The following is a 58,550-nucleotide window of genomic DNA, read 5'->3' as shown; positions in this document are numbered from 1 at the left end:
CTTTTCCTTTTTTTTTTTTTAGAGAGAGAGAGAGCCCACGCACGTGAGCAGTGGGGGAGGGACAGGCAGAGACAGAATCTCAAGCAGATTCCTTGCTGAGCACAGAGTCTAACACCAGGCTTGATCGCTCGACCCTGAGATCATGACGTGACCTGAAATCAAGAGTTGGATGCTTAACCGACTGAGCCACCCAGGCACCCTGGCACAGGTTCAACTCTGTGGCAAAAAATATTATCTACCAACTGGCTGGCTCAGTTGGTAGAGCATGCAACTCTTGATCTTAGGATTGTGAGTTTGAGCAATACTTTGGGTGTAGAGATTACTTTAAAAAATACGTCATAGGTAATGCTATGTACTTCCACCAGAGGCAGAAAATGTTTGGTTTCATTTGTGGTGTTAGCAGTCTAGAATCATTGCCTGGACTCCATTAATTGACGCCTAATGAGTTTTAAGGAATAAATGTGGCTGTGATGGCTGTCTCTGGGCAATGCATTCGGAAGAGCATTTCCTGGAGAATGTGTTGTTTGTTATTTCTGAGTCATGAAAACAGCCCTGGAAGCCTGCCCTGGTGGCTGCACTGCGGGGCTGATCCTGGGCACTTTAGGGAACCTTGGGCTTGGTATGTCCGGTCAGCTGTGTGGGGTGTTATGACGGTCTTCCCCACTAGAGGACACTGTGGCTCCAGGTCTTCACGTGGCTCCCAGTCAGTCCTGCAACTGAGAGGCCTCTCAGAAGGCCAAACCTTTGGTGTGCATTTATTAGGCACCAACTGTGTGCCTCTTGTATCAAAAAGAGCGATGAAAAGAGGTCAAACACAAAGTCCTGTGGAATCGTTTCCCAAGGTAGTTTCATTGTATTTTTCTTTAAGGATAAAGAGAGGTATTTCTACATCTGTTAGAAACCACTTTATTTTTTTTTTTTAATTTTTTATTTATTTATGATAGTCAAAGAGAGATAGAGAGGCAGAGACACAGGCAGAGGGAGAAGCAGGCTCCATGCACCGGGAGCCCGATGTGGGATTCGATCCCGGGTCTCCAGGATCGTGCCCTGGGCCAAAGGCAGGCGCCAAACCGCTGCGCCACCCAGGGATCCCTGTTAGAAACCACTTTAGCCCCCCACAGGGATGGCTGCTTCCAGCTGTAAACCACAAATTTGGTTATGTGGTGTTGGATTTAAAAAACAAAACAAAACTGTGATATATGGGCTTTTTGGAATATGAATGTATCCAAGAAAGATGCCAAAGTGTATTCATCTCTGAAATAATTTATTCATCTATTCAACACCATGTATTGAGTATCCAGGGGGAAAAGGGAGGGAGAAATGATGTTACTTACAGAGAGCTACTCTGTGCCAGGCACTGCCCCATCCTTTTTATCTACATCCTCGAAAGATGTGTCATAGCAGCTTCATTTAAGTTAAAGGAAACTGAGTTCCATTGAGTCTAAGTGAACTAACTGGGTGAAGGTTATCCTGCCAGATGCAAATGGAGGTCTGTAAATAAAGATGTTTGTTTCCACTAACTCCCTAGACGCCACACTGACAGCATGATACTGGAGAACAGAAAAAGTGTGGCAATGACAAAGGCATCCTGTCCTTATGGAGGTCATGATGTAACACAGATGTTACAACAGACACATGATCACAGGTCCCCTAATACGCGGGCACCCTCACCACCCCCTGCTATGGTACTATCCTTCTACAGGGGAGAGCCCACTGACCGCCAGCCCAGGCATCACCGGGGCTCTGCAGGACTAACTGCCAACTCACCCTCACCCCATCTGCCCTGTGACCCAGGCTTTTGGGGGCATCTGCATGACTCAGACCATGACCACCAACCCACCTGGAATATGTAGCAAAACCAAGATAGAGATGGCTTCGTCGGCTCACAATCTGTAGTTTCATGGAGGAAGACAGGCAGACACATGCATGATCAAGCAAAAGCAATGAGTTCTTGAAGATTCTGTGCAAGGGGCACCTGGGTGGCTCAGTCGGTTAGGCATCTGCCTTCAGCTCACGTCATGATCCCTGGGTCCTGGGATCGAACTCCATGTCTGGCTCCCTGCTTTGTGGGGAGTCTGCTTCTCTGCCCCTTCCACCTGCTCTTAAACTCTCTCTGTCTCAAGTAGATAAATAAAATCTTTTAAAAAATTCTGTGCAAATAATTTAAGATGCCCTTCCAGTTATTCATATTTTCGAGCCCACTTAACCATTCCCCCAGCCTTGTCCCTGTTGCCTCGTAGTTCAGCCCTGGCAGCACCGCTGAACTCACATCATAAGAGTCCAAGCTGTGTAATTGACTAAATGCAGTCAGATACATTAAGGAGAGAGAGTGACAGCTGGCAGCTGGGAAAATGAACTAACTGGCTTAAGCTAGGAAAGAAGATACAGGTGGCAGGTGTCTAAAGAAACACAGTTAGGAGCGCTTGGAGAGGCTCAATCCCGAATGCCACTACAACCTCAGGCAATCACAGCTGCAAGGTTCTGAGATGAGGACAAGCGTGGGTGTGCTTTAAGCCAGCACCCTCTTCCAAACCAGCCCTAGGATAATGAATGAGCCATCAGCCAGCGCCTTTGCTCTCCGAGGAAAGGACCTCCCTCTGCAGACGATCCCTCTGCAAACACAATTGTGCCTTGGGAACCATCTGGCAAATGTGCCCGTTCCTTCAGCGGTTCTGGTATTTCCCTGACTTGCAGCCCCTTTTTCTTGGATATAAATTGTTGCAGCAAGCCAAACCAGCAGAATGCTTACAGTGCTTCATAGGCTTTCCCCGAGCCTGGTTAACCCCATGATTCGCAGCCTATGAGGCTGCTCACAGCTAATGGATATCTTGGATGAAGGCATTCTCTGTGCTGTTCTTATGTATTTTGGAGTATGCAGAGCAGGCATGAGAGCTGCAGACCATAGCTGCAGCAATCAGATTGAGCGCATTTCTGTTGCAGGACGTCCTTCACGGAGAAGGGACAGGTTAACTCCATCTCTCTGCAGAGGACTCAGACAGCTCCCCAAGGAGCCACAACAGGCTGCCACAGCTGTAGGACAAATCACGTGCTCTGGCCACACACAGGAGGATGCCCAGCAACCCTGACTGCCAGCCGCTGGGCCCCATTTTGCAGAGAGCCATGTTCCTCTTCTGACCTGGCCTGATGGCTTGCGAGGCTGGAAAATTGTGGGTCACCTTGAGGCCACTTCAGCCATCCCATTTCCAGCCTGCTTCACTGATTCTAGTTCAGAGAACAGATAAAGGCAGGAGATGGAAAAGGAGAGTCTTGTTAGTCTCTCATATCCCTAGTGATGTGTTTCATGGACCAGGAGGGCAAGCTGAGCCATCAATCATAAGCCCCCTTACCCCCATCCGGGGAGTACTGGATTGTTCCAGAGGGGTAGAAGAGAAAGTAGTCAATGCAAAGACTCCCAGAATGTCCCCATCACCTAACAACAAGTAGGCAGTTTCTATGCAAATTTACACCTTCTTGCCTCAGTACATGCAGCTCCCTCTGTCTTGAATGCATCAAGCCTTCATCCACCTGGCAAACTCCTACTTAGTCTTTTAAGATCCAGCTCCAGCATCACCTCTTTGGACCCCCTTTCTGCCACCACATACTTTGCATACATCTCTACTCAGCATCAGTAGCATCGCACCTGAAGGATTTTGTAGCGTGTCTTTTCTATCTGTACTAGAGCTCACTGTGGGCAGAGACTATGTCTCATTCATCTCTGTGTCCGGAGCCTCAGTCTGCAAAGATGTTTACAGGCACTGTTTTGGAATGGCAAGTCGGAGATCGTGGGATTTTGAGATGGATTCTTCTCGCAATCATAAGAGTCCAAAGAGTGGCTCTATGGCTAAAGAGTGACAGAGCTTGGACAAGAACCCAGGTCTGCTGACTCCTGATCCTGCTTGCAAGTACTAAGGAATTACATCCTGATCTGTATTTCCCCCATCCAGCCGGGGTGGAAGGGGTAATGGGAAGTGAACAAGCTACTGGGCAAGTGGCAGGAGGCAGAAGGATCCAAGTGACCCAGTCGTATTTCAGGGCTGGGGAGAGGTCACAGCTCATCTAGTTTGACCTCTGCATTTACAGATGAGAAAATGGAGGCCTACAGAGTTGAGGTGCTTTGGTCAAGGTCATACAGCAAGCTGATGGCAAAGCAAGGAGAATGCACGCCTCCTGATCCCCAGGAGAGCTGAGAGTTATCCTCCCACCCAAGAGAGATGAGAGAGAGGATGGCCAAGCCCTCCTGACCAGCTGCTATCCGAGGGGCAGGTCCCTGGAGTCCTCCATTCTTCTGGGCTTTTCTTTCCCTCTCCTGGTGGCACAGCACTTAAGTAGGGTGCGTTCTGCATAAATAATAAAGAACACTTTCCTTCCAGGGAGGAAGGCCGTGTCTGGGCAGGCGGTATGACAGATGGTATTTACAATGTGCGCGGAGAAGTTCTCACACAGCCTCACTTGGGCCCTGTGGCTGAGAGAGGGAGGAAGCAGATCTGAGTGCCCACCGTCTCACTCCCCTGCTTAGTGTTCCCAGGTGGCTGCTGCTGCTGTGTCCCCATCCTCAGAAAGCCTGCCTCATGGGCCCCAAGGCATTCTTCACTGCGGCCCCTCACTGGAGGAGGTGCAGGATCAATGATGTTCTTTCCCAGGGTAGGCCCAGAAAGTCCTCTGAGGCCAGATGCTGGGTAGATTTCTTGGGAATTCTGACCTCTGGGATGCCTTCCTTTGGCCTGGAGAAGTTAAATAGGACAGGTCTATTCATTGAGCAAATATGTTTTGAGGGCTTTCTATGTGCCCCAAATTGTTCTAGGGAGTCATGGACACTGCCATAAGTATATAAAACCAAATCCTTGCCCTCATGGAGCGCACACTCAGTGGAAAGGCTTACCCTGGGCCTCGTGGCTGCACAGCTGGTTGAACACCCTCATCTGAGCCTGGCACTGTGCAGTGGTGAATGAAAGCAAACCGTCCCCCTCCTTCTGGGAGGATATTGCACAGGTAGCTGAAGAGAAACAAAGCAGAGAAACAGACCAGTGGCTTTTTCCCTAAAGCCAAAGACATCCCCTGACGCACACCAGCCTGCACCTTGACAAGCCGCACTTGGACACCCGGATTTAACCCCGTCTGGTCGCCCTGGGAGAAGATTGGTAGTTGGGGCCAAGGACACTCATCAGGTTTTTCTCCCCCCATTCACTCTTAAAATAAGAAATTTGGTGAGAGGAATGGAGACTCATACCTCCTCTGGGCCCAAGTGTCCCTATTTGTAAAATGGAGGTAATTGTACCTATTCTGCTTACCTCAAGAAGGCCAGCTTTTGGGGGATGAAATGGAATGACAAACGTAGAAGTGCTTTGACATAAAGGCAGCAGGCATACAATGGTATTTTTATTATGCAGAAGAATCTTTCCTCCATAACATAAAACTCATTCCTCATTGGGGGCTGAGAATAATAACTATGTAATTAGACTTCATGTCATATCAACAGACAAGCTCTGTTTCTCATTAAACAGACATTTGTTTGACTCCTATGGTGTGCACTGTCGCATATTGTGATGGATGCAAAATTGAACAGGCCATAACCTCTCTTTTAAGGAACTTACATTCTTGGATAAAGAAGATAAAACTTAGAGGGAGGCGTGGTCCTTTTGGGCTGGAGGGTTAAGGAAAGGCTTTAGGAAGGAGGGGCATGCAACAGAGAGGTGCACTTGATTGAACAGGCTGCTTCTCAAGGAGACTCGACCTACCTCTCCCATAACCAAAGGTCCCACATTGTGTCAGAGGCCCAACCACAGTCCAGAAGTGGCCCCCTGGGGAGCCAAGCTCTGAGGAGATGCCAGAGAAGGACACCGAGAGCCAGCAAAGCAGCTGATCCTCTCCCTGAACATGTGGTTGGCTACATTTTGGAACTGGGAGAGTTTCCTCTGTGCCTTTCTGAGCTTCGCTTTCGGGAGCCCACGCCTCTCTTTGAAAGGGTTTGGTGTCTGTGAACCTAGACATCTTTCCGTAATGATTTAAGTGACTCGGCAACAAGGGGGCCCTGGCGGGAGTGAGAAAGGAAGAGACGAAAGGAAGGCAGCGTTGTGCTGTTTGATCTCCAAGACAGCGGGCAATAAGAGAAGAATTTAGGATCCGGGATGGAGGGTGGTTGGATTCCAAGCCCTCCCTGAGCAGCGTCCGCTGTTTGGACTTGCAGGCTTCAAACAAGACTGGGGGATTCCTGGAAGACAAAAGAATTCAGGGCTGGGGCTTGGATCTCAGTCAAAAATAACTTATGTCTTCATCTCAGGCAAGCAAACTGGCGGCAGCTCAGGGCTGTTTGCAGGTTTCTCAGAAGATCACAGCTCCACGTGGTGAGGGGACTATAGGGGTCAATTTGGGTTTGCTTTGGGGAGAGAAAGGGCCTTGTGTGGTTCATGCCTGACTGAGGGAGACCTAAGAATGGGAAACTGTGTTGGAGAAGAGGCCTAAGCCAGAGAAGTTCTGGAGAAAATCACCCCCACCCACCCCTCCACCCACCCCGCCACCCCCTCCACACCCCACTGCCTGTTCACCCCCTCCTCTGTGCTGCCATTTGCTTTGGGGGTAATTACAGCCCTCACTGTTCCTTCCCTGGCTTCTCATTAGCTCATGTGGTCCACAAACTCCTTGGCTCCCCTTACCCGGCTTCCCTCTCCCAGTTGTTCCCCCTGCCTTTCCGAGCTCGCCACCGGCAACCCATTGTCCTAGCCTCCAGGTTCAGAGCATCCCATCCTTAAAAACTACTCCTCCCTCTCTTGGTGGGTGTACATTAGAGACTCAGCCCCCAAATAGCTCTTCCTCTTCCCTCCTTCCTTTTCTCACTGAGCTGTAATCAGAGGATTATCTGATTTTCTCCTGGGAGGCCAAGGCCTGGGTCTTACTCCCTTTGTATTCTCAGCACCTCGGCCAGGGTCTGGCAAATAAGGGACACTTGCAATGTGTTAGTTGAATTGCGCTCTTGAGCTGCTGCCAACTTTATCTAAAATGCTGTTCCAGTTAGAAGCTATCACTGCCTCCCCATTGCCCCCTGGGCGAGGGCCCCTCCCTCAGCTTGGCACTCAAGGACCTCTGTGACCTGGATCTCAGCACCTGGCTGTGTGGTTGTTCCCAACACAGTCAGTGGCTTTCCTCACCTCTGCACCTTTGCTGTGGTGATTCCTTCCATCCAGAAACCCTTCTACACTGTCTACCCTAAAGCTGCTCCATCTTTCAAGGTTCATCTCTTAACTGAGCTCAAACTACTCTCCCTCAGGCTCCTCTCCTGTCCCGCAACACTCCTAAGAGTGTCTTGTTAGGAACTGTAAGGGAGGTCCTGGGTGTAGAGCACTAACAAAATGAAGAGCAGGGTACCAATCAGTGCCAATTGGTCCTTGTTTGCTGGCACCTCCCACCAGACCTAGGGTTCTCTGAGGGCAGGGCCCCCGTACAGTCATCTACAGGTGCCTGGCACATGACAGCCATTCATCGAAAGTGAGCAGGCACCAATGCCCATTCCCTCCTCTGTCTGCAGAGTGGCCCTGAATGTGCTGGTCCTCAGGCTGTCCTAGGCTGGAGTGGCCCAGAAGCTATCAGATAGCCTGGCCACTCCCATCCCTCAGAGGGAGTCCCACTGCCCCCTGGGCAGCGAGGTGTACCTAGCTGCAGATTCCCAGGGGCCGAGGGGTGAAACAGGCTGGCTGATGAGGCTGAGGCTACCATGAAGTCTAAAGGGGAGAGTAGATTGTTACAGCCCACCTCTGAAGCCAGAGGGCCACTCTCCTTCCAGTGGGGGCCAGGGAAAGGGAAGCAGTGTCCTGACTGGAGGTTTCTGGTTAGCAGTTGGGAATTCTTTTCTAGGATACTTTTGGTGCATGCATGTGGGTGCAATGTTCCTGGGGCAGACAGAGAAACAAGACGCCCTACCCTAATTGCTGCTGTGCTCATGACCCCTTCCCTGGATGGCATCTCCCATCTTCCTATGCTCAGGCCAGTCTCCTCCTATCTTCCATGTTACAGCCGAAGGAAGTCTCTTTTTTTTTTTTCTTTTTTTAAAGATTTATTTATTTATTTGAGAAAGAGAGAAAGCAAGAGTGAGCACACAGTGGGGAGGGACAGAGGCAAAGGAAGAGAAGGATTTAAGCAGACTTTGTGCTGAGTGTGGAGCCTGACGTGGAGCTCAATCCCAAAACCCTGAGATCAGGTCATGATCTGAAATGAAGAGTCTGATACTCAACTGATTGTGCCATCCAGGCACCCCTGGAAGGGTATTTATTTATTTATTTATTTGAGAGAAAAAGAGAGCATATATGCATGTGTGTGAACAGGAGAGGGGCAGAGGGAGGCGCAGAGAGAGAGAGAGAGAATCTTAAGCAGATACCATGCCCACCATGGAGCCCAACGTGGGGCTGGATCTCACCCGCCTGAAATCATGACCTGAGCCAAAAATCAAGTCAGATGCCTAATTGACTGAGCCATCCAAGAACCCCCAGAAAGATCTGCTAAATTATTACTCTGCTGATCACAGTCCTTCTGTGCCTCCCCATAGACCTTAGGTAAAGTCAAAGCTCCTTTCTCAGGAAATCCACAGCCCTTTGCACTGTCCCTTCCAGGCTGGGCTCCTCACAGGAAGCACCCTGCCCTCATGGCCAGCCATGCCAGGTTCCTTATAGTTCCCGTGCCATACTACATTGCTTCACAGGCCCAGCCTGTGCCTGGGCTGTTCCCTCTGCCTAGAATGCCTTCTCTTCAGGTATCTCATTTTGCTTTGTTCTGGGGACATTTCCTTTAGCAAGTCTTCTTAGACCCTCAAGAAACCTGTCCTTTGGGTTTCTATACTCCTTTGGCCTTCCCTGGCTGTCACCTCCAGATAAACACTTTCTGGAGGGCAGGGTCCAGACCCTATTTATTTCTATATTCCTGAAGCTCTGCCACTGGCACTCAGTAGGAACTCAGTAAAAGTTTAGAGTACCAGGGCACCTGGGTGGCTCAGTGGTTGAGTGTCTGCCTTTGGCTCAGGGTGTGATCCTGGGGTCCTAGGATGGAGTCCTGCATTGGGCTCCCTGCAGGGAGCCCACTTCTCTCTCTGCCTATGTCTCTGCCTCTCTCTGTGTGTCTCTCATGAATAAATAATAATCTTAAAAATAAATAAAAATAAAAAATAAATGTTCAGAGGATGGAGCCTGCTGAGGTCCCTTCTACCTGAGGGTAGTATAGAGTTGGCGCTGCTGATAAGAGGTGCCCCTGGGCTGAAGAAACTGAAGGGGACCTGGGGTCAGAACACTGCCCAGGGCTGCTGGGCATCTCGGCAGAGTGGCTAATGCCTCTCTAAGCCCTTCTTCCCCTCACCTCACCCCAGGCTTCCTGGATGACTTGTCCAGTCCCAGAGATCTGAGTCTAACACAGGCAGCCCCCAGACAGGTCATGTAAATGATATCCAGAGGGTGGGGAGGAGGCAGTGATATTGACCTCAGAGCCCCATGCTTCCTTTTGTCCTTCTGGGCTTCTTTCCCCAAAGAAGTAGGCCTCTCTTCTGTCCCCCTGAAGGCTGTTTTCAAAATCACACCCTAGGCAGACAGTTTTATTTACAAGGAAATCTTGGCAGGATCTTGACTTGTTAGTAGAGTAGGGATGGGGGAGGGTGGTGAGAAACAAAAATAGTTGAAATGATCACACTTTCTGAAACCGAGATGAAAATTGGTGTCTGTAGCAAACTCACCTAATTAGAACGGAGTTAATTTCCTCCTCTGTGTTTAAGGGGAATAGTCATTATCGGGTGAGATGGTCACAGGTTGGATTCTGGGGTTGGGGTTGTGTGTCTGCTTTATGATGATGTGAGCATTAAATGCAACTTTCACCGATGGAAGAGTGTCCCTTTCTGACAGGAGGGTGGGGGGAGCAAAGACCAGTGAATAGGTGGGTGTTGGGTGATGGGAAGAGGACTGGAAGGGGACTGAGTGACCAGGAGTGAGTCCCTGGGCCTCTTGGGAGAGAGAGATGGCATCTGTCCCCGTGGACCACTGGACCAGTTTGCAGGCAGAGCCTCTGCTTCTGGGAGGCAGTCTCCTGGGAGCACTTTCCTGCGGGGAAACAACACCCCTTTTTAAAAAGATCCCCTGTTCCTCTGATCTGACTTCATTACTACTTGCTTTAGTTTCTTTACCTCCCCTCTCCCCGTTGGGCAGTTTTCTGGGCTTGCCTCTGTCAACCAGGTCAAATGCAGCCAGGGCACTGTCACAGGGCTCTCTTGCAGGGAGGACAAGATTGAAGATTTGGGGTCCCCGCCGGCCATCTCTGACTTCTCCCATCCCCGAATTACTGGGCGTCTCTGGACCTCCCAGAATCTGAGACCAAAGGGAGGGGAAGCGAGATTGAAGGGTGTTCGGGATCCAGTCCTCCCAGCATCCCGCCCCCAATTCACTCCCAGTTAACCCCGACGTCGCCAACTTACTGAAAGCCTCGCCCCTGCCTCCTTCACGCCTCCGCAGTCTCCAAGTGGTCGTTAACCCGGTGGGTCTTGGGGAGTGGGCACGGCCCCATCCAGGCCCCGAGACCGTCCCGGCCCGGGGTGGAGGCCGGCGGGAGCGCCGCACTCCCCCGCCCCCCACCCCCGGGCTGCGCGGCCACTCGCCCGCCGGCCCCGCCACAGCCCGGCCCCCGCCCCTCCCGACCGGTTTGGCTCCGGCCGTGGCGCCCAGGGGCTGGGGACGCGGGTCCCCGGGAGCAGCCCCGCCCCGCCCCGCCCCGCCCCGCCCGCGCCCCGCCCCGCCCCCGAGGAGTCCGCGGGGAGGAGGAGACTCGCGCGCAGAGCGGGGGCCGCGGGGAGCGGGAAGGGAGCGCGGGGAGCGCGCGGGGAGCGCGGGGCCGGGGCCAGCCCAAGGGCGCCCTCGGCCCGGAGCCTGCGCGGGGGCCGGGGCGGAGGCGGGGGCCGGCGGGCCGCGGCGCGGAGAAGTTTGGCGGCGGGAGGCTGGGCGTCCCGCGGCGGCGAGGCTGCGAGGCGGCGAGGCGGCGGCGCGGGGGCCGGGGCCATGGGGGCGGGCGCGGGCGCGGGCGCGGGCGGCTGGGCTGGCGCGGAGGCGGAGGCGGAGGCGGAGGCGGAGGCGGCGCGGCGCGCTCAGAGCCCCCGGAGCGGCGCGGCCGGCGCGGCGCGAAGTTAGCCCGGCGCCCGGGACGAGCCCCGCAGCCGCCCGCCCGCCCGCCCCGAGCTCGCGCCGGCATGGGCGAGCACCCCAGCCCGGGCCCCGCGGTGGCCGCCTGCGCCGAGGCGGAGCGCATCGAGGAGCTGGAGCCCGAGGCCGAGGAGCGGCCGCCCGCGGCGCCGGAGGACGTGAGTGCCCCTTCCCCGGCCCGGGCAAACTTTCTGGGGGCCCGGAGGGGGAGCTGCCCCCGTCTCGCCCCCGCGGGGCCACTTGGAGGTTTCAAGGTGACGCGGGAGCGCCCCGGATTGGCCGGGTCCCCGCGGGCGGGAGGGGGCGGAGGGACCGGTGTCCCCAGACGCGCGCCACCCCCGCTCGGGCTCGGGCTCGGGCTCCGGCTCGGGCTCCGGCTCCGGCTCCGGCTCGGGCTCCGGCTCCGGCTCGGGCGCGGGCTCGGCGGCTTCCCCGCGGGACGCAGCCGGCCGCTGCGCAGGGGACCGGTCGGCCGCGGAGCCCTCTCCCCGCGGCTGGTGCAGTGCCCGGGACACGGCGTTTTCCCGCAGAGGCGGCCGCGTCGCAGCAGGGACTCCGCTCCCCTCCCCTCCCCTCCCCTCCCCTCCCACTCGCGACCTGCGGGCCCCCGGGGCCCGGGGAAGCAGCGAGCGCCGCAGAGTCCGCGGACCTGGCCGCGCCGGCCGGTCTGGCCACCGCCTTGCTCCCCTCCGAATTAGCAACCTCCCGGCACCTGCCCCGGCGCGACACGGATTGAAATGCCCGCCGGCCCCAGCCCCCGGACCCGGCCGGAGGACGGAGCGTGCCGGGAGCGGTGTTGCTTCCAGAAAAGAGCCCGGGAGTCCCAGACCGGGTCTAGCGCCAGCGACGGTCCGCGGGGCGAGGATGGGGAGGGGCTGCCCCAGAGGGCTTCCCTGCCATCTGCCGCGGGAGTCTCCTTCCCTCTGGCCGGGGGAGCCCTGGGAGCTGCAATTGCTTCAGCTACTCGCTCCTGAGGTTAACCTGCAAACAGAGGTGACAGACTGGAGACTCTCTGCCCTGCCGTAGCCCTCCCTCTGCCAGGGTAGGGAAATGGAGTGAAGCCAGGACCCTAAGCCACAGCGAATGAGCCTCAGGGGAGCTTCACCTCTTCCCTCCCCTTGGGCTGCCTGGGTTAAACCCCTCACCTGCTTCTGGCCCCAAGCCCCAGTACCCCCCCTCTCATACATTGGGCACTTAGACCCAGCCTTGGAAGAGGCCGGTTAGATTTCGGGGCATTCCGGAGACCCCTCCTCCCAAACTGCAGGCAAAGGTTAGTGTTTATTCAGGGCTGAGTTGTCCAGAGTAAAGGGGTCTCTGGCCCCCCGCGAGCTGAGGCTACTGCAGCAGGGGGTGCGCTCCCCGGTGTGGGAGTAGACATGGACACAAGCTTTAGACAGAACTTATTAGAGGCCCTTGGACAGAGTGGGACGCCTTTATTTAGTAATTGTTGAGAATCCCCCTCCTTCAGCTTATTCCTCCTCCCGCCTGTCTCCAAGAGAGGGACAACCCCCCCCCCCCACCTCAGTTCCCTCTCTTTGCTTAGTGCAGCCTCATTTGGGGAGCTCTTCCCAGGTTTCCCCTGGTGTCTTGAGGGTTCCTGAGTCTGGGGAGCAGATGGGAGGCTATGCCAGAAATATCAGGGGGCTAGAGAGACCTTGGTGATAAGTGTGTGTTTCTCTCTCCCTCTGTCTCTCTCTCTCTCTCCTCTTCCTTTTCTTCTGCATGGCCTCCCTCTCTACAAGCACTGGAAAGTCCTGTTTGATCAGGTACGTGAGCAGTTAAATCCCCCCACTTCCTTCCAGCCCTCCCCACAATCAGTCTCCCTGCCTGCGTGGGCTTCCCTAGCTCCGCACTCCTGAGACGGTGACGTTGGGGGGAGGCGTGGCTTAGTGCATCTGTGAAACTGATCGACAGGGCTCTCCACGGCTCTCCAGGTTCCAGGAGTAGGCGGTGGGCTCCCCTGAGAGATCCTTCCCTGCCTCCTCCTCCCAACTCGGCCTCACCAGAGCTGGGTTTATACCATGTAGAAATTGCACAATAGGTATTGGAAGCCTGGGACATTCCCCGTATGCCTGGGGAGACCGCAGCCCGGACTGGGGAGGTGGGGGAAGGGCTTAGGTTAACATCCCGTCTCCTTCTTTACCTCCACCTTCAAAGATCCCTGGCCACCACTGAAGTCAAACCTCTGCTGTCCTTGGAGGGTGACTCACAGTTTGAGCTCTTTTGAAAGCTGACTCTAACTTTGCGGCAGGGGTGAGAGAGTTCTGTGAAATAGTGTGTGATTGTTTGCAACGCCTGGAGTCTAGATGTGCGGAATGGTGTTGGGAATGCCAACTTTGGAATCTGTTGCTGGACATTCGACCTTCAGCAAGGAAACGGTTTCTTTGTTGCTTAGTACCGGTGCTAAGCGCTTATGTACATTCCCCTCTCCATTCCACCACATGCAGAGGAGAGGAGGCCAGGGATGTCCCAGCACAGGGGAAGTGGCGAGTGCTGTGGTCCTGCAGTGATGTAAGCATGATTGTGCCATGAAGTATGTGCAACTTTAAGAGCCCTGCTGGGTTGGAGGAGAAGAAGCTGAGGAAGTAGCTTGGACCAGACCTTATCCTATTGTAGGCAGTGGGGTGCTGGCAAAAAAAAAAAAAAAAAAAACAAACCTGACAGCTTGGGCTTCAGACAAATTTAGTGTGAGGAACCTACCAAAGGCTGGTGCCCAGGTGGTCCTGAAAGCTGAGAAGTCATGGCAGGCCAGAGGCGGGGCTTGGGGGGTGTCATCCACCTTAGCGGGAGTTTTGGCTGTGGTTTGGGGAACATCCACCGGCTCCTGTCCCAGTGGGGTGGTGCATCTCTCCCTCTGCTCCCACGGGACACCCACTCTCCCTCCAGTTCCTAAGAGCACAGCAGCTGCTGGCCTGCTGCCCTGAGGCAGGAGGGGCCGTCTGCTGCCACCGTACCGCGACCAGCAGGCTGCCAGCCCTTCACACCTCCTGCCAGATTTAGAATCAGAACCTAGAACAAAGTGTATCGTTTCTTTTCCCTCTGTGTCTTTCTCATTTGATTAATTTTCTGTGTGTGTTTACATTTGAAAAGGAACTATTTGGGTGAATGGAGAAAAACTTTTAGTATGAAGAATTTGGAGCAGAGAGAGGAGAGAACATGTAGCAACTAATATTCTCTGGTGGTCTGGGAAATCCATTTTCTGTGTTCCCCACATCCCACAGGGAGGTCCCTAGTGTCACAGAGAGCATCTCCCTGCTTCTAGAAGGGCCCACCCAGAAACCACGCCAGACAGACAAAATAAATTCTAGGAAAGAAACTACCAAAGTACTCCAGGCAAACCATTTTTTCTCACAGTGAGTTCAGCCTTATGTCTATTCCCCATCTGTCATGTGACATTAGAAGCCCATTTGTGGGGGCGCATGGGTGGCCCAGTTGGTTAAGTGTCTGACTCTTGGTTTTGGTTCAGGTCATAATCTTGAGGTCATGGGATCCAGCCCCACATCAGGCTCCATGCTCAGTGAGGAGTCTGCTTGTCCCTCTCCCTCTGTTCCTCCACCTACTTGCATGCACTCTCTCTAAAATAATAAATAAATAAATATTATTTTATTTTTAAATTTTAAAAAATATTATTTATTTATTTATTCATGAGAGACATAGAAAGAGAGAGAGAGAGAGAGAGAGAAAGAGAGAGAGGCAGAGACACAGGCAAAGGGAGAAGCAGGTTCCACGCAGGGAGCCTGATGTGGGACTCGATCCCGGGTCTCCAGGATCAGGCCCTGGGCTGAAGGTGGTACTAAACTGCTGAGCCACCTGGGTTGCCATATATGTGTGTGTGTGTGTATATATATATATACTTTTTTTTTTTTTTTTTTTTAAGGAAGAAGCAGCCCATTTTTGTCACCTTCCTTTCTATGGGTGATTTGTGTTTAAGGAGAGCTGAGCTGCTCCTGAGCGGGGCTTGATCTCTGGCAGAGATCCAGTGCCTCTGTGTTCCTTGCCCCTACTTCGTGAAGCTGCCCCTGGACCATTCCCCAGTATGCCAACTGGAGAGTAGGTATGAAGCTTCACCAAGGAGCGTGCAACTTCAGGATCCAAGGTTATTCAGAACTTGGAAGGGTTTTCCCCTTGCCTCTTCCTGTGGGCCTGCTTAAAGATAGGACTTGGGGATTGGGGAACTTGGTGCATTTAGGACTGAATATTTGACTGGGGGTTGAAGTAGCCCCCAACCACCTCATACAGAAATAGACAGCCCTGACCAAACTGTTGTCAGTGGGGTAGGGTTCATGACACCTGTCCGTCCCTGCAAGGTGAGGTGTTCCTCTTTCAGAGGTTGATGGAATGAGAAGCTGGCTCCAGTAGGTCCTCCTTTCTTTCCTTGGTCAAGGGAACAGCAGTGATCACCCAGTTTCAAACTGGAACCTGTTGGAACTTCCCCCCAGGCTTTAGGAATGGCATTGTACCCATTGTTCCCTCTGCTGTCTGGTTCTTGTTTTTTTTTTTTTTTTTGCTGTCTGGTTCTTCAGCACATAGACTAGCTTTCACCCAGCCCGAAGTTAATTAAACCCCAAGAACTAGGGATGCCTGGATGGCTCAGGGGTTGAGCATCTGCCTTTGGCTCAGGATGTGATCCTGGGATCCAGGATCTAGTCCTACACTGGGCTCCCCTCCAGGACCCTGCTTCTCCCTCTGCCTATGTCTCTGCCTCTCTCTGTGTGTCTCTCATGAATAAATAAATAAAATCGTAAAAAAGACAAAAACCCAAGAACTAGAAGTCATGACCTTAGCCTGTTGGTCTGATGTGGTCACCCCTCAACTAAATAGTCAGGATGCCTTTTGTGGGAGTTGGAAGTGGAGAAAACGGGTGACCCCAGTCCTGTGGAGGTTTACCTCCCTCCCCCTTCCCTCTTGTGGGAATTTGTCTGTCCTGCTCAAGCAGGAGAGTAGCATGCCATCCATCCTCACCCCACCCTGGACTTCTTCCCCATGGATCTCAGAAGTTGTAGCAGGCAGGAAACCTGCACGTCATCACTTCAACCCCCAGACATTCCATATGCTTTGTTTCCTATTTCCACTTCTGCTTGAGGGAATTATCTTTTCATATGCTTGGGATCTTAATGGTTTTCCTAAGTATTAGATTTTAAAGTTACCTAAATATGAGTCTGTTGTCATAGTGTACTATCATGGTACAAAATGTCTTACTTTTCGACAGTGAATCTGCTGAGCTTTTCCTTCATGATTCCTTCTTTTGCTTTGGACTCAAGACAGGCTTCAACCCTCTTTATTTTAAAAAAAATTTTTAAATGTTATTTACTTATTTATTTACTTAAACAATTTCTACTCCCCACGTTGGGCTCAAACTCACGACCCTTAGACCAAGAGTCTCACACTCTTCCGACTGAGCCAGCCAGGTGCCCCAGTCTTCATCCCTTTTTAGATCTTACAAATAATGCACTTCTATTTCCTACCAGTTTTTCTGTGATTGAAGAAGTCATCTGGCCCTTTACTCCATCCAGACATTTTTCCTATCCAGTTATGCCAACACTTACTAAGAAACACTTACTTTAATGTGTTTGGAAAGTTTTATCACTTGGTAAATTTTTATACGTGGTTCTGTTTATTTCTCATCTATTGCCCTGATATTTGTAATTTTGCACAAGTAATGTGCCCTTTGGTCCTGGCTTTATGCTGTTCCACAGGCTCTTCTTTTTCAGGTTATGCTTTGATAGTCTCACTCTTTGTCCCTTCCTGACCCCAGGGAGGTGCCCTCAGGGATCAATTCTAAATGTGCTACAACCAGCACACAGAGCAACTTAGCCTGCTGGGTACAGGACCCTGGATTTGGAGTCAGAGAGACCTGGCTTCGAACCTTGCTGACTTTGTGACTGAGGCCAAGTACATTAGCTCTCAGCCTCAGTTTCCTCATTTGTAAAACAAGGATGGTAATCTTGAACTCCAGGGTCAACTGTGGGAATGAAACTGAAGTGGAGACTCTTTACAATGTCTGATACCGAGTGGACATTTGACAGCTGTCTCTTAACTGGCAATCAGAATTTGCTGGAAGAAGCATAGGGCTGCTTCTGAGATCCAGACCCCCACAGGGAAGGCAGTGGCCTCTCTAAACTGGCTCCTTCCCAATCCAGGCTCCTGGAAAGACAGCCACTTCTGAGCCCAGAGGATTTTCCTGTTTGCTTTCCCCAAGTGTCTCCCCTGATGGTCCCCTTCTCTCAAGCCTGGGGTCTTCCCTGAAGCCCCCTGAAGAAGCCAGCTTGATAGGGTTGACCCTGAAGCCCAGTTCATTTGCAGTTCTCCTGCAAGCTGGCTTAAGTTGCAGGAGCTGAAAAAAAAAAAAAAGGTTCAGATGGGGCCACTGAATGGATTAGCGAGAGGTCACAGAGGAAATAACTGTCACAGAGACAGGGCATTGATGGTAGCCCCCCCCCCCCCCCCCCCGCAACACATGATTAGCCAGCAGAAAGAGGTTCCCAGAGAAGGACAAAGCCATGGGTTTGACTGGAGCTCTTGCTTAGGCTCTGTACCTCCAACCCCTTATCAGGTGGCCTCCAGGGCCCTTGAGGCCATGGATGTCCCTTTACCACAAAGCCAGCTTTCTTATTCTGATCCTGCCCCAGTGACCCTGGCAGTCATGCTGAATGAACCCTTTTATCCCTGACCACTCCCAGAAATACATTTGATGGCAGTTGAGCAATGAGGTCAAGGGATCTGAGATTGTATGTTGGTTGCCACACGACAGGCACACATGTGTTCAAGCAGATGATGCGTCAGACTGGCCCCGCCTGTGTTATTTTGGGTTCAAATGTCTTCCCCACAAGCAGGCCCTGACTGTGGGGCTGCCTTGCTCATGCTGGCCACTCTGGGGCTGCTACCACCTCGAAGACCTAATAGGTTAGTAGAAGGTTGGTGGAAGCATCGTACCCAATCTGCTCATTTTGCAAACTCAGAAACAGAGGTGAGTGGCCTTCTGAGATCACTTGGTGCAGTCGTATCAGAGCTGGGACTAGAGCCCGGTTCTGTTCCCCTCTGACCTGTGTTCCCGCCACCAGGCCTTGCAGACTTCCATTTGCTTACTTAGTGCCCTGAGTGACTAGGGCAGCGGAGAGTTCACACATCTGGCTCCAGTCCCAGTTCTACTCTCAGCTGTGTGGCAACAGGCAAGCCTGGTGACCTCTCAAGCTTCTGTTGTCCCATCTGTACGCTGCCTAGAATACCACCCTTCCCTCAGGGTTGGGTGAAGCCCAGGAGCTAGCATGTATGTGCACTTGGCACAGTACATAGTGAGCCTTGGCAGTCGTGTCATGTTACTGGAATTTAAGAGAATTGATGCTGTTTTCAAAAGAACCTCTGATATGTAATAGCTATAAGTGGCCAATCAAAGTGTCCAGGTCCCCAGGCTAGGGTTCCTTCTACCCTATTGAGCTGGCTTCTTCAGGACAGGAGCTGGAAATCCACATTCCTTCTGAACTTTCCATAGGGAAAGAAGAGAAGCTTTGGGACAAAGGCTGCCTGGGATGGGGGTGACGCTCAAGTGTCCCCTCTGCTCACAGGCTGGATGCTTGCATGGCTGAGGGTGAAGGGCCTGGCCATCAGTGACTAGAGCCCAGAGCCAGCTTCCTCTGCCTGGTGGTCCATTTGGCAGTTCCTAGTGGTCTTCTGTGTTACGGAAATGGGCCCATGTGTATCTTGAGTTGTGAACAGCCAGGGGTAGCCACCATCTCTGTCTCAGCAGCTTTTCTGAAGCAAGTTACAGGTTTGAGTCAGTAAATATTTCTTTGAGAGAGCAAATATTGAGTGCCTACTGCATGTACATATGTCCTCATCTCCTTTTGATCTTTCAGAAGCTCTGTGAAGTGAGAAGTACTATCCCCTCTTTACAGAGGAGGAAGCTGAGGCCCAAGAGGGTGGGGCTTGCCCAGAGACACAAAGCAAATGAGGGTCCTCTGCAGAAGGGGTTATCTGTAGTTTGTCCACAAGGCTTCGGGTGGCTTCTGAAACAGGGTGGAGGGCCCCAGGAGGTGAAAGTGTTTGGTGACCCGTTTATGCTACCTGCCTGGCTCCCACTCCCCTGCCTCTTGGATCTCTCAGCCCTCTCTTTTCTGAGGAATGAGGGACCCTTCTGTGGCTTCCAAGAGAAGCAGTAGGAGGAAATGGGTTTAGGCTGAAGGGAGGGATGGGGCAGATGTAAAGCCCCTGACCCTTGCTCGGACCCAACCCCACCCCTCCCTGCCTGTGGCTTCCTCTCTGGGCTGGGATGCCTGCCTTTGTGGCCATGACTCAGCTTTAGTCCCTAGGCCGCTGGGATGGCTCTGCCTGGATGAGTCAGCGCAGGCAGGGCAGTACGTCCGCTCCTGGGGACCCAAGGGACCTGCCTCTGAGTCCCAGCCCCCAGCTGCCCTCTCAGAGTCTCTAAGGCCTTCCTTGGGGGGCTCTGAAAGAGGGCATGCAGGGGCTTCCAAGAGGCTCTCAGGGTGGAAAGAGACAAAGCCTGGAGGAAAGAGCCAGCGCCCACCCCTCATTGCCCTCCTAACCCCAGTTTCCTGCATGGGAGTTGGGGGGAGCTTGAGCACTCTTCCCCTCCAGCCCAGGTGTTGAGAGAGTTGGGTGGTTTTGGAAACATGCCCATTATCCAGCAACTCAGCCTGGATTCAGGCCAGGATACCCGCTTCTCTGCTAAGGGAAAGGTGTTCTAGCTCCCCAACCAGCCTGCCAACCTCAGAGCCAGATTCAGCTGTTTGACTTATGGGGAGGAGGGATGCTTAGGAACCCATATGGGGCTTCTGGGAGAAACCTCTTGAGAGGGATGAGCTGCCTCCCCCCTAGACCCCTTCCCTGGCAGCTGAAAGAACAGAAATAATACAGCTGGGAATCCTAGAATCACAGAAGCTTCTCTAGCTGTCAGAGGCCTGGCTTGCCCAAATCCCAGGGGAGCACAAGGGTCCCTTGTGCATCCATGTGGGGTGACCCAAGGACAGGAGGGTCAGAACTCGGGCTTCAGGAACTGGTCTCTCTTCTTCCCAGGGAGGCTTGATGTCTGAAAATCCACTCCAGCCCCAGCTTGAGCAAGCCAGATGGTGCCCCACTCCACTCACTGGGAGGGCCTCTGGACTAGCTGTTTATCTCTGTGTACCTCAGTTTCCAAATCTGTTAAATGGGATTAATCACACTCACTCTAGATTTGGTGTGAGAATAAAAGAATAAAAAAAGAAAAGGAACATAAGAATAAATATCTTATTAAGATATCTGTGAAAAATCTGTATTTCAGAGTCAGGGGGAGAAGTCAGGGACTGATGTGAGGGGATTTTCTTTATGGGGAGAATTAGCATCCTCATTTGCAAGGAAGGAGAACCAGAGGAGAAAGCTGCTACTCCCTAAACCTCACCTCCTGACCTCAGCAGCTGCACGCCTGGACCTAATTTATGGGGCAGTCAATATCCATAATGGGCCAGAGTCCCCTGGTGGGCTCTGCCTGTTGGGTGGGGACAGCTCTGCTGAGCCATAAGCCCCTGAGTAGCCTCGTTAATTCATCTCTGCTCAGAAGCCGGGTAATGATGCAAGGAAAAGCAGATGAGGCTTGGTAACAGTTCCCAAAGTGGGAGGGGCAGCTCCCTGTACTTTCCCCTGCCCCTCGCATGCATGCCATGTGGTCACTTCCCAGGGCTCATTCTGTCTTGGAGGGCAGTGAGAAGACACTGGGGCCAGTGTTCCCTAGATCCAGGTCCCAACCTTCCAGAGTGGAGGGGTCTCCTGGTCTCTACCAGGATGGCATTCCAGGTGCTGCCTTCGGAGTCCTTGCAGGTACCCACACCCTTCACTGACCTCCTGGGCCTCTCTACATCAGGGAGAGGGAGTGGGTTGTCGTGGGAGCAGGAAGGGAATTCGAGTGCTGGGAATAGGGGCCAGACGTGTAATTGTCCTGGAAATGCAGTTTGTCCAATTCACACATACATAATAGATATAAAATAAGTACGTTCCTTTCTTTCCCTTACGCTTCACTGCTGCTGGGTAAACTCTGAAGCCTTGGCCCGGCTCCCTGGCTGGCGGCAGGAGGTGGGGATGGGAACGTGGCGCCGCTGTCCTGGGTGCTGACCAGGTGGATCCTGGCTCCCGCAGGGCTGTTCCCAGAGAGCTCAGCCCAGCCTTCCCTTAGGCCAATCCCTGATTCTTAGGCCTCTCCCTCCCAGGCAGGGCAGCGTCCCGTCCCCCTCAGCCCTTGGGTTGCGGCCTGGGGCCTGCAGACTTCTAACTGCTGGAGGCCTCCAGACACAGCCAGCGGCAGACTTGAGGGCCTTTGCTGCTCAGGAAATGGAGATGAAAGGGTGATTTGGAACCATGAACAGAGGGGCTGGGTGCCACAAATGGAAGAAATGACTCCATGGACTCATGCATTTTTCCCTAAAAGTGTTCTATGGCATGCTGCTGTGGAAAATATGATGCTCAAAGGTCAAATAAGTTTGGGAAATGCCAGGCTGAGCAAAACCAGACGGGTCTCTTTGCTGTGAGAATCTCAGTATGATTTGATGCATCAGGACCTTCCAAAAGAGCTTCCCAAACTTGTGAGACCTTGGAACCCTTATTTTAGACACCATCTTGGGCCTGGTGTTCCACAAAACACACATGGGGAAACTCTGAGCCAGGGGCTATATTTCATATGCAAGACAGAACAAATACAAGGAAGGGCAAGACTAGGGCAGGTTCCCACGGAGGAACCCCGGACTGTTCCCATCTTGACCACTAACTCATGCTGTAACCTCGAGCTAGTTTTTTTGCTCTCTATACCTGTTTCCCTGTCCAGAAAATGAGGTGTGACGCCTCCAGGCACATGGTTGATCCTTGGTAAATATTTGTTAAATGAACAAAGGTAGGATTGGACTGGAGTCTCTCAAACCATTTTTAGCCATTTTGCCCCAATGATAGGAGAGTGCAGGCCCTGGGCCCCTCACCTGGATTTGAATTTGTCTGCACCAACTACTGGCTGTTCAGACGTGGTCAACTCAACTCTCCATGCTTCATTTTCCCTTCCTGTCAAATGGAGCTTGTAATAGTGTCGACCTCAGAATTTTGTTGTGAGAGGTAAATGGGGGACCACCTAATTTATCATCCAGATCAGGACCATTTTGAGGGTGAAAGGGGTGCTGGCAATAATCATGCTCAGGCAGGAGATCTCAGGCAAACCAGGACCTGGGGTGAGCTGAGGTTTCAGTGACGGCCTGATACTTAGCAGCCATTCTACGTATTTGTAGCTTCTAACATGTTCAATCGAGTGCTATGCAGAAGGCCAGTATGTCAAACAGCTCCAGGGTGGGGTCTGCTCAGTAACTCCCTCCCATCCTCTCAAGGGCCTCAGAGCCCCTAAAATTCTGCAGAGCGATTTGAGAACCGTAGAGATTCCTTTCAGCTCTCCTGGACCATAAATTCGGATTCTCCAGCCTGCTGTTCCTCTCCCCACTGTCGCTAGGTCCCTCCGACAGCACAGATCTCACCCTCAGAGTGAGTTGCTTCATCCTGATCCCAAATCTCCCATCAGTCCTTTGACCAAGGAGAGAAGGTTGGTTGCCCCCAGGGGCTGTATGGGTTGTAGATTTCTCTCCCCAGCCCCCATTTACATATGGTGTGCTTATATGTACAGGGATGGGGATGGACCCCCTTATGTCACCCTAAGAAGGGAGAGTTCCTACCATGTGATTGAAGAGAAACTGAGGCAGCATGGTTAATGATCTGCCCAAGATGGCACAGCAGCTGGGAGAGCAGGGTACCTGTGGAAACTCTCCCCTCACTCCTTGCCCCAGAGAGGGGAAGAAGGAGCCCTAAGTGTCCACAGTCCAGAATGTGGTGGGTTCTTTTCCCAGGCTGGGTCATGAGGGCATCAGGAAGGGGTCCAGGTCAGGAGATGGGGTATGTGACCGGGTGTGTGTGTGGGGGGGAGGGGGCAGGCTGGGGAAAACTGGCTACCTGGAGGATTAAGGGGCCAGAGGGCTGGGTGGTGGTGGGATTAAACGTCCCTGAAGAGCCTCTGGCAGCTCTTTTCATGGCGGTGGCAGGTGGGCGGAGCCGAGGGAGGGTCAGTGCTCCCTCGGGGCCTTTCTCTCCCCCTGCCCCCAGCAACCTCCTCTCTAGGCTGAATGTGGCCTTGGCCTGCCCCTGCCTTCCACAGTGCTGGGCCCTATTCAGGAGGCAGCTGCAGGATGCTCCTGACTCCTGGCTCCCTGCTGGGCCCCTGCCTGTGGCCCTTTCACAGCCCGCTGCCCCAACCCCCTACACACACACACACACACACACACACACACACACCAGCCCTAGTCCCTGCTGCCTCGAACCCATCCAGCCCAGGCCTCACCCTGAGAGCGACCCACTGCTAAAAGTGGATGAATCCAGGGTGTGGGGCGCATGGCATGTGGGGAGCTTTGGGGCCTTCCGCACATTATTAACAAGGAAAATTGCATTTGTAGAGTTGTTTTTCCCCAAGGCTCCAAACCACGGACCCTAGCCCTCATACAGGCCTTTGAAGGAGCCCCAAAGGCAGGAAGTGTGCCCAGGAGGGCCAGCCAGGCCCCCATGATAGGAGTGCTTCCTGCTTCACTTTGAATGAGGTAGGAAGAGTTGGACACTGCGTCCCTGCCGCCCTCGGCCCTGGGGAGCCACTGCCCTGTGTCTGCTCTAACCCGCCACAATCTGAGGGGACGCTGGGCATGCTTGATAGATGAGGCAATTATGCCTTGAGAGGTTTACTCTAAATTATACAAACTAGTTAGTGGCTGGAATGGGATTTTGCCTTGCTCCCTGCAGCCCCCTTTAGAAGCCCTCAGTCCTCTTCTGGGGTGAGAGGACCTACCGCTGTCCGCCTTCTGCTTGCTCTCCCTGATTCTTTCTCCCTTTTTTTTTTTTTTAAGATTTTATTCATTTATTCATAGAGACACACACAGAGAGAGAGAGAGGCAGAGACACAGGCAGAGGGAGAAGCAGGCTCCATGCAGGAAGCCCGACGCGGGACTCGATCCCGGGTCTCCAGGACCACGCCCTGGACCAAAGGTGGCGCTAAACCGCTGAGCCACCCGGGCTGCCCTCTTTCTCCCTTTGTCTCCCTGTCTCTGCCTCCTGCCTGCCCCTGTGCCCCATGCTCACTGTCTGCCTCTGCTCTTGCCCTCATCTTCCCTGGTGGTGGGGGCAGAAGGTGTCCTCTGTGCAGCCAGCCCTTCCCTGCCTCTCCCTCCCTGCTAGGCACCCTCCTTCATCCCTGAGGCCTCATTATTAGGGTAGTGATGACCCCCATTGTCTGGCTTGTCTGGCCCTGGCATGAAAGGTAGAGTTTTGGCAGAGAAGGGAGACTCGGCCTGTTTCCAGCTCATTCTCTGTAGTCTGGAGCCTGTAATGTGCTTGGGGCAGGACTGGAGGGGGGTGGGGGCTCCTGGAGCCACAGGGCAGCCCCTGTCACTAGGACAACAGCAGGGAGCCCTGGAGGGGGAGGGAGACCCGGGGAGCAGGTGGTTCTTTGTCTGGAGCTGGAACAAGGGAGAGGGGCCCTAGCCTGATCCCAGTCCTCCACCCCGCTGCCCTCCCAAGCCTCTGAGGCAGCCCCTGGGAGGGGATTGGTGTTCTTGCTCTTGAATGAGAGGCCACTGAGCTTTCTCCCTCAGACCATGTCAGGAGAGACTCCATGCTGTGGGCATATCTCTTCCCCCACTGCAGTGCTCATGGGGGGTGGTCATGGGGGAGAGTGGATTTTCCCCAGATTCAGGGTTGCTTCTCCACCTCTACCCCTCACCCCCGTCATAGCCCACCTAGCACAAGCGGCCACGTGAGGCCATGCCAGTGAGTCAGTGGTCTGTGTCAGTCTGCGGGAATACAAGGGGTCCCAAGCACCCAAGGGAGACCTTCGCTGGCTATCATTTCCCTTTCCTGATTCAGCTCTCACTTTTTTTTTTTTTTTTTTTTTTTTTTTTAGATTTTATTTATTCATGAGAGAGAGAGAGAGAGGCAGAGACACAGGCAGAGGGAGAAGCAGGCTCCCTGTGGTGAGCCCAATGCAGGACTCCATCCCAGGACCTCGGGATCACGCCCTGAGCCAAAGGCTCAACAGCTGAGCCACCCAGGCGTCCCAAGCTCTCACTTTCCTATCTGAATGATGGGGGGGCGGGGGGGATCAGAACCGCTGCCAAGTGTGCCACTCTTTCCTGCTTTCAAAATCTGTTTAGGGTGGGCCTGTTAGAGCCGTGGAGCTCCCTCCTCTCCCTCCTCTCACTTCTTTGATCCTTGACTTTGGCTCTGGAGCAGCAGAGCAGGCCCCTGGAGGCTGAAGGTCATGAGCTACCAGTGCTAAGCCACCTGGGTGCAGAATGCTTCTTGGCAGGCATGTCACCTAATCTCTCAGCACTCGTTTCCCTGTGCCTCTATTTCCTTATCTGTAATATGGGGATAGTAATAGGACTTGTTTCACGGAGTTGTCGGGGAGTCAAAGAAATTATACACATCAAGTGTTTAGAGAGGCGTTTGGCTCCATGAAAACAGCAAATATTAGATGTTTTTATTTTTTTTTAAGATTTTATTTATTTAATCATGAGAGACACACAGAGAGAGGCAGAGACATAGGCAGAGGGAGAAGTAGGCTCCCTGTGGGGAACCTGATGCGGGACTCGAATCCCAGGACCTGAGCCAAAGGCAGACGCTCAACCACTGAGCCACCCAGGTGCCCAGGTGTTTTTATTCTTAAAGATCTTTGTGGGGCAGGGAGTCTCGGAGTTTCCTGAAATACTCAGTGGTGTAACGTGCTTGACACAAATAGGTGTCATTCTTGGAACCTGGTATTTGGAATTGAGGGTGGGGACACATGCAAATTTTTAAATAGGCCTCTTTAGGAATGTCATCTCGTTCCCTGAGTTCTGGGAAGAATTGAAATAGCCCAAGACTTGTGACTCTTGGCTATTTCTCTTGGGTTGTCTTAGAGGTACTGCACACTGAATCAGCCTTCCTAAAATAGTCTCCATTGACCTTATCTAGGAAAGGGGGAGACATGGATTTGGTCATCTGGGCTCCCCTGTGATGCACACAAGGACATCCACAACGTCTGTTTGCCTTTAAAATCTAAGCCGCCCACTGCAGCGTCTGTAGGCACAGCAACTTTATGTGGGGAAGCAGTTGGTGAACAAGCAGAGCTGTCCACATTAGCGATAGACAGTTCTCATCATGCTGTAGCAGGGTGTGTGCTGGGGGGGGGACCCTGGATGGGGCTCGGTGAGGAAGGAGGGGCTGTGGAAGAGGCATTGAAAGGCTGGGGGCTTCTCTGGGAGAGATGGATGAGCTCCTTTCCTACCTGATTCGATGATACTTTCCCTGGAAGATGAGTACCCTTCTGTTCATCCCCACACCCACTATTTATCTGCCCAAGAAATGCTTACTGAGCGCCAGTTATACCAGGCTCCTGCTAAACCCTGAGGTATGCAGTGCCACCAGCGCCTAAGATCCAGCAGCCCAGTGAGGAGGCACAGGTAGGACATTAGAGGGCTGGGCAGGCTGGCAGCCAGAGGTCTGTCCGGTGTGCAGGGGGCAGCCAGAGCAGCCTGTGTCCTGGGGAGTCCTGATACTGCACAGAGTGGCTGGACAGGGTGAGTCAGAGTCTCCCCGGCAGGCAAGGGTGGCAAGGATGGGGGAACAGGCTGCAAAGCTGTACAGTGTCTCTGGGGACCCCCATCCAGGCCTATGTGCGTGGCTGTGAGTGTACGTGAGTGTGGTTGAGAGCCATGCCAGCAGCCAGGTACAGCAGGATTTACAAGGCTGGGCCTCTGCTCCCCGAGGCCCCAGCATCCCCCACCAGAGTCCCTCTGGCCCATGCCCTGGAATTTCTTCATCTTCCCTGCCCTCGGTGCCTTTTCCTTCCTGCTTTCCTTTTGTCCAGGGTCAGGATTAGGGGTGGACAGGAGGGAGCTTAACTTCTCTGAGCCTCAGTGATCCTGTCCACACACAAGATAGTTGGATTGGGTGATCTGAAAGGGTTCCAGGGCCTTCTAAGACTTTAAGTGGTTGTCCATGCCCTATCTGGATATTTCCCATGGGGGCCTTAGAAACATCCCAGACTCAGCCTGGGCCTCTGTTGGCAGAGGGTGGGGGACAGGAGTTGGTGAGTGGTGATGGAGACAAGGCACCTGTGGGACCCCACTGACCCCACTGCCGTCTGTGCTTCTCCCTCAGTATGACCCTGGAAACACAGGCTACATCAGCACAGGCAAGTTCCGCAGCCTCCTGGAGAGTCACAGCTCCAAGCTGGACCCGCACAAAAGGGAGGTGCTCCTGGCTCTCGCCGACAGCCATGCAGATGGGCAGATCTGCTACCAGGATTTTGTCAACCTGGTGAGCACTCTGGGGACTGTACTGCTGGGAGGAGGGCCTGTTTGGGGATTATGGCTTAGAAGACTTTTTTATGCAATTAAAGGGGTCTGTTGGCTTGCAGAATTGGAAAAGTCCGGACTTCAGAAGGGGAAAGGAAATCACTGAGGACCTGGTTTCTCTTTGTGTCTCCGTTCTGCCTTCTGCAGTGTCAGCCCTTACCCCTGGCAGTTCCAGACTCTCCCATGTGGCAGCAAAGTGGCTGCGGCTGTTCCAGCCCTTCCACCATGCTGAGGGAGAGAGGGACTCCTGTGGTAGTTCCCACACAAGGCTTGGGATTTCCTCTGTCCCATTGGCCTAGATTGGGTAGGTGGGATGTGTTGATTGAATCAAGCCCATCGGTGCCCACCCATGGGCTGGGGGTGGGGTCAATTGCACTGAGAGGGAGGGCTGGGAGTAGGAGACGGGAGGCAATCGATGAAAGGACAGGAGCTGGGGAGGGGATATTGGGAGCAAAGGGCTTGGGATGGGGGTCAGAGTTCCTCAGACCTGCTGGAGGATGCCCTGGGTTGTTGGAGGGGCTGAAAACAGGAGACCTGTGAGCCCTGACCAGGGGTCCAGTGTCTTGGAGTAGGGACTTCCTCCTCACTGGGGGTTACTGCTGTGCTATTATGGGAGCCACTGTGGCAAGGTTGGAGTGGGGTTCAGTGGGGTCCAATAGGAAGCCTCCCACCATGGATGAATGGGACGTGAGTAAAAGCTGGATGAACCAGCAGGATGAATAAAAGGCCAGAAGTTTGTTCTCAGCTTCCCTGTTAGTGAAATGGAGAAGCCACCCCTTTGCTTGTCACCCAGGGAGGGGCAAGAATGAAATGACTTGTGAGAGGTTCCCCAGGCTCCTAGAATTCAAAAGCACTGGTGATGGGGGTGACCAATACCATGGTACCTGCGGTTGTGCTAGGTGAGCTCTCTGATTGGGTATCCAGGCTTTGGAGTTGTGTTACTTGCTTCTTGACGAAAGCCTGCCTTTGCCCAGAGGTTAGCATGATTGGAAGGAACAGCTGTAGGGAGGGTGAAGAAATCTACTGCTGTTCAGGGTAGATCTCGAGAGTAGGCCTTCTAGAGGGTGGGAGACAGAGCTGAGCTAAATGAGAGGGTGGGGACAGTCAAGATTCATTTGATGAGCAGTGGTGGTGAGCCCTGTGACTTTGAGCCCAGCAGTGCCACCAAACCAGGCCATGGGTTTGAGCCTGCATAGGCTCATCCACAGCCCAGTGTGTTTGCTACATGCCCTGTTCAGTCTCAGGGCGGAGCAAAGGCTTCGATGGGCCAGTGAGATGCTTCTATTCAACTGCAGATTTGTGTGAACTCCAGCAGGAGATTACTTGTTACTGTTGGGATTTCTATGTTCACTTCCTAAGCTGGAGTAGCCAGCCAGAGCCTGGATTCATGTGAGCAGGGCTGCCCTGGGGATGTGGAGGCCTAAGAAGGGCTCTCTCCCCGAGGGAAGGTCTCGGTAAAGCAGAGTGCTCAGGGGCTGGAGTCAGGCAGACCTGGGTCCTGCTTCTGCCCCTGCCTTTGCCTTTCACTGAGAAAGATCTCCTGGGCCTAGGTTTTCTAATTTGTAAATTGAAGCCAAAGGCTGCCCTCTTAGGTGTTGTCATAAGGATTAAATAAGATGGAGTATTTGTTTTTTAAACATTTTATTTATTTATTCATGAGAGACACACACAGAGAGAGGCAAGACACAGGCAGAGGGAGAAGCAGGTTCCACGCAGGGAGCCCAATGTGGGACTCGATCCCGGGACACTGGGATCATGGCCTGAGCCAAAGGCAGATGCTCAACCACTGAACCTGGTGTCCCTAAGTTGGAGTATTTGAAAGATTTTGTTATGTTTAAGGTTCTTCCCCCAGGGAAACTCCCTTTGCATCCTTTGGGAGCCCTTCCCCAACCCAACCCAACCCAGGACCAGGCAGAATGAACCGACCTTACCCAGAGACCCCCACGGTGCTTTGCCCAGGCCTCTCTTGAGTACAGACCGTACTGCATTCCAGCTGGGTGGCCAGGGTTGTAATGTATGGGCGTGCAGCTTGCATCCTATACAAGGATGCCTGCCAGTAAGATAAATGGGGACAGAAATCTGGCCTGGGCTCTGTTCACTAAGGCCTAGAATGGGTGCATCCACTTGGAAGAAAAGGCTCCCTTATCTAACGGACACAAGAGCACCCTACAGGCTGGCATGGACTCTGGAGTCAGATGTATCTGGATTTGAATCCTGATCTTTGGGTCCTTGAGAAAATTGCTCACTTTCTTCAAGCTTTAGTCCCCATCTTGATTTTTTATTTATTTATTTTTAAAAGTTTATTTATTTAGTTAAGTAATTTCTACATCCAGTGTGGGGCTTGAACTCCTGACCCCAAGATAGAGAGTCGCATGCTCTTACAACTGAGCCGACCAGGTGCCCCAGTCCCCATCTTTATAATGTGAGGATAGTGCTCTGCACCAATTAACTAGCATTCACCTCTCCTTGTGAGCCCTATGAGGCCTGAGACCCAGCCCAGTTCTGGGCACATTAGGGTGCAGGTGAATGGTGAGTGTGTGCACATTGCTTTCCCTGTCCTCCTGTCAAGCCCACTCCCTCCATGTGGGTCTTCAGGGTGTGGCCATGGGTGTGTTGTGAGTAGGTATGCTGTGCACACCCAGGGATTGGGAGAAAGGATGGAAAGAGTGGCTACAAAACAGTTTGACAGGGATGCCTGGGTGGCTCAGTCAGTTAAGCATCTGATTCATGATTTAGGCTCAGGTCATGATCTCAGGGTCATGGGATTGAGCCCCATGTCAGGCTCTGCACTGAGCCTAAAGCCTACTTTGGATTCTCTCTCCCTCTCCTCCCCCTTTGTCCCTCCTCCCTGTGCACTCTCTTTCTCTAAAAATTAAAAAAAAAAAAAAAAGTTTGTAAAAAAAAAATAACAGTTTAATAATGTGATCCTGTCTTGGGTTTGCAGTGAGTGAACACAGAGCCCCAAGCTCTACCCACATTTATAGGACTCCTCCTGTGCCACCAAGAACCAGATCCAAGCTTTGTGGGCATGGGGAGGATGAGAATAGGGATTGATGGAAGGGGCTCATCTGGAAAGGCCGACTGGAGGGAGCAAGCCTTAAGCCAGACTTTGAAGGTGAAAGATCACAGAACCCGGGAATGGAGAAGGGTACTGCAGACAGAGGCTCATTCCACCTGGCCTGCTCTGAACACAGATCCTTTCCACTCATTCCCTCATGACACAGCTTCAGACCCCTGTGTCTTGGTCTGGACTGGCTCACCTGGCCAGCCCTCTCTGGACTTCTGCCATCAGGTTTAGCTAACTGTCCATTGCTAAGACTACAGTCTCAGGAATATGTTGATAGTCCCTACCTCAGTTACCTGGGCAGCCCTATGGCTCTAGGGTTGGAAGAGTTGTATCTCCCTGTAAGGAGGGTCTAGAGTGTGGTCACGGAGGGCAGATGGGAGGCAACAGAGGCCCCAGGAGGCTGGAAGTCAGCAGGATCAGCCAGCTGGTTTCTGGGAGTCAAACTGACCATAGAGGGAGACAGCCAGGACTCCAGGGAGGCTGCATCACGGCAGCATTATGCTGCCATGGTATGACCAGTCTGCAGACAAGGCTCTAGGACCAGTTCCTTGGCTTGCCAGGCATTACAGGCTCCTTGAAAGCACTCAGGGGTGATGGCCTCCCACAAGCACAGTTTTGGGTTCTAGTCTTAGAGACCTCTCTGCAAACTTGCCCATCTAATCAAGATCTGCCCACCTCTTCCCAAGCTAGGATGTCTGAGGACATGAACTCCTCATCACCCTTCAGTTCTGAGTTACCACCTCCCAGGAGGCCCTCCCTGCCCCCACTGTGGGACTGGCTCAGGCTCCTGCTTGCTCCTCAGCAGCCTTCACTCTGAACCATGCATAGTTGCTGGTTACTTATTTGTCTTGAGCAGCATTGTATGCCTTGTATCTGGCAATGCACTGACCTTTAGTAATTGCCCAGTAAATTGTGATGGATGGCTGGTGGATAGGGGGATGGAAAGAAGGTATGGTGAACATGAGTACAGATTCCAGAGCCTTCCTGGGTTTGAACTCAGTGGGTCCCTAAAACTCTGTGTGATTGAGTAGAATGGGCATTTTCATAATCCTTCTCTAACAGGCAGACCAGTTAAGAGTACCAAATGAGCCCAACACATGGCAAATGCTGAGAACAACAGCTGCCAGATAAGAGCTCAGTGAATATTGCTTCTTGTTAACAATTACAGAGGAAAGAGGAAGGTAGAATCAGGCCCGATTGGTCCAAGGAGTGTACTGGCTGGGAAATGGGTCAGGGCTCCCCCCGAGACCCCAGTTCTGACCCTTTCTTTGCCCCATCCTGTGTCCTGTGCAGATGAGCAACAAGCGATCTAACAGCTTCCGCCAGGCCATCCTGCAGGGGAACCGCAGGCTCTGCAGCAAAGCCCTGCTGGAGGAGAAAGGTCTGAACCTGTCCCAGCGTCTGATCCGCCACGTGGCCTATGAGACCCTGCCCCGGGAGATTGACCGGAAGTGGTACTACGACAGTTACACCTGCTGCCCCCCACCCTGGTTCATGATCACAGTCACAGTGCTGGAGGCAAGGACAAGTGGGGGGGGGAGGGGGTTGGGAGAGAGGCAGCGGGAGGCTCTCTGAGATCAAGAGGGGAAGGGCAGCATCTTTTCCACCAAAAGATTGAGGTGGTTGAGGACCAGTTGTCATTCACCAGTCAGACCTGTGTTCCAGAGCCTGCAAGTGTTGTTTTAACCCCTGGACCCCAAAGATATCCCAAAGATGATCAAGCCATATTGACCACAGCAAACTTCCCACATTCCCATCCCTACCAAAACAGCAGTAGCAAAAGCAATGTAATAAGTTTGTTGATTTGGGGTAGTTAGCCAGGCTAACTCCTTAAAACAAGCTATTTTAGTTCCTCCCTCGGTGAGTAATGTGGACAAGTTGTTTGCTCCCCTGGGGCCCCTTCTCCCACCTGTAAAGTAAGGATAACCAGACCCACCCTCCTCCCATAGGACTCCTCTAGAGCAAGAGTGGCTGGTGGTGCTTTCTGAATGCAAAAGCATTACAAATACATATGGGAAGGGGTGTTTATGAACAGGTAAATGTGGGCTTAACATATTTTGAAAGAACATTCTCCCCTTGGGAATCATCCATACCTGTTATTCTAAACATCTTCTGCTGATGCAACAGCATCCAGAGGTACCACTTTCTCAATCAGTGCCCATGTGTGAGAAACTCTGAGTTCTTTTGGCTGTTCAGCCTAGAATCTGTGAGCCCCCGACCCCAGCTCCTGAACGGCGTTCTATAATCTGCAGTATTTCTCTTCCTAGCCATGGGCCTAATTACCACCTGGGCATATGTTCTTGTAAAGTTGATGCCGAATCAAATAACAGGATCATTAAGCTCCATGGCATCCTCCTTTTTTCCTAAATCAGAATAGCTGATCTGTAAGCCAGTGCTCCTCCGTTTGTTGTTATGGCTTCATCCGAGTACATGTTGAAGATGTGATTTTTCTGAGATATTCTTGGAATCGTCCTCCAAATGCTTTCTGTGTTGGTCTATTTATTAAATTCTATTTGAGGACCAATAATAATGAGCTGCCTTGGGAGCTGTATTTGCTGCCAGGCCACCCGCATTGTGTGAGATGGACAGAGCGTTTCCCAAGGGAGTCCTGCTGGGGGGCCTGAGCCATTCTCAGGCTCAGCCCAGGAGGCCTTAACCCCACACTAATTATAGCTTCATTTGCTGAGTGTATAACAGGCACCCAGCTGGCTCTTCCTGCACTTCACCCCTTTCAAACCTCATGATCACCTTGGTATCCCTATTTCCAGGTAAGGAAACCAAGGACCAGAGAATTCAAATAATGTGTCCAAGGTCATCCAGAAAGGCCAGATTGAGTGTCCAGATTGGTTTCAAATTTCCAGAAACCTCAACTTATAAACTCAAACCACGAATCTAGAAGAAAATACTGAAATAATTTTTTAAGGATTATCTTTTCTTTTTTTTTTTAAGATTTTATTTGTTTATCTATTTGAGAGAGACAGAGAGGGAGAGTGTGAGCAGAGAGAGGGAGAAGCAGACTCCCTGCTAAGTAGGGAGCCTGATGTAGGGCTTGATCCCTGAACCCTGGGATCATGACCCAAGCCGAAGGCAGATGCTTAACCGACTGAGCCACCCAGGCACCCCTGAAATAATTATTTCAAACTATTTGTACGAAAGCTCAAAGCTTTTGTTTTTGGTTTTCTGGTTCTGTAACAGATAATGGAAGGGGCATGGTAGGAAGCTACCAGCCCAGATCAGTACCTGAGATAGCTTTATTTTTATTTTATTTTTTTTTTATTTATGATAGTCACAGAGAGAGAGAGAGAGAGAGAGAGAGAGGCAGAGACATAGGCAGAGGGAGAAGCAGGCTCCATGCACCGGGAGCCGGACGTGGGATTCGATCCCGGGTCTCCAGGATCGCGCCCTGGGCCAAAGGCAGGCACTAAACCGCTGCGCCACCCAGGGTTCCCCTGAGATAGCTTTAAAAGAGTATGCATACACCCTGAGGAGGAACACAGGGACATGAATGATGTATTTTATTTTATTTTATTTTTTATTTTTTAAAGATTTTATTTATTTATCCATGACAGATAGATAGATAGATAGATAGATAGATAGATAGATAGATAGATAGAGGCAGAGACACAGGCAGAGGGAGAAGCAGGCTCCATGCAGGAAGCCCAACATAGGACTCGATCCCGGGTCTCCAGGATCACACCCCGGGCCAAAGGCAGCGCTAAACCACCAAGCCACCAGGGCTGCCCTGCATTTTATTTTATGTTTTTTAAAGTTTATATAAGTAATCTCTTCACCCAACGTGGGGCTCGAACTTACAACCCCAACATCAAGAGTCATGTCCTCTTCCAACTGAGCTGGCCAGGTGCCCCTAAATGATACATTTTATCTTTTTAAGATTTTATTTATTTATTTGTTTGAGAGAGAGAGAATGAGGGGAGGGGCAAAAGGAGAGGGAGAGAAAGAACCCCAGGCAGTCTCCATGCTGAGCACGAAGCCCAGTGCAGGGCTTGATCTCATGACCCCAAGACTATGATGGGAGCCGAAATCAAGAGTTGGATGCTTAACTGACTGAGCCACCCAGGCGCCCACTGAATGATGCATTTTAGAAAGAGTTCTATTTAAAAAGTACCCTTTTAGGGTATAAACAAATATGCTTCAGTCACGGGCGAAAGCAGCTCATGTGGAGTATTGGTGAGGAGGTAGAGGTATTGGAACCCTGGTGCACTGTGGATGGGAATGCAAAATGAAGCCATTACTGGAAACTGTGGAGGTTCTTCAGAAAATTAAACATAGAGCAGCACCTGGGTGGCATAGTCAATTAAGCATCCAACTCTTGGTTTTGGCTCAGGTCATGATCTCATGGTTGTAAGATCGAGCACAGTCTGCTTGGGATTCCCTCTCCATCTCTCTCTCTCTGTGTCTCCTGCTCCTTTTCTCTCTCTCTCTCTCTCTCTCTCTCTCTTATGCATGTGCACTCTCACTCTCTCGCTCTCTCAAATAAATAAATTTTTTTTTTAAATTAAACATAGAACTACTATGTGATCCAGCAACCCCATTTCTGGGTAAATACCCAAAAGAATCAAAAGCGGGGACTCAAAGAGATTTATTAGTATATCGTCTCTATAGGAGCATTATTCACAATAGCTAAAATATGGAAGCAACCAAAGTGTTGGATAAATGGATAACAAAATGTGGTCTATATATTCAGTGGAATTTTTTTTAATTCAGTGGAATATTATTCAGTCTTTAAAAAGAAGGAAATTTGGACACATGCTGTAACATGAGTGCACCTTGAGGAATGATACTATGTAGAATAAACCAGCCACAAAAAGACAAACACCATATGAGTCCTCTTAGATGAGGTGCCCAGGGAATCAAGTTCATAGAGAAAGGAAATAGAATGGCAGTTGCCAGGGCTGGGGGAAAGGGGAGGGCGGAGTTGGTGTTTAATGGAGTCAGAGTTTCAGTTTTACAAGATGAGAAGACTTCTGTGGATGGTGCCAGTGATGATCGCACAACATCCTAAGTAAACTGAATGCCACTGAGCTGTACACGTAACACTGATTGAAACGGGAAATTTTATGTTATGTGTATTTTGTCACAATTTTAAAAAACTACTTATGTGGAATTGCCTCTTCCCCCAAATGGTATGTAAATTATTACTGTGATTAGGTTATTTTTTTAAGATTTTATTTATTTATTTGAGAGCAAGGGAGGGAGAGAGCACACGCATGAGTGCATGAGGGAGAAGGAGAGAGAATCTGAGGCAGACTCCCTGCAGAGCACAGGGCCTGATGTGGGGCTTGATCCCAGGACCGTGAGACCATGACCTGAGCCGAAACCAAGGTTCAACCGACTGAGCCACCTAGGCAACCCACTGCAATTAGTTTAAAACCTTGGAACCCTTCCTGCCTAGCCCCGAGGAGGTGTGGGCAGGGCCCATCTGAACATGTTGTGACCACTTAACACAAAATAGTCAGACAGAAGTGGGGTGAGGTGATTGAAAGCTAGGCTGCACACTGACCATCGGGTGCCCCTCGTTCTCTAAGGAGGAAAGGTGACAATTTTCAGTAGAGATTCTGAACATTAGCGCCAGAGGGGCTCGTGGGCAGTCTTGTGTCTAGTAATAGGCCCTCATCATTCTGTGTTTTCATCCAGGTTGCCTTTTTCCTCTACAATGGAGTGTCGCTGGATCAATTTGTGCTACAGGTAACCCATCCGCGATACCTGAAGAACTCACTGGTTTATCATCCACAGCTCCGCGCACAGGCGTGGCGCTACCTGACGTACATCTTCATGCATGCTGGGTGAGTACCTGCCTTCATTTGCTCCACCCAGAGTCCTTGTGGGAAAATAGATCCAGAGAGCCTAGATTGAAATATATGTTTTAGATTATTTTTTATCTTTCTGGACACAGCATTTGAGGTGGCTCCTTGAAATTTACCTAATAGCAAAATATATGAGTTAATTATTGTCAGCGTATGGGAAAGGGGAAATGGATGGAGGAAAATGCTAAATTTAAGCCCATAGTGAGAGCAGTATAAATGTAGGTTATAAGCTTGCTCTGAGGTTCCTAGTGGCCAAAGCAAAAAGGGAAGTGTGGTTAGCAACCAAATTCATTGTCCATAAACTCTGTGTGTGTGCAAGTGGCTCCATAAGTGAAATAAAGAATAGATTTCTTGAAAGTGCCTTTTTCTCAAGGTGGTCTCCATAGGTGGTGAGAGTCTTTGAGGAATTTTGGCAATACTGGTAGTTTCTGTTTGTAGATATGTGGCTTCTTTTGGGGCTGGAATATAGTCGGTTCTCACTGGTGCCTCCTACCCCACGATAAGGACCTGCTGGCTGGCCAGGTGACCACCCAGGTCCCAGTCCCCTGAAGAGCATGATCTTGGCTAGAGACCTTTTTTTACATAGTAAAAGCACTCAGTTGGGAAAGTAGAGTCCGTAGACACTAGCCTCTGTGGTGTCTTCTGCAGTGTCTCCAGAGAGAAGCAAAAGGGTTCACTGTTAGCCTGGGAAAAGCTCTGGGAGTGCCTGTCCCTGGGTTTGGAAGTGGGAAGAGGGTCACTCTGGTTCCCATTCCTTAGCAGAAAGACCCACAATGGCCGAGAGGGAGCCACACTGTGAGTCTCCCCTCCTGCTGAGCCTCCAAAGCAGCACAAGTGCCAAACCCTAATTGGCTGCACTTACAGGAGAGGGGTTTTGGGGTGAGGAGACATGTCAGTGGTTTCTAAGGGATGTCTCCACTCTGAGCCAGAGGAGATGGTTAGTGCAGGCTGATACTTTGCCTGCTACGTCCCATGCTTTGACCTCACAGGACAGCACCATTTGTCTGAGTTACATTGCAGGTGCCCTCCTGGGTAGGCACGTACCCACGTGACCTGAGTGGCACAGCAGTTTGCTTCCAAGCCTGGCCCTCCAGACCAGGATGGGGCTGTGACCCAGGCCAGGGTCCAGACCTCTCATGACGTACCCTGTTACCCTATAACTTAAACATCCCCAGGAAGCTAAGCAGGTGCTCTAGGATCAATTTAAATGAGGTAATGGATGCTAGAGTGTTTTATAAACTTGAAAGCACACATTGATGCAGTAATAGTAAAGTTACAATTTTTTCTAGTAATAGGCTCACCCAGTTAGATACCATTTAGCAACAAGATCTGGTCACAGATATATGATAGTATAAAAAGGAAAGTATTCACAGAGTAAGAAAACCCAACCCCAGGGGGTTGGGAGTAGAGTGGGTCCCTTCTCACCAGGAAGAAGCCTCCCCTATGAGATTTTAAGGGAGAACTTTGAATTATTAAATTCTAAGAGATATATGCTTGTGTTTCTTTTGAAAACGTCTTTCTCTTTTAAATATCTATAGCTCTTACAAGTACAGTAGGGAGCCAGAGCTACCTTGTCTCCTGGTGGATGGAGCAGATTTTGTACATCAGGAACCTGGGCTCTGTGACTTAAAGCCAGGCAGTGCCCCTCTCTGAGCCTTGGCTTCCTGTGTGTCAACCGATGCATTTTCTGGATCTTGACTATGGTTAGCCCCCCATTACTAAGGCAGGTACAGACACTACCAGTCACTGTCCAGGCCCTGCACTGTTCCTGTCCCAGGTGGCAGGCAGGGCAGGGTGCACTCTTTCCAAGATGGTTGTGATTCCTGTCCTCAACCCAGACCAGGAGCTCCTCCAGGGCAGGTTGGCAGGTATAATTCGCTAATGGATCCCCAGCATCTTGGCATGCAGTATTTGTTGAATGAATGAATGAATGAATGAATGAATGATGGAATGTGGTCTTTCTGTACAGGATAGAACACTTGGGACTCAATGTGGTGCTGCAGCTCCTCGTGGGGGTACCTTTGGAGATGGTGCACGGAGCAACCCGTATTGGGCTTGTCTACGTGGCTGGCGTTGTGGCAGGTAGGCAAGTGATCCTTGAATCCACAGGGGTCAACCTCCCTGGGGCGGCTAGGAGATCCCATGGGAGTAGGCAAGTCCCAGGCCTCCAGGGACTCCGGACTCCATACCTAGGCTCCTAACTATTAGGGTTGCTCTCCAGGCCAATCTCCCCACCTTCCCAGGGAGGCAGGAAAGGGGACTGCCATCTGAAAAGAGAGGCAGAGGATGGCCAGGGGAGCAACATTTCAGTCTTTCCACTGCCATGTTGTACCTGTGCGAGCTTAGGGAAATTCCTTAACCTCTCTTGGCTCCGTGAGGTTTTAGGAAGGAACTTATAAGATCTGCCTGTAGGGTGTTAGGAGGGTAGAGTGAGATGACGAATAAAATAAGAGTGCCATGTAAACTGTGCTGGGCACAGTGAGATTCCCTTGGGGACATCCAATGTGTGGAGCCAGGTGCCTCCGCAGCCAGGCCAGCGCCTGTCCTCTTGACTGACCCCCTGCTGACAGGAACCAGTCTGGCCTAAGAGATAGTGAGCACCTGTGCCAGCCGAAGGAGACTGGGGCCCCGCTAACCCCGCTCACTTGGCCAAGACCATGACCTTGAGGATAGCAGGGTCCCTAGAGCCAGCAAGACTCCCCCTCTTCCTCCCCAATGGGGGTGAGGTAGGCTGGGGTGAGCTGGGGAGCACAGGCTGCATTTCTGCAGGAAAAGTCTGCGCCAACTGGGTTTCTGAACAGAGGGATCTCCCTCGTGATGTTTCCAACTTTATAGCTGGCTTTTTTTTTTCTTTAACAAGGTTTGCTGCCTCAGCTCTTCACCTTGACAGCTGTGCCCAAGGGAGCTTTGTGTGTATGTTTAAGTAAGATCTTAATCCTTCCTGAGTGGCATTAAAGTTGTCATCAGGAGAGCAGGGCACCGTTGACCTTGTAAACAACAGGCAGTCTGGGACCCTGGGAGCCACTGAAGTGACTTCAAGAACCCCAGAGAGAAGGGTCCCACCCGACTGCCCACTCTTGGCAAGGCCGGTCTGCTAGTTCATGAGCCCTCAGCATGGCAGATTAGCCCCACACCTTCATTTCTCTGTGTGCTGAGAGTTGAAAACTTGGCCCCTTTGGACAGCACCCCTCTCCCCCGAGCTTCTCCCAGCATTTAGTGCCTTCCGCATCCTTGAACCAAGGTCTGATGAGGATCTCTGTGTGCCAGATGTACTCAGCCACCCACGCACCCCACCCCCAAGTCTTGACATCTGGAGATTTGTAGTCCCATTTTCTATACCTAGATACTCAGAGACCCAGATGGTTAATGGCAAGGAACAGGAAAGACACTCATAACGCTTGCAGTTAGTAGTCATTTAGATGGGAGTGCCAATAACCCAGAGGACAGAAATGAGATTCAAGATGACTCAGGGCTCACCCAAACCAGATGACACCCCATGGGGAAGCTGTGCCAGTGTCACTTCCCAGTGACACCAGTGCAGAGGGGGATGGTGCATCAACAGAAGTATGCCTTGCCAACTAATGGGGAGGGACTGTGTATCATAAAGCAAATAACCTGTGCTCTTATATCTGAGGCAGGGACTCAGAGAGGACACTCTGGTCACCATGTATCATATCACTAATCTCTAGGATCAAGTTGATCGATCTGCCTGCACCATTCCTCCCTCTCAACTCTGTGTGCATCCCAAGTCCAGAGGGGGGCCCATTCACAGAGAGCCAGATCCTGACTGGATACCCGGTAGTCAGGAAGGGCCTGCCTTCCTAAGGCAGGTACCAGCACGCTCCACTTGTCACAGGTACAGAACCCGAGTGGTAGAGTGCCTCAGGAGACTTGCCCAAGGAGACTCAGTTGTATGTGGTGGAGCTGGCGTCAAACCCAGGCCGCCTGACCCCAAAGGCTGTGCTTCAGCCTACTGCCAGGTGCAGTGAGAACCCAAAGGCAGGCCTTTTCCTTTGTGCAGATAATTTATGGTCAGAAACCAACTGAGGTCTTAACAAACATCAGGCTCCACTCTTTAGGTCCCACCCAGTGAAAATATTCCAAAGGCGAGTCTGTCAGATTTTGTAGCACAGTTTGCACAGCTAACCTCTGCGCAGGTGCATCTGGTACTTTGGACCTGCAATAGGGGATTCTCATACGTTACCTCTTATACTCACCCCAAGTCTTATGACATGGGTCCTGTCATCTCCATTTCAGAGGCAGTTCAGAGAGCTGAAATGACTTGTTGGTTTTCTCAGAAGGATCAAGAAGTACTAGAAGTGAGTGGAAACCCTTCCTCTGCCCCATGCTTCTAACCAATGCTTGAGGCCAGTGTGTGAAAACCAGCATTTTAAATGCTCCAGCAAGCTTTTCTTACAGATTATATAGATTATCAACCATGTGTGCCTCCCCAGAGCCTAACACAGGGATTGGCATATGTTAAGCAACAAATATTTGTAGAACAAATGGAAGAATACATGCATAAATAAAGTTATATTGCTTAAAGGTAGATATTCCACTGATTTTTATTAGGATTTTTTTTTAATGGCTAAGGGAGACATTGGAAAACACCTGCTTTAAATATTTCAGCGTAAAATTTTTGCAGCTGTGTGTTATGATAAAGTCACCAATTTATCTGCGTGCTGGTTGACCCAGAATTTTTTTGAGAAAGTTCATAGCCCCCACTAGAACTAGTCTTGGCCTACTGCTGTGCAGAGGTGTGTGTGTCCCTCCAGCTTGCCATTCTGTCCCCATCTTCTGCCCCCGGGACCTCTGGGAAATTTGTACTGGCCTTATGGAACTGTCGTCCATAAGGTTAGGTTAGGTTCCAAACAGCTTGTCAGGAATCCTATTTGGCCCAGGCCTCCTGCCCTAGAATGGCCATTATTGCTATACTGATATGCACACAGGCCCAGGCTTATATTTGATGTCTCCCACCTCCTTTAGTCCTGGGCTAATCTGCACCCATTTGGGGAAAATCTCTTTGCCACACATGGAGGGCCAGATGGTTACATTCAGGATTCTAGAACCGGGATCCAAACCTCAGATCCTGGATCTCAGGCCAAGGCTCAGGTTGTTGAATCTCTGATCTGAAAGGAACTCTTGAGGTGCCCCCAGTGGGAGGCATATTTGACTCCCCAGACCCCACCCCCATTCAGCCATAGGCTCTCTGTGTTCTGCTCCATAGGGTAGGGGTGTGGGTAAAGTTTCCTTTGAAAAGAGGGTTTCACTGCTCAGCTGCTCAGAAGTTGGAAAGCCTTAGACCTCTTTATTTGACAGATGTGAAAGCTGAAGCCCAAACAATTCAGGGGCTTTGCCCAAGGTCACACGATTAGCCAGTCCCACCCCCCATTCCAGACTCTTGCCTCAATCCCAAACTGACCCCTGATCCTGGGGTCAGGACTCTTATTCATGGGTAGGGTGAGAGAAAGGTCAGTGTGGGGCAGCTGGACTGCACAGGCTTCCCTGCTGTCTCTCTGCCACTGGTGGATGTCACCGCACTGGGGAGGCCGAGGGAGCAGAAGCTGGGCCGGTGTGTAGGGACCTGTGAGAGGAAGGAGGCCAGTCCAGGGAGGCTGGGGCTTCCTCTGTCCATGCGGTAATTAATGAGCCATTTGGGCAGCCAGCCCTGCAATGCAGCCTTCCTCGCTGGCTGCCAGGAGAGCGTGGGAATCCTTTGTCATGCAGATCCCACTGCCTGCCGGTTTGCCACCCTGGGATTTTTTTTTTTCTGTTATATACAGCTGACCCCTTGGCTAGGCAGTAAAAAAAGAAAGTTATCTGACAATAGATCAATACCTAATTAAAGCCAGAGGGAAGGCATGAAAGGAGAGAAGAAAGATTTATAGTTACCCTGGGAGGGGAGAAGGATGTGGGAGTTCTCAGTTCCCAACAGTGCCTTTTCCTGGGAGATCACATCCCCCTGAGACCCAGAATTTGCTGTTGGGATCTCTTACTTGAAGGATCTCAGTGAGCCAAGGAGCCTTGAGAGAAGTCTGAGGGCACAGGTAGGGGAGAGAAGGGGGATGCCGTTATGGGGGTTCCCCAGGCTCAGGGGTGTCAGGTGCTCTGGCTCTTGGGCTGGGCCCTGCCTCCCCTTATGTAGCAGACCCTCCACCTCCATAGAACCTGCAGAGTTTGGCCATCTGCCGGACCCTCCTTCTCCACCCAGGCAGCAGCTAATTGGCTCCTGAGCCTGCAGGCATTTTCCAGTGGTGGTTTCTGCACACTCACCCGGGCCAGCCACCTCTCAGCCTCTGGGCCCTAGGCTCTACCTCCCAGTTATTTTTAGTCTCCCATGTCCTTCCGTGGAAGCGAAAGCATTGATCATACTTAAATGAGACCAGAACAATACATTTCCCTCCTCTCTGCTCAGCCTCCCTCGCAGCACAAAAGTTTGTCATCCCCCAGACCAAGAGTCTACACCCTTCCTTTCCCCCAGAGGATATGACATCATCTCTCTCCCTCTCTTCCCTGGGACTTTTCAAGGACATTTTTCTTCCAGAGAAACCCCCACTCTGGAGATCCTTTTGGCCTGTTGTGATTTCATTTGGCTGAAGGGAGGTTGGAGGTGGTGCCAAGCAGGTTTCTAGATGCCGCAGTTGAGCAGCAAGAGTGATGATGGAGGATGGAGGTTGACCTCTGTACCCATTTGGGGGAGTGGCTGCTGTTGAGGCCAAAAGCACAGGCCTCGTGTCCACAAAGCTGGATTTACATCCTGGTTCCTGCTCTTCCTACTGAGTGACTCTGGGCTCAGTCTCCTCACCTCTGCAGCGTGGCCACTGTTGTCTTCCTCAAAGAGCTAAATGGGACAGAGTACGTAAAGCACGTGGCCGGTGTCTGATGCACGGTACCTATGCATCACAGCTGCTCTGATAGTATTGCGTATTGCCCAGAACCCTGAGGTGGCACCATGTTATCCCTCCCCTCCACTGAGTCTCCTATAAAAGGAGAAGTTTCAATCAATGGCTCTTCCAGCCATCAGTTAAGGCCTCTAGGGGGCTCCAGGACGACATGGGATGCAGGGAAGAGGACATGGAGGCTAGGTTCAAGGGCCTGGGGCAGGGGCAGGGAGGAAGCTCCAGCATCCTTGAATTCCGCATATCTCTCTGTACCAGGGTCCCTGGCAGTGTCTGTGGCTGACATGACTGCACCGGTCGTGGGCTCCTCTGGAGGGGTGTATGCGCTTGTCTCTGCCCATCTGGCCAACATCGTGATGGTGAGCACCTCCTGTCCCAGCATGCCTATCTTAGCGTCCCCCCTGCGCATCAGTCATCTACTCCCCAGCTCAGGCACATAAATGCCAGGCAGACCTGGCTAATATTAGAGTTTGCAGATGCTCTCTGCTTTCTGCAGGCTTATTTCAGATGGGGCCCTTCCATATACAATTTATGTTTTTTTTTTCTTCTTGACTATGAAATTACCCATTTCCCTAATTCTACCCCTTTCCCACTAGACTTTAAAAAATGTTACAATAGAGGCTCTTGGCTGGCTCATTCAGCAGAGTATGCAACACTTGATCTTGGTGACATGAGTTCAAGCCCCACTTTGGGCCTAGAGCTTACTTAAAAAAAAAAAAAAGGAGACAGGGATACCTGGGTGGCTTAGTTGGTTAAGCATCCAACTCTCTCTTTTTTTTTTTTTTGTAAAGATTTTATTTATTAATTTGAGCGAGAGAGCACAAGTGGGGGCAAGGGGCAGAAGGAGAAGGGGAGAGAGAAGCAGACTCCCACTGAGTAGGGAGCTCGACGATGTGGGGCTCAATCCCGGGGCTGAATCCCAGGACCCTGAGATCATGACCTGAGCTGAAGGCAGATGCTTAACCAACTGAGCCACCCTGACGCCCCTAAACATCCAACACTTGATTTCAGCTCAAGTCTTGATCTTGAGGTCATGAATTCAAGTTCCACATTGGATTCCATGCTGGGCATGGAGCCTGCTTAAAAAAACCTTTAAAAAAATTTACAATCCTTGATCACCAGTGGCAAAATTGGAACTTGAACCCATAGCTCCTGACAATGATTCAAGTGTCATTCCCTTACACCAACCTCTCATAGTGGCAAGACACTGCTGTTCCTTTCCTGTGCTCTTTGCCTTTTCATGAAAGGCATTCTAGGGTAATGGTTAAGAGCATAGGCTTTGGAGCTCGTCAGCCGAGATCTGAGTCCTAGCTACGTACTTCCTAAAGGAGGATCTTGGGCAAGTTACTTAACTATGCTGTGCCTCAGTTTCTTTTTTTTTTTTTTTTGTGCCTCAGTTTCTACATCTGTGAAACAGGATGATATGTGATAAATGAGATAAAGTGAAGATAACCATTCAACATAAATGTTAACTCCCTACTCCTCCCAGAAGAGGCCAGGGTGGACTCAGAATGGAGACAGAGTCTCCAAGGCAAGAAATTGTCATTAGTTTGATAGTCTCAGAAAAGGCCAAAGTCCTTGTTTTAGAGGCAGTTAGAAGGAGGGGCCCTCTAGGCAGGGTCCAGGTCTGACTCATCCCCAGTACCCGGCAGAGGACTGGACAAATGGTAGGTGGTGCCGACTACATTTTTTTATTTTAAGGAATCTTTACACCCAACCTGAGGCTCGAACTCCCAACCTCGAGATCAAGTCACAGCTCTGCTGACTGAGCCAGCCCGGTGCCCGCCCCCCCCCCACCACCTGCCGACTAAATTTTGAATGAAGGAAGGAGGGAATGAATGAAGTGTGTCTTTCTAGAAAAGGCGTAGCTCCCCACCCGGTCCTCCTGTTCTCACCTTCCTCCTCCCTCACTGTCTTCACCCACGTGGCAGATGTGTGAATGCTCTGTTACAACAGTCTGGAGTTCCTAAATTCTCCCATTTCTTCTTTATTATTGCCACCGTCACCTGCCTGCTCAACGCACCATCGTTTTCCTTTTCACCGAAGTCCCCTTTGTGCATTGAGAGAGAGAGAGAGAGAGAGAGAGAAAAGAGAGTATAAGTGAGCGTACAGGAGAGGGACAGAGGGAAAGAAAGGAAGGTGGGTGCGGGGTAGGGAGACGGGAGAGGGGGATGGACAGACAGACACTATCAACACTTGCTACTTGTCTGAATTTTGGCAATTTCACATGAGCACTTGGAGAGACCCAGCAGGTGTGGAAAGGCTTTGTGTGGATGTGCGAGTGTGTGAGCACATGTGCTTACACACGTGCGTACACACACACACACACACACACAGCCTGTCTGCAGCGCAGTGCTGCCTCATGTAGCCCTTTTAAATGGGTCATTCTGTATCAGTGCCACAGCTTTCCCCAGACACAGCTTTTTCTCTGAATTCCACCTCCGCTGCTCCCCCTCCCCCTGCCCCAGTTCCTTTCTGTAGGGGACTGGGAAATGCTAACAAACCCTCCTTCCCCCTCAAGATGTGTATGTGTGTGAGGGGATGAGGGGAGAACAGGGTAAGAAGAAACAAACTGGAGTTCATAGAGATGCCCTGTTCCCACCCCCTTCCCCACAGCATGGGCAATGGCCCCGAGGCCCCAGAAGTTCCCATGGTGAGGACAGAGCACCCCCAGAATGACAGGGTGGGACATGGCAGTTGAGGAGGGAGGTATGAAAGTAGTCTTGTTCCAGTTCGCACTTCTTTCTGGCAAGTAGCCCATGACCTGTGGTGGTGGAGATGAGCAGTCCTGTCCAAGAGCCCATTGTCCTTCTAGAAGAACACAGCTTTCCCTGGCCAACTGGGAACTTTATAGTCTCCAGAGCGTGACATAGGGTTGCCTTTCCCTAGAAGTTGTGTGGTGCTTATTTGATGGTGGAAAAAAACAAAACAAAACAGAACAAAACATCTCATTTTCTTATCAGAAAAGTTGATTTCCTTTCAACAAGAGGCCACCTTTACCCAAATTAGCTTAGTGCCCAGCACTTCAGAGTCGAGTTAGGACCAATGCTATAAGATGGCCATTTCTATGGGCCAGAAGCACTCAATTGGCAGTGTCATGTGGTTCCATCTAATAGATATGCTAGTATTTTATTTTTTAAAAATTTTTATTTATTCATTTGAGACAGAGAGAAAGATAGCATGAGCAGAGGGAGAAGCAGACTCCCCGCTGAGCAGAGAGCTGGATGTGGGGTTTGATCCCAGGACCCTGGGATCTTGACCTGAGCCGAAGGCAGATGCTTAGCTGACTGAGCCACCCAGGTGCCCCAGATATACTAGTATTTTTTTTTATATATATACTAGTATTTTAAATCCCCAAATGAAGATTTGGTCTATGTGTGTATATGTGTGTGCATGTGTGCACACATGCGCACAATAAAGCGCCTTGTCAGAACAGACAGAAGAAAGAACCATAACAGTCAGAAAATGTGGATTTGAGTCCTGGTGTCACCATCTTAAGAGCCATGAGCTCCTTTACTTCTCACTTCTCTGCTCCCTCATCTGTAACCCGTTCTTCACAAGGTACTTGTGAGAAAGACATGAAAAGGATGGATGGAGGGACTCCTGGGTGGCTCAGCGGTTGAGCATCTGCCTTTGGCCCAGGGCTTGATCCTGGAGTCCCAGGATGGAGTCCTGCATAGGTTCCCTGCGAGGGGCCTGCTTCTCCCTCTGCCTGTGTCTCAGCCTCTCTCTCTCTCTGTCCCTCATGAATAAATAAATAAAATATTAAAAAAAGGATGGATGGGAAAATGCTTTCCATGTGGCAAATCACCACACAGCTGTGAAATTCCATGTGTGTATGTGTGTTTATGTGTATGCACATGAGTGTGCGTGTGTATGTGTGTGTGTTTGTATCCTTGAATACATGTAATTTTTTTTTTATTTATACCCATTTTTGTCTGTTATCTACAGAGAACAATTAGGAAATATGTTCTTTTTACTTTGGATACAAAATAGAAAAGTGTTGAACACTTCTGTTTTCAGGTTGTCTGTTTAAGTGAAAGATTCTGCCTGAAATGAAAACATGTCTTATTTTTCACAAAAACACTCAGTTCCATGGGTGCCTGGCTGGCTGGCTTGGTTGATGGAACATGCCACCCCTGATCTCTGGTTTGTGAGTTCAAGGCCCACGTTGTGTAGAGATTACTTAAAACTAAAATCTTAAGGAAAAAAGGCAAAAATAAAAAATCAAACTGAGTTCCAAAAAACTTGCAGTTTACATCAAGGGATTAAATTCAGAAAATATTGCAACAGGGATGCCTGAGTGGCTCAGTGGTTGAGCATCTGCTTTCGACTCGGCGTGATCCCGCAGTCCCGGGATCGAGACCCACGTCGGGCTCCCTGCATGGAACCTGCTTCTCCCTCTGCCTGTGTCTCTGCCTCTCTGTGTCTCTCATGAATAAATAAATAAAATCTTTTTTAAAAATTTGCAACAAAAAAACTGATGGCATAGAAGACCTGCAATCAAGACTTGTTAGTTTAAATGCCAGAAGTATGGGGATCCCTGGGTGGCTCAGCAGGTTTAGCACCTGCCTTCGGCTCAGGGTGTGATCCTGGAGTCCTGGGATCGAGTCCCACATCGGGCTCCCTGTGTGGAACCTGCCTCTCCCTCTGCCTCTCTCTCTCTCTGCCTCTCATGAATGAATAAATAAAATCTTTAAAAAAAAATGCCAGAAGTATTAAGATATACATAATTGAATAATTTATTAATTGCTTTTTGCTGGGGCCCACAGGCCAGAGTTCCATTATTAAATATACAAAATATTTACTTACACTTTGCTCCATACAATAGATATTTCCCTAAAGTGTTTGAGATCTCAGTTTTTGCAACAGGACCATATTGTCAAAGCACAAAGAAAGATTGTTATCTAGAAGACACCAGAGGTCTCTTTGTTGTAAGGCTCATTTTATTAATAAAAGTCCTTTCGTAGGACAAATAATGGCTCCCTAATTTATCTGTGTCATGCTTTTCCTTCCCTTGTGCTGGGTTTTCTTGAAGTCGTTTTGACCAGGATACATAAAGCCATCGAGATCCAGCCTGGATTTCAGCTTTGAGCTCTTAACTGGTTGGGTGAACAAGCTGCCAAACTGCTGAGGGGACCGGTCACTGCCTTGTTTGCTGAGGGTGGGTTCTTTCTCACCCCTCGGAGATGCTGCAAAAGATGTGTGTTCCCTGGGGCCACAGGCGCTTCCACATTTATAGCAGCAGTGCTAGCTGTGGGGAGATTCTTTTTTCATTTCTCCTGTTGTTTCACTGCGGTTCATTTTATTGGAGGGAATAATGGGTCGGGGAAAATGAAGCAGCTGGTGTGGGATGGGGTGACTGTAGTTTAACCCTTCAGCTACTGGGAGGCATTGACCACGTTCACTTAGCTTTGGGGGCACTTGGAGCCGCCAGCAGGAAGAGACAGACCCCTAGACCTGAGGGCCCTATTGCTCTCAACGTTAATTTACTATGACCTTGAGCCAGCCCCCCTTGTGGACTCTCAGTTTCTTCTTCCCTAAAGTTTAGGGTGGAGATGTGACTGGATCTACCTGGCCAACTCCAGTGCCTTCAGGGGCCAGGCAGCGATTATTAAGGGAGCTGGCCTGGAGAGACTGCCCGGCTAGTAGTTCAAGGTCATTCAGGAGTTTTAAAGATGCTGTGCAGGCCAAACCCACTACCTTTGTCTCAGGCCTGACTGATAATATCAAACATTTCCTAGATGCTTACCACATGCCAGGCAATGTTCTTAGCGCTTTACGCATTTGAATTCATTTTCCCTTCACAATCCAGCGAGGTAGGTAATTGAGATAGGCACTCTTGTTACCCCAGATTTACAAATGAAGACACTAGCCAGAAAGGAGTTCTCAGCCACCTCACCAGTGGCCTTGCCAGACCAAAACTATGGATGGTGCTTTTGAAGACAGGCCCCAGATAGGGCCTAAAGGGAACATGGAGCTCAGCTGAAGGACAGCGCGGCCAATATATTCTAGACTGACTTGGCCTGATAGTATCACTCAGAACACAGTGAAAGAGATGCTGTCTTTTTAAGTAAGCTACTCATTCAGAGGGTTTTTTTGAGGAAAAGGAATATTGGAAGTGTTCTGTATCACTTTTTTGGGGGGAGTGAAATATACATAGCATAAAATTTTACCATTTTTATTATGCAGTTTAGTGTCAAGTATTCTCTCTCTCTCTCTCTCTCTCTCTCTTTTTAAAGATTTTATTTGTTATTCATGAGAGATACACAGAGAGAGGCACAGACACAGGCGGAGGGAGAAGCAGGCTCCATGCAGGGAGCTGGATGTGGGACTCAATCCCAGGACCCCAGGATCATGCCCTGAGCTGAAGGCAGACTCCCAACCGCTGAGCCACCCAGGCGTCCCTTGTCAAGTATATTCTCAATGTTGGGCAGTCATCACTACCATCTATATCTAGAACTCCTCATCCTGCAGAAGTGAAACTATTTATCTATTAAACAACTGCCTCTCCTAGCCTCTGGCAAGCACCATTGTATTTGCTGTCTCTATGGGTTCCACCACTCTAGGTGGCTCATAGAAGTGGACTCATACAGACAATATTTGTCCTTTAGAGACTGGCTTATTTCACTTAGCATAATGTCTTCAAGGTTCATTCATTATGTCAGAATTTCCTTCCTTTTAACATTCCCTTGTATCTCCATTCATCCATCTATGGACACTGGTTTGCTTCTATTTTTTTTGGTGGTTGTGAATAATGCTGCTATGGACATGGGTGTCACTCCCCTAATAGGGGAGAAATAGGATCCATCCGTGGACATCGCAAGGAGACAAAGCCTGGCTGGACAAGAGCAGGAAGAATTTTTTAGTGGTTAGAGCCCCTTCCCAGGGCTGCTCCAGGAGTGTCACAAAGGTGGGAGGGCCATTTTGTCAGCCGCTTGGTAGTGGGTGTCTCCCTTTGAGAGGAGATGGTCTGTCAGGTGCCTCCCAAGTACCTGCCCATCCTAGGGTTTCATTCCAGAGGAGCAGGGGGGCTGCCCACCATCAGTTGGCCAAGCTGGGTTAGACTGGGTTACCAGGTCCAGTGGAAAGCACCAATTCCTGTTTTGTTCCCTGTCTTCCAGCGGGCCTTCGCTGTGGACAGCCACCAGCAGGTGACAAACATTGCCTGTCATCTGCTTCTTAGCAGAGAACACATCAGCAAGCAAAGCTGAGACTTCCCCACCTGCAGAGGGGCTGTGTGTTGCTCACCTCACCTTTGATGAAGAGGGCTTGCCGGTCAGTGACGAGTAAGGGGGGAATAGGAGGCGACGGGCAGGATGCTGAATGTCTTCTGCAAGATTTCACCAACTTTTTGGCAGTTGCCCTGTGTCTTCTCTTGCTTGCTCCACTGAAGCTTCCATAAATGTTACTGTATGTGCCAGGGCTCAGGGCCCCGGTAACATTTAACACATGTGTTCTCTCAACATCAAAGAAGTACGAGATGTGCCGCCCTCAGCTGGGCCTGGGCCAGGCAGCAAAGACCGAGTGGGTTGGGTGGGAGGGGACAGGAGCCCCTGGCTGTACGCAGTGGCCTCCTTCCCTAGGGCTGATGTGTTCCAGGCAGATTCCAGACTCGTTTCTGTGCATGCGTGTATCTGGATAAATGGAATGGTGCTTTGAATGTGCTGCAGGAGAGCCCCTCAAAGGAACCCTGTGGCGAAGTCTTTTGTAAAGTGAAAAATCCTTTTGTAAGGTGAATAATTATACTCTGTTTATCTGCTGTGGAGGTTCAGAGTGTTCTGAGATTCTCAGGGGAAAAAGGGATTTGTTTGAAGGCCATCTGGCTCCCCCCTCTTTTCCAACGCCTGATTCTGTAGAGCATCCCCTCCAAGTGATGTCAAGCCCCTGTTTGAACCTCTCAGTGATGGGAGACTCGCGATCCCCCATGATGGCACATTTCATGTTTGGACAGCTCTACTTATTAGAAATAGAAAGGTCCGGAGCTTTAAAAAAAATCCCTGAAGTTTTCATCCATTGAGTCTTCCGCTTACAGGTTATACTGAATATGCCTGTCCTTACAGTGACTCATTTGATACTTGACAACAGTGAACTTGACCCCGGGCTCTTCTCTCCATCCATTTCTCATATGTGGGATTTTGGTTTCTTTTATCATCCTGACCATTCTGCTTTGACTTTGCTTGGCTTGCTGTCCTGCATCCCTTCTGCAACCGTGGGACCCCAGCAGTTGATACAGCTCTTGGCTGTTATCTGCCCATGTAGAGAGGACAGGGACCTCATCTCCCTAGATCTGTATTCTTTTTCTCCTATAGTACAGCTCAAGTGCTTTCATGACAGTAATAAATTTACCATTGCCTGAAATCTCATGCTGGTGTGATCTACAACCAAACCACAGCTGCCTCATTCAAGACTTAATGGAGATGATTATTTTTTAAAAGATTTATTTATTTATTTAATTTGAGAGCACAAGAGAAAGAGCACAAGTGCAAGTTGGAGAGGGGCCAAGGGAGAGAATCTTTAAGTAGACCCCCTCTGAGCCCTGAGCCTGGACTAGGGCCTTGAACTCAAGACCGTTGAGATTATGAATATGAACTGAGCTCTAAAGCCAAGAGTCAGATGCCTTAACTAAGTGAGCCACCAGGCACCCCTGAGATAACTTTTTTTAATGTTAGATTTTCTTAAGTGAGGTACATCTGTAGAGGAGTGGTCAGATCTGGAACTAATGAAACTTTCTCCTTTTTCCCTAGAACTGGTCAGGCATGAAGTGTCAATTCAAGCTGCTGCGAATGGCTGTGGCCTTGATCTGTAGTAAGTACTGACAGGGCAAACTGGGTGGAATAGAGCCTTGCTTGCATCAGGCCTGAAGGGTAGAAAGATGGCAAATCCCTGCCCTTGAGGCATTTGTGGTCAAAATAAAAAGGGAAACATGTCAATAGTGTGTGACAAAGTAGGGGTGTTATGAGAGGCTCATTCTGAGGCGGAAAGAGGTAAGAATCTGAACGGAAGTGATGGAGGCAGAGAGAAGAGGGGACACATGGTCTCTCATTCAGCCCTCAGAACATGGCTGTGAAGAGGCTATTTTTTTTTTAAAGGATTTTATTTATTTACTCATGAGAGGTACAGAGAGAGAGAGGCAGAGACACAGGCAGGGGGAGAAGCCGGTTCCCTGCAGGGAGCCTGATGAGGGATTCGATCCCAGGACCCAGGCCTGGATCATGACCTGAGCTGAATGCAGACAATCACTGAGCCACCCAGGTGACCTGAAAAGTCTATTTTTTCTAAGGCTTTATTTATAGGTAGCCACTGGAGCTCATGGCCCCTGCCCACAGCCATCCAGCTGGAGGTGATGGGGGCAGAATTGAGAGCCGGCCTCTGTTGTTTCTAATGCCCACACTGTAGGCAGCCTGGGGCAGGAGCACCCTGGGCTGTCTGCCTGGAACTGCCTGCTACGTGGGGAAGAAGAGTCAGAATAGACATGGGCGGGAGGATGGGCCTACCTATGTGGACTGCACTTCTGTCCACTTCCACATTCCTTGCCCTAAGGCCCACAGACTCTTTGAATCAAGGCAGTGGGGGACAGTGGGGCACCGTGGAGTGGGGGTGGGGTGAGCATAGCTTCCCTGTCTGCTCAGACTCTGGGTCTGTTTGTGTGCAAGGAAGGGAGGAGAAGGCTGAGTCCTGATGTTTCAAAAAACCCAACTCAAAACATCATAAAACCTAAAAATGCTGTTTTGGAGCAGGAGACCAAAGTCTTTCAGACCTCCTTTAAGGTACCCAGGGCTTGCTAAGCAAAGGCAGGAAGACGCCCCTGGAGCTCAGGGAGGGCTCTGGGAAGGATTCAGTTTTGGTCCCCGGCTGCTCCTCTTCCGCCATCTATCGGTCATTCTTAGACTTGCAGGGCCTGGGCCAGAAGACCCGACAATCCCCAGGGGAATGGAGGTGCAGGCATCTCTGGGTGGTGAAGGTGGCGAGAGGCATGCTGGATAATTAAGTGGTAACTGAACAAGTACAAAAGTCCCTGCGCAGGACTTTCTATCCATCGTCAAATGTGCCTTGGCTTCCTCATCTGAAAAATGGGAATAACGATGACTGTCAGTATTCTTTGGTGGTAGGCAGTGAAATGGCTGTTGCTCAGCACCTGTCCTTTTGAGAGAGTACATCCCAGTGGATTGGCCAACCCAGCAAATTCATGCAAGAAAAATGAACTGGAGAATGGGACACCTGGGTGGCTCAGTGGTTGAGTGTCTGCCTTCGGCTCAGGACATGATCCCAGGTTCCTAGAATCATGTCCCACGTTGGGCTCCCTACAGGGAGCCTGCTTCTCCCTCTGCCTGTGTTTCTTCTTCTCTCTGTGTGTCTCTCATGAATAAATAAATACATTCTTAAAAAAAAAGAATGGGATGGGGGCATTTTAGCATCTGTTAGGAGAGAATGCCAGTGCTTTGTTGGGGCTGGGTATTCCCATTCTTTCTTTGCCCATTTCTTCCCCCATCCCTTCTTTCCAAACGCAAAAGCACTGGTTCTGAGGGTTTCCTAAGGTTTTCGAAATAAGACATGAAAACACTTTTAGAAACTGTAAAGTGCTAGCAGCTATTGAAGTTATTAACGTTCCAGCAGTGCAGCCTGGTACTCTACAGATGGGGAAACGAAGTCTCCTGGACTCATGAACGCAGGGCCGCGAGGGTCTTTGGGTTTGTGCACAAGTTATCCACTCTGCCTGGAATGCTCTTCTCAGGGCCTTCTCTTGACAGTCACATCTCTGCTCAAATTTTGCATCTCTAAGGAGATCTTGCCTGATTCCCCAAACTAAAGAATCCCCTTCCTTATACCCAGTATTGATTTAGAATTACCTGTTTTTTACTCCCCATAGAATTTTTTCTTTTTACTGGAATTCTCTCATTAGAGGGAATGTGTAATCAATGCTGGCCGATTGCCACATCCGTAAGCCCTGGGGGAACAGGGTTTGTCTGTCCCTCACTCCTGTATCTCCAGTGCAGAGAACAAACGTGCTCGACCTAATGGGTAGTGAACGAATTCACGGACGGATGTGTAAGTAGATGGCCGGGTGGATGGCTGGAGTGCAAGGCCTCCCCCCAGCCCCTGCCTAGTGGTCCTCCTGTGACTTCTCTTTGCCTCCTCCTCTTGCAGTGAGCATGGAGTTTGGGCGGGCCGTGTGGCTCCGCTTCCACCCATCCGCCTACCCCCCATGCCCTCACCCGAGCTTCGTGGCGCACCTGGGCGGTGTGGCTGTGGGCATCACCCTGGGCGTGGTAGTTTTGAGGAACTACGAGCAGAGGCTGCAGGACCAGTCGCTGTGGTGGATTTTTGTGGCCATGTACACAGTGTTTGTGCTGTTCGCTGTCTTCTGGAACATCTTCGCCTACACCCTGCTGGACTTAAAGCTGCCACCACCTCCTTAAGGCACCAGGGGACCGAGGTCAGGGAGCGGAGGGACAAGCAGCAGGAGAAAGAAGCGTGGACGTTCTCAGCACCAGCTCCATGAGGCAGGGAGGACAGCACGCGATGCTGGGCCCCTGTGATATGTGCATTCAGGTTTGGACAATGGAGCTTCTTTTCTGAAAGGCACCTGCTGGATGAGTTGGATGTGGTTACCATTGTTTTTCTAGACTGTTCTGAGCACATCCGGCCAGTGCAAAGGCCTGGGGGGCGGTGAAAGCAGCGCTCCCCTTGGGCTGGGCTCATTCCGTGTGTTCAGGCGATGCCTCCTTTGTTACGGATTGAGCAATGGCCTCTTCCCTCACCCTCACCCTGAGATGGCAAGCAGGCCCTTGTCCAGCCCAGCAGTACAGTTACAGGCCAGGAAATGTTTGCTCTACAGCTGTTGGGTTTGGAGATCTGGAGTAGAAGAGAGCGTGGCAGAGGACATGGTGTAGGGGAGCCCAGGGTGCCCTCCTGGTGGTGGGCACTGGGGCATGGCCTCTAGTGCCTAGGCGGGAAGAGGAGGGAGATGCTATAACTCCAGGCCTCCCTCTTGCCCTGGGGGTATCCAGCGAGAGAAACCCCAGCAGGAGGGAATACACTTCATCCTAAGCTCAGCCTAGGGAATGCCCAGTACCAACTTTGGACTTCTCCTTTCCTGTCCCCCAGAATCTCACATTGGTGCCCAGCATCCCGTGCCCTGCCTTGTTCTCAGAGCCTTTCCTTCTCTTCCGTTGCCCTCCCCTACAGTGTCCTGCTCTGCCTTTCCTTTGGTCATGGGGATATGTGTGTGTGTGTGTGTCTATGTGGTGGGTGAGGACGCCGTGTGATGGTAGGAGATGGTGTGGAAAGAATGTGAGGTGAGGGAATGTGAGGGAAGGAAAAACACTGTGCGTGCAGTCAGAGGCTGCGGAGGAAGCCTGTGGGGGGCGTGGGAATGTATGCAGGGGTCTGCATGAGAGGGGCAAAGGCACCGAGAGGTGGGAGGGCATGACTCCTGAGGATCTTGCTTTCAGCAAACCCAGCCCCTTCTTTCCTCTTCCTCATCCTTTCCAGGTATCTCTCTGAGAGCCACTGACCAGTGCGGGGTGGGGGGGTTGGGGTGGAGAGACACCTTGGGCCCTCCCAGGGACCACCAGGATGCTGCAATTGGCTTTTGCCAAGTTCTGTTCTTGTTTCCCTCTGGAATGACCTTCACACTCGAGGAGCTTCTGTTCAGTTATCCATAGAAGGGAAAGGCTTTAGGGGGTGTAAGAGAGGCTAGGGCAGGAATATGGAAGCTGTGTGTCCATTGAGTAGGGGGGGAACAGGAGGCTGCAGTAAAAGAAATTCTAGCTTAGAAGAAAGCTGCTTCTGGAGGATTGTTGGGTATTTGGGTGAGGGTCAGAAGTGAGGGCAGCCCATAGACTCAGGTGCTCAGAGCGTGGAGGCAACTTGGCTATTGTCAAGCTCATCCCCACCCCCGTTGTACTAGTGGGACAACCAAGCTCAAGGAATGACTCCCGAGCAGGGCCTGATGAGGCCTTGAAGAGAAAGTGGGGGTAGGATGGCCTTTGACAAACTATGTGATTCCCTTTATACTGCTCTTGGAATTCCCAACCCCTGACCACCCAGAAAGATGAAGAACTCCAGCCTGGGAGGCAGAGGGACTGGATCTGCAGGGGCGAGGGCAGGGGCTTCATCTGAAGTCAACTGGGCCAGGCAGTGAGGGGTCTTGGCACTGTGGCTTCCTGTCCTTGGTGATCACAGGTAAATGGGCAGTTCTCCATTCAGCCCCAAACTACGCTGAGCCTTTCCCTGTCTTTGCCCAAAGCTAAATAGATTGTCCTGGTCCCCACATTTCCTGAGGTCATGCTGGACTCATGCCAGCACAGTACTAAGGACTGCCAGGCCGAGTTGGCTCAGGCCCAGGTCGGTGGCTGAGTGGCGTCACCCTGAGGCATTTTGTCTGTGTCCTACCAGCCCGTCTCTGCCTTACTGAGAGGAGGGTGTAGCTGGAAGGGTCCGCTTCCTCAGAGAGGAGACCAAGTTGGACTTGGGGGCTGAGAGGACTTGGGTAAGCATGGCGAGGAGGGCCTTGGCCATGGGCTGCAGCCCCCTAAACCCAAGTGGTGCTGTCTCTCCCTGGAGGAGCAGAAGCAGCTGGTGCCTTACTGGGAGGCAGGTCTGCCCTGCTGGAGTGGAAGGTCACCCCTGCCTTCATCCCGTGTGGCCTGAAGAGGAGTCTCCCTCTCGCAGGGGTGAGAAGACGGTGAGCTAGAAGACTCTAGAAAGCCCTCAGAGAAACACCCAGGGCTGCAGATGGGAGCTTGCTACCAAGAAGGACTGCCTGGGGCGAAAATCTCATTTGCCCTCTTGTCTGAGCTGCAGCAAGGGAGCCTCCTCTAACCTCAGGTCACCAGCCCCAGCTATTCCCTGTCAGCAGTGTCCAAAAGTAACCCAAAAGTTCTTTGGTCTGCTTAACACGCACCTCCCCACCCTCGCCCAGCTGTCAGCTCCAGGCAGGGCCACCAGTGGGGTCCACAGTCATTCTACATAACCCAGGTCTCCAAAACCAGACCCAGAGATTGTCTGATAAGAAAGTTTTCTTTTTTGGCGTCTGGCTTTCTCTTTGGCCAGTCCGTGTGCCCTCACCCCCAGTACCCTGCCAGCAGCATGCCCCCATCATCCCTCCTTCCTGGTCTGGTACAGCCACTGGTCCGGTGTGCCTCTTGGGGCTGTGGAGGGTGGCTGGCCTTGCATCTGTAGGATGCAGAAATTGAAAACTAGGGATTCCCCCAACAGCAGCCATAGATTTGCACACTCATTAAATGGAAGAGGAATCACAGAAACTAGGGAAGGGAAAACAAATCTTCAAAGGAGAAATTTGGCTTTAATGATACCATTAATCATTCATTTTTTTAATTAGGAAAAGCTCCCTAATGAGGCGTTTTTGCCAGCTAATAGGATTCTCAATTTCTACGAGGACCATTCTTGCCCAGAGGATTAGGGGAGTCATTGCTCACCAAACCCAGATCTTCCCCTTCCCGCCCAGGGTCCAGTTTCATTTGCAAATAATGCAGATTCCTGGGTGCAGGGGTAGCCTTTTCCTGGCATCCTTCATGTTGCTCCCAGCGCCGGCTGGAAAGCACCAATACTCCTCTGCCTTAAAAAACAGTGCCCAAGGCTGAATTCCCCCTCCCTCCAAGGACTTGAGTAAGTGGGAAACAAAAGGAAACACAAGCTGCAATGTTTGTTTCTAAATATTTTTGTATTGTGTACATTCTGTATATTTTTGTTGTAACATATTATTTGAACACAGATTCCATTAAAGATTTTTTTTAAGCCATCCGTTATTCAGGAAGTGACCTGAAGGGCTATTGGAGCCTGTTTTATCTCTGTCTGGATTGGGGAGGTGGGAGGCGGTGGACCACAGTGGTGCTGATGTGTGTACAGCACAGCTCCGGGACCTGGTACTTGGTCCTGGTGCTGGTAGCTCAGTGGTTCTTAATCCTTCTAGAATCACTGAACTCTTTTGAATGGTTGATGAAAGCTATGTTTTTCTCTTGCTTTAAAAATGCACAGACAATTCTGTGTACAATGTCTAGGGGAAGGTGATCTGTAAATAAGAAAACTCATCTGTGGATTCAGGTCAAGAATTTTTGTGCCAGCTGTCCTGGTGGATGCCCTGTCTTCCCCTTCTACTCTCACACTATACTCTGACGAGAGATTAATAGCTTGACTACTATTATTGGAATGCTCTTCTTTGAAACATCTAGGAACTTCCTTCTTTACCC

At 51.0% G+C, this 58,550-nt stretch overlaps 1 protein-coding gene and 1 long non-coding RNA gene across 6 annotated transcripts; one reads left to right on the top strand and one right to left on the bottom strand.

The window, feature by feature from the left end:
• Positions 1-8,375: 8,375 nt before the first annotated feature.
• On the bottom strand, positions 8,376-10,579 carry LOC106559310. Its single transcript, XR_005364066.1, has 3 exons — positions 10,436-10,579; positions 10,148-10,328; positions 8,376-10,064 (listed from the first exon to the last, which is right to left on the bottom strand). It is a non-coding gene; the product is annotated as an uncharacterized LOC106559310 (long non-coding RNA).
• Positions 10,580-11,188: 609 nt separating this feature from the next.
• On the top strand, positions 11,189-58,121 carry RHBDL3 (rhomboid like 3). Of its 5 annotated transcripts, XR_005364685.1 has the most exons (10): positions 11,815-12,146; positions 12,896-12,919; positions 27,348-27,506; positions 31,905-32,129; positions 36,267-36,415; positions 38,406-38,518; positions 43,594-43,694; positions 50,460-50,613; positions 52,083-52,143; positions 54,484-54,550. XR_005364685.1 is itself a non-coding variant. In XM_038548150.1 (9 exons), the coding sequence occupies exons 1-9, from the start codon at positions 11,201-11,203 to the stop codon at positions 54,753-54,755; spliced, it is 1,215 nt and encodes a 404-aa protein (XP_038404078.1). In that variant the 5' UTR covers positions 11,189-11,200; the 3' UTR covers positions 54,756-58,121. The 5 variants fall into 5 exon arrangements, 4 of the variants coding, with proteins under 4 accessions (XP_038404078.1, XP_038404079.1, XP_038404077.1 ...); XM_038548150.1 differs by lacking the exons at positions 11,815-12,146; positions 50,460-50,613 and adding an exon at positions 11,189-11,311 and having other exon boundaries at positions 54,484-58,121; XM_038548149.1 differs by lacking the exon at positions 50,460-50,613 and having other exon boundaries at positions 11,819-12,146; positions 54,484-58,121.
• The last annotated feature ends 429 nt before the right edge of the window (positions 58,122-58,550 follow it).

The sequence above is a fragment of the Canis lupus genome, chromosome 9 (genome assembly GCF_011100685.1).
Source record: "Canis lupus familiaris isolate Mischka breed German Shepherd chromosome 9, alternate assembly UU_Cfam_GSD_1.0, whole genome shotgun sequence".
Classification (NCBI taxonomy): domain Eukaryota; kingdom Metazoa; phylum Chordata; class Mammalia; order Carnivora; family Canidae; genus Canis; species Canis lupus.
Note: the sequence above shows the minus strand (reverse complement) of the source record. Positions and strands in the feature narration are given on the sequence as shown.

Excerpts from the sequence above, each read along its gene's own strand:
- RHBDL3 (XM_038548149.1), top strand. The coding sequence starts at position 12,018 with ATGGGGAGGGGCTGCCCCAGAGGGCTTCCCTGCCATCTGCCGCGGGAG. Across the intron at positions 36,416-38,405 it reads TACATCTTCATGCATGCTGG|GATAGAACACTTGGGACTCA; the intron begins GTGAGTACCTGC and ends CTTTCTGTACAG. Across the intron at positions 38,519-43,593 it reads CGTGGCTGGCGTTGTGGCAG|GGTCCCTGGCAGTGTCTGTG; the intron begins GTAGGCAAGTGA and ends TCTCTGTACCAG.